Here is a 72,089-nt window from a genome sequence, read left to right as displayed (position 1 = left end):
CACTTCCCATTCTTGAACTTCTTTCCTTCTTATTCTCCAGCTCAAAATGGTGAGCCCCATCCTTGTGATCATAGGGCATAATAGAAATGGCAGCCAATAATCCAGATGATGTCATCAACTGCAAATCCTTCTATGCTAAGTATTTATTGTAGCTTTTCTGGAGGATATAGAGCTTGTACCATGCATAAGCATGATACAAATGACTTTCTAACATCCAAAATATCTTTGTTAACTTTGAATAGCAGATTGTCATCATTTGAGGTTTAGGAATCTTCTTGACCATACACAAGGCTATAAATATCTTCTATAGAGTGAAAAGCTTCCTACATATCATATGTCATTTGTCATAAGAAATAGTATAAGGCAAAAATATATTAAAAATAAAACATTTAGCTAATAGATTCTATAGTAGGTTCATGAAATTTCATTCAACCCAAAGCTTCCTCTGCAATAGGGTATTATCCAATAATTAATTCGTGCAAGTTCAAACTATATCAACCTTCCCATCTAGACAAATATAATCCTATATCTAATTCAATGGATAACATTTTAGATTTCTAGCCCCCATTCGATAATAATACCTTCTTAAAGGTGAGCCAAAAATCTACTCAACATGACATTATAGCTATTTACATCTTGGGCAATATGGGTAAACTCCCAACCAAAGATAAATGTGTTGTGCCTTTTTCCAAGAATCATTTATTAACATACCCTTTGTAGTTGAGAGAAGATACTTTGGATAGTGTGATACAATCTTTAGTTCTTGTGAGGGCATCCAAAAATAACCCTTGGACAATTGACTGCTAGCATCTTTACAACAGCTTTTGCTCACTGGCTTGATATTTGTCTCGGGAGAGTTTTCCTTGAGGGTCTTTTGCACAAAACTTTGCCTTAAGGTAAAAGTGTGTATAAATTGTTGTATGTAATCTTGATCTTGCATATTATCAATACAAGAAGATACAGATCCATGAGTTGAATATGCAATAACTGTGAAATCAGGCAGCTCAAACTGTTCACATTTTTTGTGTTCATCAAATTTGGTTTTTGTTGCATGTTCTTCATCAGAATTTGTCCATATTTGTCCATACTGCTGTATCTTATTTTTCTACAGTACAAAATTCATCCACACTGCACCCTGAATGATATTTCGCCTCATTCATTTCTTCAACCTTATCCTCATTATACATCATACAAAACAATCATCATTCTAGTATAGAACAACCTTTGGATATTATTGGTGAATAATTAGAGTTAATGGGTTCTCATGTAACGATTCCCAATACCAATGGAAGAACATATAATTTGAATCACTCAAGTAATGAATCTCAGTTTAAAAACATTATAATATAAATACATTCTACCATAAATACACATCAAGAATGCTCTGCCTTGTAGATTTCAACACCCATGCATTTGATGGATTTATGGGAATGAAGGGAAATTGGAAAGCCAATTATCTCCTGCAATATGTATGGCATTGTCTAGTACCTATGGCCTCTTAGACAACCAAGATAAAGCTCAAACTCGCCTCAAAAAATGAAAATAATGCTCAGGGGAGAAGGAAACGACTCCAATAAGTAGAAATCCACCCAAGAACGCTTAATAACACTCCACATAAGGATAGAGAAATTCTTAACAGTCATATAGAGACCAAATTAGCAACTCCTTGAGGAAATGCAACAACTCTAGAACCGTGGCAGTTGATATCTATCTCATCAAGAAAGTGGATGATGAGTAACTCAGAGTTGATGCATTTCATAGAGCATCAATCAATAAAGAGTTTCTAAATGATGCTAACAGAAATTCAATGGAGAATTATTCATTTAAGCCATGAGCACAAAGACAGGGAGCACATATACTATAACTAAGGATTAAGGAAGATGATAACTCACATCCCATAAGTTTATTATATCTTAGCAACATATATTAGATGTGTAGAAATTCCCACTGTAGATCAACAGATTATGCAATAGACTAAAGAAAAATACAAGATCTACTTCTACAATAAACTTTGCAGAAACTTAATCAATTTGAGCACGATCAATGAGAACACATATAACTAAGAATGAGAAATCAATCACACATAACACAGAAGAAATAACCCAGGGAAAGCCTTAGCCTAAAACTCCAATCTCTGTATTATCATACAAGTGGAAATCTTGTTCAGGTTACAAAAAGAATCAATCCTCAAGCTATCCTGCTCTCTCTGCAATCAAACAATATAGCTCACAGACTAGATAGACACTGTATATGTCCTCCTCAAGCCCTCCAAGCCTCCTATTTCCTTGCAAAGCTTTTCTTGGGTTCCAGTGAAGCCACATTTTTGAATTGACCTCATCACACTCACAAAACTTGAAGAAGTAACTGCACAATCCTCAAGGAAAGAATTCCTTCTGTTTGCAGGGAATATTCACAATGGAATATTATAGCAACTGATAGTACATTGCCCCTCCATCTGATCTCAACTGGGTCTCTATCTGAACTGACATGCATGAGTTATTTATGAGAGAATATTCAGTTATCTAAAGTGCAACAGTTACATGTATTCATGCATTAACTAACTGAACTCACAATTAATTCAACAAACTGTTTGAATTAATCTAAATGGACTTGACTTAGTTAACTAAGTCAACTAATTACAACACAATATTATAACTCATCCATATCTCTTTAACTGATAGATAAATTCCTCAATTAATGGAGAAACTGTTGCATGTCCCCACATAGACTTCATGTTTGATTTTCTACAACTAATTAACTCATGGTGAATTAATTAATTATTTTACAAACATCTGCTAAGATCAAATTCGAATTTTTACTTCTTTATTTTAGTTCAAGGACTAACCAAAATAGGAAGGTATCCCGAAATGCTATTTATAGCAGTACTAAATTTAGCACTTCTATATTTAGCATTCCTTATTGCTATTTTCAACACTCCCTCTCAATAAGAAAGGGATTATCGGTAACCCCAATCTTGTCTCTATGGAACTTGAACTTGCATTTTGACAATGCCTTAGTCAAAATATCTTCATCATGTTCCTCAGTTGAAACATACAACAACAACATGATCCTCTTGACCACACAGTCTCGAAGATGGTGATAACGAATATCAATGTTATTGGACCTGTCATGAAAAACTGGATTCTCAAAGAGTTTGATACAACTCTGATTATTGTAGTAGATCATGGTTGGATCCATCCTCTGACCAAAAATCCCACTAGAATCTTTCGCATCCAAATGGTCTCACATGCCACCTGACTAGTAGCCATGTATTCAGCCTCTGCTGAGCTAAGTGCAACTAATCTCTGTTTCCTGCTGTACCAGGAAGATGCAACTAAACCAAGGTTGAAGATTCCTTCAGAAGTGCTCTCCCGGTTTGATGGACTCCCTACCCAATCCGCAGCTGTGAAGCCCTGAAGCTTCACTCCCTCTGTCCATCTGTACCACAATCTGAACTGAGATGTGCCTCTGAGTTATCTCAGCATGTGCTTCCCTGCCTTCCAAAACAACTTGGTAGGCTAAACCATAGCATGACTCAGCTGGTTCACTACAAAGCATAAGTCGGGTCATGTGTTCACTAGATACATAAGTGAACCCACCAACTACCGATAAATAGTAGCAGCTACTACCTCACCTGAAGTAGCATCTTCCTTCCTCCAGTTCCCAGCTAGAGGAGTCTGCATGGGCTTGCACTTCTCCTTGTGAAAGTGCCTGAGTATCTCATTGGCATGCTTGCCTTGAGACAAATACTTCACCATCTTTCTACCACACGTCCATGCCTAGAAAGTAGTGCATAAGACCCATGTCTTTCATTTCAAAATCTCTTGCAAGGTCCACCTTGCAAGACTGTATCAGTTGATCATTACCTATCAAAATCAGATCATCGACATAAAGAACAATGATCAATTGTTTACCTTCTACCATGATGTGGTAAAGATTCACATCTGCTTCACTCTTGGTGAAGCCCAACTTGGTGAAATGGCTGTTGATCCTAGTGTACCAAGCACGAGGTGCTTGCTTCAGCCCATACAAAGCCCTCTTGAGTTTGCACACATGTGACTCACAATCGAAGGTCTTGAAACCTTATGGCTGCTCAATGTACACCTCCTAAATCTTCCCATTGAGGAATGTTGTCTTCACATCCATCTAGTGGATCTTCCATTGCATCTAGGCTGATAGTGCCAACATCGATCTAATCGATGAGAACATTTCTACGGGAGCAAAAGTCTCATTATAGTCGATCCCCTCAACCTGTGAGAAACCCCGGGCAACAAACCTTGCCCTATGCTTCTCAACACTGCCATCAGCTGCTTGCTTTACCTTGTAAAGCCATCTGGAACTCACCATTGACTTACCCTAAGGTCTTGGGACAACATCCCACACATTGTTCTGAATGATAGAGTCGTACTCCTCTACCATTGCATCAACCCAGATTGGTTGCTATATTGCCTCCTCAAATGAAGAAGGTTTGGTATCTACACACTCCCCAACCAAGGCCATGTATCCAGTGTACCGCTCGGGCGAACTCCTCTATTTGCACTAAGAAGATGGTTGTCCCACATTCTCCCACACATCCAACATCAACCTGTCAGCTTCCCTTAAGCGTTTCCACCCATCTTTGTAAGTCTCATCATGAGTCGATGTCTCCACTCCTAGATCATCTGCATGCAGCTGCTCCACATCAATTTTAGGCTCCTCCTCCTTAGGAACTAAAATTTCCTCCTCTGCATGCAACTTGAGCTCCCTCTCAAGTGATAATCGCATGGCTTTCTGCTCATCGAATTTCAAATCCCTGTGTACCACAATCCTCTAAGTGGAAGGCAGGTACACCCAATAGTTGTGGGGTGTATCCGTGTACCACACAAGTATTCCCAACTCAGCTGTTGGGTCTAGCTTCTTCCTGGCATCTTTTGTCACATGACAGTAAACTGATGAACCAAAGATTCGGAAGTGACTTACATCAGGTTGTTTCCCAGGAAAGGCTTCCATAGTTGTCTTCATCCATAGTATATGGTGCGGGCTTTTGTTCTGCAAGTATACTACTGTATTGCATGCCTCAACCCACAAATGCAGTGGTAGGCTTTGGTCGTACAACATTGCTTGAGTTGCTCCCACAATCGATATGTTCTTCCTTTCGGCCACCCCATTCTGCTGTGGGTTATGGGGTGCCGTCAACTCCCATTTAATTCCTTCTGTAGTGTAGAAGTCTTTAAACTATTTGGAGACATACTCTCCTCCATTGGCGCTGCGCAAGGATTTTATTTTCTTTCTAGATTCTTTCTCTGGCAAGGCTTTAAACTCACAAAAACTCAAGAAAGTCTGATCCTTCTTTTGCATAAAGTAGATCCAGCATCTAAAAGAAAAATCATCAATAAAAATAACATAGTACCTTTGTTTATTGGTGGAGGATGTAGAGAAAGGTCCACAAACATCTGAGTGAACTCGCTCCGGGATTGCTCCAGCTCTACTGTCTCGATTTGGAAAGGAAGATTTCACATACTTACCCAAGGTAAAACCTTTGCATGTATTCGTCTGCTCAAGTTTTCCCTTGGGTAATCCAGTAGAAATCTGTTACATGATCTTCAGGGCTCCATGGTGCAAGTGGCCTAGTCTTCTATGTCATAGCTCGCCAACATCTTGGTTCTGCAACATCTCAGCTTTGGAACTCAGCACAGTCGTTTACCTCTAGCTTGTAGAGATTCTTTACTCGAATCCCAATTCTCTTTGTCTGTCCAGTACCGATATGCCTTAGGAATACATTTCCTTTACTAAAGACTACATCATAGCCTTTATCTTCTAGCATAGTGACAAACACAAGATTCTCCTTTAGTCCTAGTACATAATTTACCTCAATCAGGGTGAGGGGAGCTCCATGCTCCCTTTGAATCACAACCGTACCTTCACCTGAAACATGGTACTTTCCATCATTGCCCATATTCACTAGAAATGAATTAATGAATGTTCATATCGTACCCACCTCTAAGCCCCATTATTTTTAGGGTTACATCAAAATCTATGCCCATAATGTGCTCAATATGACTTATGGGGTTTTAGAAAGTCATCCAAAGAAGTAGTTAAGTGCATTTCATTTCAAATAAAAATCATGACAACTAATATGGATCTGATGTAACATGTGTCAAACAGAAACTCCACTTCATGATTTACTTGCTTTTTTCTATAGCACTACTTACAAAATATTTTCTTATACAAACTATATAAATGAAAATAGTAAAATGGTAAAAATAAGATTGTGAGATATTATTCTTTCCCTTTCAATAAAAAAATGGATAAAAATTGAGAGGCATGGATAAATGTTCAAGTGGTATTATCCTAGTCCAATACTATCAACCCCTAGATAGTAACCATATTACTGGTGACTGCAAACATCCAAGAGAATCTTCGTGCTATCAACAACCTTGGTGAAGAAGTCATCAAGCAAGTTATCAAAAAAGTTCTCCAATTGTTGAATTTTGTTAATAAAATTCTCTTGGCTTTTAGCATAGTCGTTGTTGCTCCATTGGGAGCCCATGGACCTAAAATCAAGTTGGCTCATGTGCTTTTGCATCAAGGATTATGTCTTTCCAATCTCATATAAAAAATGCAGGCTTACTATACATGGTTGTCTTAGTAGAACACCTTACCCGATCTATCTCAATATTCACTCCACATTGCAAGCATGGTGATGAGGCAAAATCGAAAGACTTGAAACACAAATTATGCACAAAAACTTAATTCTCATTGAAACTATACACCAACCTCCAAAACAAAAACATGAGAATCAATGATCTTATATTCTTCATTAAATACATATCCCTTTCACTGCATACATGACCCCTCTGAGGCCATTAGACCTGTTCCACTTTGGAAAATTGGCCTCGAAGGCCTTATCATCAAATTACAAAAACAATTTCCCACATGCTTCAATATTGTTTTCTATCAACACCTTATTCTCTTCTTCCACGCTGATGGCCTCCAACACCTTGATATGATCCTCATCACGTTGTTGCACTGTTAGCATCCAATTCCATGGAAATGTTCTCTACTACATTCTAGTATTTCTCTAGGCATGTAATTCCACATTTTGGTACATATCACACATCTTAGAGTTTTGAGCTCTCATCCATATATTCATCAATCCATCTATTTCCCACTGGAAGCTACGATTTCTACACCAATTGGATGATTTGCCTATGTAGGGACATTAACAGGTAACACTCTGTTGAAGTCAATCCATCGACATGAAATTGTGAGGAGAAATTGGTTGTTCTAGATTTTTTAGGCCTTATATTAGGGTGGGTTTAGAATCCATTCACATCTCTAAATATTGAATTCGTAGATGAGTAATTCATAGCTTCACAGAAGGGCACCAATTGCAACATATTCTTCATCATCGAACCACCAAACTGTTGGAAATAATACTGAGAGGGGGGGTGAATCAGTATTATCAGATCAATCAAACTTTTAATTTCATACTCAGAAACATATACGCTACTTCAATTTAGTGAACCTGCGTGTACACGCTACTGTATCTAATGAAACTCGCGTATATCCAGAGATCTTATAATTCAGTTAGCTTAATCTTCAGTAAATGCATCAGATCATTATTAAGCATATTAACAGTAAACAGGTGCAGAATAACAGAACAGAACATCACACAAGAGCCACACACATGAACACAAAGATATAAGGTGGAAACCCAATGTGGGTGAAAACCACCTGCTGCAAGTCATCTCAATCTTCTTCTTAATAAGAAAATCCTTTTACAATATTTGTACTGGTGCAGTCTTATACCAGTACGGGAGCTACAACCCCCTTTGCTCTTGTACTAGCCGATCCATTTACTAGTACGCAGGCTGCTACCTGCTACAATGCTCCAAAGATCTCCTTTAGCTTTTGTACTAGCTTAGATACTAGTACGTAGGTGCTTGCCTACAATCTTCTCACCTCCAGGTACCACGTTTCATCAATTTTCAGACTGGATACACTGAAGCACAACACATAATCTGTAAGGCCACTTTTCATCCAATTTTCATACTGGACCCATAACTATCATTGAAGCTCAAAACAATCATCAAACTCTGAATCACTGAAACCCTGTTAACAACAGTCACCAGAACACAGAGCAGACACAAAACTCTGTAATAACCATCAGATCCATCTGCAACTTCAAATATCAAGCTTTACAATGTATACGCTACTTCGATGAATCAAACCCGCGTGTATACGCTCTTTTATCAAAGCCAACCCGCGTACAGATCTAAAAATAATTTCTCATAACTTGCAGCTGTACCAGACATCAGTCATACTCATAACACTTATAGAACAACACATGCGTCAGTATGTAGATCTAGAATAAGCATCATAAAGATAGTTCATTTCAAACCATTTGATCCCGATCTCTCCTTAGATCTAGTTCTCCATCAACCGGTGAGATCTCTCCTTAGCACAGATCAAGCAATGCATCATCAACCCATAACCCTGCATACTGGATCTAATGCTTCATCAGATATTCAAGACATTTCAGATACTCTTGCCTAATGATTTCCTTCTCCTTATATAGCCTTAGGCCTTGTTCAATACCAAGAGCCAAAACCATAGAAATCCAATACCATCAACTTCAAAACTAGGGATCGACACGCCCGTCGAGACACAATGGTCCGAAACCATAGGCACAACTTCCAAGGACTAACCGCCATGGACCAAAGGTACTTTTCCACATACACGCGCTTTTGCTGAAGCCAACCTGTGTGTACACGCGACTTGGGCTTAACGAACCTGCGTGTATGAACTTTCTCTTCTTCTTATAGTCTGATCATCAATTCCTTGTTGCTGACCTTCTGTACTATGATTTGTCATCAGTGAGGTTTGCCATCAAGGACAACACTTATCTCATAATGCCAACAATCTCCCCCTTTGGACTTGATGGCAAAGCTAACTTGTCACACTTAGAACTATCATCTGATTCCTTTGAGCTGTCCTCCATCAGTCACATCTGATATCTCTTCTGAAGATTCATCATCTGATTCCTTTGAGTTGTCCTCCATCAGTCACATCTGATATCTCTTCTGAAGATTCACCCAGTTATACATAAGTGAGATATTCTTCTATGAGAGGGTTGCCATCAAGTACAACACATGCATCATAATGCCAACAATCTCCCCCTTTGGACTTGATGGCAACAACACCAAATCACTCTCCCCCTTTGACATCAAGGGCAAAGGGTGGACCAAGATATTCTCTTCCTTTGCTGAATCATTCCACTGTCCATACTCCCCCTGAGTACTTGCTGAAATCTCTGAATAGTCTCCCCCTTTGTATATGCCAAGGTGTACCAATCTGTCCATGCTCCCTCTGAGTACATGCTGAATCTCTGTTCTTGCTGAAGTGTGCTGATCATGCTCTCCCTGACTGTAAGCAAGGTCTACAAAAGATGTTCTTCAAGAAGAACATGACTCTATACATCATAAAAGACCTTCCTATCACTTAGGACTCATACATACATCCATCTCTCAACTAAGTGAGGATAAACAAGAAAATGACTCATCCACCCAACCAAGTGGGGATACATCAAAAATTTACATCTGACAACCAAACACATTGCATCAATCATCCCAGGCATAGTGGGGAAACCAAAATAGGCCGTTACATGACCTTGACACCATGAAAGAGATACCACAAAAAAGATATATGACATAGAGACGTAAGAACTAGACCAAGACTTATGAAAGTCACCAGCAGCATCTGATAATCACCATTCAGATCAATAACCAAGAGATCCTTCTGTTCTCCTTTCGCCTTTGTTCCATCTGAAACCAACAACAAAAGTGAACCAGAACCAAAAACTTTAAGATAATGCCAACAATGCATCATTGGAAGATTATCTGCTCCCCCTGAACCTGTGCCAGATGATCTCTGTCAGACCCATATCAGACTTTCTGCAACCAACATCTGTCCCTGCTGATTTTCTTCAAAACTCCATATACGCGTCTGTATACACATAAACAAGCGTATATACGCGGATATTCCTTACGCAACACGCGTATACCATATACGCGACTCTCCTCTTGTAAAACGGCGTATGCACGCGAATATCCTTTAAACAGAACGCGTACACAAATTCCCATATCAACAACCTGTAAATGTCCTGCAGCAAGGTATGTCTGAACATAGATGTCAACTCCTCCTTTTAAACATCATCATGAAATCATTCACATTACATGTGAAACCACCATAGCCATTACATCAACGTCAAGATCTACAAGCTCCAAGTATCATTTCTTGGGAACATCTGCATCAATCATCATATGTAAGTATCAACCTATCATCATATAGATAAGAACTCATCACCATGTCTCCAATAAAGCAACTTTGAGTAGTCATCCATGTGTCAGCACTATGTATCTTGAGCTCAAGCTCATTTGACAAAACTTCTTGATATCAGCAACAATCCTTATCCACATGAGTGCCTGCATCATAACTGTATGATCTTTATGCATATGACAACAGCAGTATATAAGTGACTCATCATCAAGTGAGGAAGATGTGTATTCAAGCTTTGTACTTCTCCTTGTTCTTATGAAGATCACCATGTAAGCACCATACATGCATCATCAAAGAATCAACCATAAATCTGATCTGAACATCTTCTATGTAACTTCAAGAATCATATGAGAGTTTATCATAGACAACTCACAACATCATATCATAGCAAGATATATCATTTATCCATATAAGAATCATCACCAAGGATTATTAACCATAATGCCAACAATGAATTACTAAAGGCATATGCTCCCCCTCAACCAGTGCCATTTGTTAGATCTGATCATGCATATATCAGCAGTAAGCATCAAAACATCTTCATCCTCAAGTTAGGATCAAAACACTTCCAGACATCATACAAGTAACAAAACATTTCCACACATCCTCAGCAGACTGTAGCTATTAACCAATAGAGCAAATAATGGACTGAATCATATCAGATCCCTTTTCTGAGCCTGTCCCCACTGCTTTTCTTCAGACTGACATATACGCGACTTTGTAGTGTAGAACTCGCGTATATACGCGACTTCCCTTTAAGGAAATTGCGTATGAGATTCAGGACACTGAAGGTTTACACTTTCAGCTCCCCCTGAGTCTGATATGTCTGTGTTGTGCTGTGTCTCAGTACATTGTGCTGACTGTACTTCCTTCTTCCTCCATATCTTCAAGTGTGATGAGGTTTTCTCCTTTCGGTGTGATGTCCATCCTTTGTTCCTGCATTCCTTTGCTATATGTCCAAGCTTGTTACATGCATAACATCTAACATGTTTCATGTTCCTTCTGTAGCAATCAGCAGCTTTGTGACCATACATATTGCAAGCAAAGCAATATCCATTAAAGTACCTTGATTGAGATGACCTGTCCGCATAATAGTCTTGAGTTCTTCTTCTTCTACATCTAGCTGCAACATGTCCAAGATTATGACATACATAACATTCAATATTATTCATAGGAGGAGTAAAAGATTTTCTTTGAAGACTTTCTTTCCTTGGTTGATGATGAGATTGACCTTTCATCTCCTTGTTGATCATTTTGGATTTCTCTTTAGAGTTCCTTGCCTCACCTTGTGAACTAGATTCACCTTCAACAGATTCATGGAAACCAAGACCAGTCTTTATAGCAGGGGACCTTTGACTACTAAGAATATCATCCAAGACTTTAGAACTATCTTGAAATCGTAAAAGCTTATCCTTTTCTTCTTTCAAGATATTTACCTCAACTTGAAGTTGTTCCTCCTTTTCTAGACATTGCTTCTTCATGTCTTCTCCATCTTTCCTTCCTTCTTCCAACTGATGCCTTAGTTTGAGAATCTCCTTTTCTTGTTCTTCATTCAGATCTTGTTGCATTTGACGAACTCGGAAGGCACATTCTAGTTGAGATTTTAAGCTGGTGACTTCGTTTTCTTGTTTTTCAATAGCTTGGAGTAGATCTGTATTCTGCTTCTTTGATTCTTCAAGATCTCCTTTTAGTGAGGGGATTGTAGCTTCAAGATTTTCATAGTAGCTGGATCTATCTTTGAGTTTCTTGATGGTTGTGCTTCTTTCGTTGACTTCTTTTCTTAATGATGTCACTTCATGCTGCAATTTTTGACATTGGTCTTCCTTGTCCTTGAGTAGCTTTCTTACCTTGTTTCCTTCTTCTATTTGGGCCTTTAGTTTGGTAACTTCTTCTTTGAAAGCACATTCCCTTTTGTTCAATAGATCTTGTTGATCTTTAACTTTGTCTGCAAGCCTTCTAAACACTGCCTCTATTTGACACTTTTCTTGCTCACCCATAAAAGCATGTTCAGTAGTTTCACTATCACTTCCATCACTAGCCGGAACATCAGAGGATAAAACATTCATACCTGATAATGATTCTGAATCTGATTCTGAATCTGAAGAGCTTCTTATACCTAATCCCCAATCGACTCTCCCACTGTCATAGTCCTTCTGAGATGTCTTCTTCTTCTTATGAGCTTTCTTCTTAAGCTTCTTTCCCATTGTTCCACGGATCTCCTTTAAGCGATCAAGCTTCTACCAAAGGACCTGCTCTGATACCAATTGTTGGAAATAATACTGAGAGGGGGGGTGAATCAATATTATCAGATCAATAAAACCTTTTCAATTTCATACTCAGAAACATATACGCTACTTCAATTTAGTGAACCCGCGTGTACACGCTACTGTATCTAATGAAACTCGCGTATATCCAGAGATCTTATAATTCAGTTAGCTTAATCTTCAGTAAATGCATCAGATCATTATTAAGCATATTAACAGTAAACAGGTGCAGAATAACAGAACAGAACATCACACAAGAGCCACACACATGAACACAAAGATATAAGGTGGAAACCCAATGTGGGTGAAAACCACCTGCTGCAAGTCATCTCAATCTTCTTCTTAATAAGAAAATCCTTTTACAATATTTGTACTGGTGCAGTCTTATACCAGTACGGGAGCTACAACCCCCTTTGCTCTTGTACTAGCCGATCCATTTACTAGTACACAGGCTGCTACCTGCTACAATGCTCCAAAGATCTCCTTTAGCTTTTGTACTAGCTTAGATACTAGTACGTAGGTGCTTGCCTACAATCTTCTCACCTCCAGGTACCACGTTTCATCAATTTTCAGACTGGATACACTGAAGCACAACACATAATCTGTAATGCCACTTTTCATCCAATTTTCATACTGGACCCATAACTATCATTGAAGCTCAAAACAATCATCAAACTCTGAATCACTGAAACCCTGTTAACAACAGTCACCAGAACACAGAGCAGACACAAAACTCTGTAATAACCATCAAATCCATCTGCAACTTCAAATATCAAGCTTTACAATGTATACGCTACTTCGATGAATCAAACCCGCGTGTATACGCTCTTTTATCAAAGCCAACCCGCGTACAGATCTAAAAATAATTTCTCATAACTTGCAGCTGTACCAGACATCAGTCATACTCATAACACTTATAGAACAACACATGCGTCAGTATGTAGATCTAGAATAAGCATCATAAAGATAGTTCATTTCAAACCATTTGATCCCGATCTCTCCTTAGATCTAGTTCTCCATCAACCGGTGAGATCTCTCCTTAGCACAGATCAAGCAATGCATCATCAACCCATAACCCTGCATACTGGATCTAATACTTCATCAAATATTCAAGACATTTCAGATACTCTTGCCTAATGATTTCCTTCTCCTTATATAGCCTTAGGCCTTGTTCAATACCAAGAGCCAAAACCATAGAAATCCAATACCATCAACTTCAAAACTAGGGATCGACACGCCCGTCGAGACACAATGGTCCGAAACCATAGGCACAACTTCCAAGGACTAACCGCCATGGACCAAAGGTACTTTTCCACATACACGCGCTTTTGCTGAAGCCAACCTGCGTGTACACGCGACTTGGGCTTAACGAACCTGCGTGTATGAACTTTCTCTTCTTCTTATAGTTTGATCATCAATTCCTTGTTGCTGACCTTCTGTACTATGATTTGTCATCAGTGAGGTTTGCCATCAAGGACAACACTTATCTCATAATGCCAACACAAACCCCATCGAATATTGAGAATTATTATCTAAATATGGCACACTTTGGTCACTATTCACACCATCATCCGTGTTGCCTATAGGATCAAGCATTGGTTTGCACTCTTTTTCTCCTTAATACAAGATTTCCATTATGAAGCTCTCAAAGACTTAGCCAAGATAGAATAAAGGGACTCAAATACCAAATCAAAAATTTATATACCAAGCGAGAGAAACTAAGCAAGATGATTGAGGTAAACATCAACAAAGTGAAGATTAACCCCCTTTATAGGGTACTTATCTTCATCCAAAAATGTTCCATCGCTCAAATCTTCAATGAACCCTTTTTTCAACTAAGAGTGGCACCCATGGTCATTTAAAAGGAGAAAAACATGATGAAGAAATTGGTTGAGCAAGAGATTGAATTTGTCTAGGCACAAATGATCAATTACACTCTATCCACGTGCCATGGTTAAGAAAAATACCTTTAAGTAGTGCTAAGCGAGGGTGAGGTCGAGGGTTCGAATTAGAGAATCAAACCTGTAGAGGAGTTGGCCCTGTACTTGGTGCTGGTCGGCATGCCAGACGCAGTAGAAGAGAATCTTCAAGATCTCCTTGAAGTTGAGTTCTGAAACATGGGTTTGGACTTTGATCCATCTCCTGAGAAGATCAATTGCTATGTCATGAGTCTTCTTGTTATAGGAGGCCAAATGATTTGCAAACCCTACTTTGACCTTATCATTCACTTCGACCACTTTTTACATTATCGCACAATGAATGCAGGATTTTGTAACTGACTAATATTGGTTGAATTAATCCGATGCTAGACGATATTTCTACTAGCTAACACTTGAATCAATGGCACAAGACGACACAGGCAGCATGGGAGGGGTGTTATTCTTAAAGAAATTCCTTACGACATAATAACATAAAACTAAATTAAATAACATAATACAAATTTAATCAATACTTAATAAATCCAAGATAATATGAATTAAAGTTGGTGTAATTATTATTACATTTTTAATAACAACTAGGGAATGCATTAATAATCAAAATATGTATCTAGGATCATTACCATTACATAAGAAGAAATTTAAAAAAAGAAATAAAATTTCTTACAACTACATATTGGATTGTTATCAAAATGGTACAACTATGCATAACCATCCACCAAGAAAACAACCTAAATATCTTATTTTGAAAAAAAACCGTAGGAAAATACAAAATTTTACATGAATAACTAAATACTAAATAAGAGTAATTTAACCATATTGCACGTGACAATAATTACCAATGAGACCACAACATTAAAATATGGAGGAATACAAGACACTTGAAGCTGATAATTAGGAAATATGATGAGAGATTGTTTACCACGCACAAACTAGATGGAAGAATGATGGAAGAATAAAAGACACTTGTAATAATTAACAAAGATGATGATAGATTGTTTACCCATGACACAAACTAGATGCAACTCCTTCATTTAGCTGCATATTATCTATTTCATCTACCCTCAGAGGCTACTGCCTATATTTCCTATAGTAAATAATAACCTTCATTATAACTCAATTGCATAAATAGAGAGCTACTAAACCTTAAGGCAGAGTTGAAAAATATTCCATAAATATGGAGCCACAAAATCTTAAGATGGAGTTGAAGAATGTTCTTGTGGAGATCCCTGAGTCATTGATAAAAGTGTAAGATGGCTTCTTCCATTGGTTCTCAATTTTCACTAGAGCCCAGATATAATTGTCCTTTAGTAGAACAAATCTTGAATACATTCCCACAAATCATGACCCTTGTTCCATAATGATCTCCAAACATGAGCGAGAAAATTCCATGATGAGTCTGTATCACTCTAGCCATACGTGTCATTAAATACCTTGAGGGGAGTGACATATGCAAATAATGTGGAATTAAATTTTTTAATCTCATCCACTTGAGCCCATAGTTACCAAAATGAGCTTGCATCATACCAGGCATGCATGAATCATTGATAAAAGTGCAAGATGGCTTCTTCCATTGGTTCTCCATTTTCACTAGAGCCCAGATATAATTGTCCTTTAGTAGAACAAATCTTGAATACATTCCCACAAATCATGACCCTTGTTCCATAATGATCTCCAAACATGAGCGGGAAAATACCATGATGAGAGTGTATCACTCCAGGTATACGTGTCATTGAATACCTTGAGGAGAATGACAGATGGAAATAATGTGGAATTAAAGATTTTAATCTCATCCACTTGAGCCCATAGTTACCACAATGAGCCTGCATCATACCAAGCATGCATGAATTAGAATATTCAGAGAGAAATGATTGATAAGACTATTGAAATAATGAAATTCTTAAATAGTATAGCACCAACTAATGGTGATCCATTCCTTCAATTAACCCAACTGCACACCATTTTCCATGCAAGAGAAATGATAGGTACAACCATGTTATGAGTTTATTTGAAACACCAACCATCATTAATGAAAAGTGATTATCCTTACGGATCACAAAATTAGCCGCCGTATTTGCTCTCGAGTCATTGTGCCTTAAGACATGGAAATGAGAGATGTCCGTGAAAGAATGTAGACCCTGCCCAACTCAATTTAGGATTTGATGGAGAGGTTCCAAATTTCAGAGGTCTGATTGGGATTTTTGAATCGCCCACCATAAGAAAAATTGACATGGGCATGCATACGACTAGGACCCTCTAGTCACTCCTATAGTGAGACATGTGTGTGGTTGGGGAAATTTACAGGTAGTTATGTGCCATCAACTCCAGATTTTGTGCCTCTTTTTTAGGGTCAGGACTCGGGCCACTGCCCAAAACTATATGAACTTCCAGAAATGAAAAATAACATTGAAATAATGATACAAATGAAAATACATGAACATGGACTTGATTGGACTGCTACTATCCATGATAAAAAAATTCATAAAACATGTCACAAATATGAAACCTATAGTTTAAACAACATATCTGAGCATAGGGGTCTCAAGCTTATCTGAGAATCGCTAAGAAGCATTTTTGCCTCATCACAATAACTGTATTACCATCTATTAAGCCACATATTCTGTGTACATTCAGTAATTAACAAAAACATGATGAGAGCCATACATTTTCACTGTCAAAAAACTCATTCGTAACCAACATAAATATCAAGGATATAATAGCCATATAAGCGAGATATAAACAAGTATATTTACCCATAAAATACCAAGGATAAAGAGAGCATTTGTTGATGATTGCATAAGCCGACTAGGTATGGAACTTCCACGAACCACCCAACAGTGGACTAGGTTAAGCCAAATCTTTCTTTGAGCTTGTTATCAATTTGTAATTCTTGAGGGTGAAGAGAAAATCACAGAGGTAACCATAGAACCACTTTGGAAATTGGGAATCCAACCCTACCAGTTTCAGAGAGGGATATCTCTATATGATTTAGATTTGTTTTACTAATGCTATTAAGCTAGTTATCATGTTTAGGTTATTGATTTTTTTGTGTAGTTGGGTTGAGACAGTGGAATTAGACCATTTGGCAATGGAGTCACAGATTTAGGTTGATCAAACACAGAGTTTACAATCTAAACTGATAGGGAAGGTTAGGAAACTTCACTTGATCCTTTAATATTTATGGTGTGAAAGAGAAGAGAAGATAAAACAATCCAATTAATAAACAAAGCAATTAAGAATTCTGTTTTTTAATTTTTAGAAGAAAACATGGAAATTATGCATAAGTCAGATACAGAGTGTAATTTTAAACAAATTATGTTCGTACTCTTCTTGGAATAATTTAGATTATAGAAACATATGTGAAAAACAATGAAAACATTTAACTAAGAAAGATGCACTCCACCAATGAAATTGACACAAGAATCCTTTAATGCTTGAGATGTATTACTGGAAAATTATCAAAGGTAGTGCTGTGAGCTTCTTTACAATATAAATCCTTTCTTCAAACTAATCCCAACCCTTCATAATTCGAATTATGAAGTACTTATAGAAAAATTTACAAAATATTTTGATTCACAATATCAACATAGGATCTTAACAACTAATTACAAAAGTAGTATAAAAATCTAGGGATCTTGTAACTGGTGGAACTGTTGGTACTAACTTGGAGGAAGATTCTTGATGACTTGTCCTCAAAATGTGTTGCCTTGTAGTTTGTCTATTGGAGATGGAAATCTTTCACTCAATGATGTCACGCAATTGATCCTATCTTTCATCACTAGGGATAAAAAGATTGAGTAACTTTCTATACACTTCATCGACTTCTGCATACTTCTCAAAGGTTGGCTTGTTGATGAAGATGTGCTTGATTTCATGTTTGATAGTTAAATAAAACTCTAAAGCTTCTAAGAAAACTTTCCTTGTGATATGTCCCTTGATACCTTCAAATTTGGATTTATTTGTAGCAAATATAAAGTTTCTAATAGTAATCCTCCAAGATGATCAAGCTATCATCTCGTGCTACTAATCCTGGTAATCCTCTCTGGTTCAATAGGTTGAACTTGGTGTGAAATCTCTAGACAACATTTTCGAGAGTGAGAGTTTTGGTCTGCAATTGAGTCCTCAAGTTCCTTTTTTGCAATACTTCCTTGATCTCTAAGATAGTCTCTGTCGTGTCTGCTATCTACATATGTTCTAATTCTAACGCGGTCTTTGAATTCAACACTTTAAAGATGCTTTGATTGGGATTTTTGAATCACCCACCATGATAACTTATGAGAAGAGAAAACTAAAACTAGGAACATACTTTAGAGAAGGGAAAATTATTATGCTATTTATTGCTTTACCAAGACTCCATGAATAAAATACTTTGTCCCATACTCTAGGTTTAAAAGTCAACCACATATATCTACAAAACTAATGTATATCTATCTTAATTAAATTTATATAATTTACTTATTATATAAATTAAAATATATATATATATAAAATAAAAAATTAATCCATGGTATAGAAAAACATATACCATGAGTTTATTACAATTAATATTACAAAATTTTACGGAATGATGGACAGTAACAAATAATTCTTCATTTTACATTAAAACTAATTCTAATTACGCTCTATATAATAAAAATATGATTTTAATTATTATTAAAAAATGATTTTAATTTAAAATGAAAAAAACATTATTTTAATTTAAACAAAGCCCAAAAATTCGAGCGAAGCCGAACGTTTTTCACCTTCGTGAACCCAATCAATTCAAAGCTAAAACGGATATTAAATAAACACCTTAATATTCGAGACCATACAACCCCCATAGTGCGATCAATTCGGCTGACCAAGTTGGCTTCTCCAATAGGAAAGTGTCGCGAGCCTACATATCTTAAAACAAATTCCCCGCGAGATAAAATGTCATTCCAGGTAAGCGAAATCGGAGCTTTACTGGTTGTGTGTAGTCTAATGAGGTGGAGGAGTTGGTTGGAAAATTATGGAAATTTTATTTATATTTAGGCAAGCACTTTTTTAAATCCAAGTTATAGTTCTTAAACTTCAAAATTTTAGGTGTTTTAGACGTTTTTGATGGTGCTAAATCTATTTCCACCATCAAAAATACAATTTAAATGCTGTTTCTACAAGATTTTTTGAAATTCTTTAACCCGAATTCTAATCACTTTTTGACTATTCTGGCAATTCCCCATCTCATTAGACATCCATAAAATCGCATTAGAGCTATTCTGAATAAATCCAAACCCAAAATCGCATCGAAACTATATTCAATGAATTAAGGGCTAAAATCACAGCAAAACTCGAGTAATTCCGAGTAGAGATCAAGCAACCCATTTGGTCGACTGAAGCCAGGAGGGTCCACCCTCCCACATCGAATCCAAATGTCGTTACCATCAAGAACAACTAACGATGAAGAATACCGCAAATATCGAGCAGACTTGCATATTAATACTCATTCTGCTCTTTATATTCATACTACACATCGCTTTGTTTACGCAATCATTTTCAAACCACAAGAGAGAGTTCATTTCGCGGCAGCCGATTTTTCTATCAAAGTTGCAGTCTAATTTCAGAGAAAGTCCCCCGTCATGGGCAAACAAAAAGGAAAAATGCCTGAGAGAAGTTCTGCACGTCTCTCTGTGAAAAGAAACAATGAGGCTAAAACTCCTGAGGGAAGTTTTGCAGGTTCCTCTGCGAAAAGAAACGATCAGGCTAAAACTCCTAAGAGAAGTTCTGCACGTCTCTCTGCGAAAAGAAACAATCAGGCTAAAACTCCTCAGAGAAGTTCTGCACGTCTCTCTGCGAAAAGAAACAATCAGGCTAAAACTCCTGAGAGAATTTCTGCACGTCTCTCCGGGAAAAGAAGCAATCAGGCTGTAAAATCCGAGGCCGAACAGAAAGGGTGTCCAAATGGTCTGCAGCAGAAGAAACGGCGTAGGTGTGCGATTGATCCGCAGAAGCAACAAGAAATAGAAAGCCTCTTCAATGAAAACAAATCATTGGAAAAACAGTCGGAGAGAAAGAAAAGGGGAAAGCGAGTGACGTTGGATGACATCGACAAGCAACGGTTATGTGAGCTCAATAAATATTTGAACTTCAGATCTCCTGGAGCTGCAGATTTGCCTAGGGCTGACACTGCCCCCTTACCATCTACCCAGTTTGCCACCCACTACCCGTCCCCTTTTAACATACCTCCCCTGTTTTTACAGAACCACTTAGGGCATAGACTGTCATCAAACCCTAGTGTAGCAATGCACAATAATAATCGACCGGTCACTCACACTTTAAATGTTGCAGATTTGAAACCACCCAAGAGGTTGATGCATCAATCATTTGGAAATCATGGTGTCGCTCATCAGATGATACCGCCAAGCCTTAGTGCTAGTGGCAATCAATTTGATGTAGGTCAGACACAAGGACGCCATGATCAATTTCGGATGAATAATTCAGAACCCCGTCACCCATTGCAATTCCAAAATAGCACTAATAGCTGGCTCCGAGGAAATCCGCAGCAGAATCCATTTCAGACCAACGGTAGAGGTCTCCAAGGAGGCCAACGCCCTGCAGAGAGTAACTTGTCCAACTGGATGGTAAAACAAGAAGGACCGAGGGCTCCAAACTTGGCAAACAACAACATCGTGCTGGGATCCAACAGTAACCATCTGGATCACTGTGTTCGTGCTGAAAGCCATTTTCAGAGGCTATATCCTGCTCAGGGACATCCCAATATGCCCAACGTATTTATGCGGAGAATAATGGAGAACGGGTATCTCGGAAATCAGGTACAACCTACATTTCCTACCGGGGTAGGAGGAAGCACTCCTGATAATGTTGATCTCGTGTAGAGTGTCTTTGATTCTTTGTAGATGAGTTCAGAATTGTAGAATATTCGACTGTCATTAGGCATTGAAAATTTTCAGATTTCAGATTATTTTACTAATACGCAGATTGTTTGTTTTCCACTTTTAATTAATATAAGCCTCTGCTTACATATTCTAATAGTCTTCTCTAAATCAATCAATGCCCCGATTTTACTTTTAATTAGGTTTGTTTTCCACTTTTAATATAAGCCTCTCCTGACATATTCTAATAGTCTTCTTTCAATCAATACCCCAATTTTATTTTTAATTATGTTGATAGGCTTCTAGCCTACTGGAAGTTAGTTTTCCACTTTTAATATTTGCAGTTGTAGTATAAATCTCTGCTAACATATTCTAATAGTCTTCTCCATTAATCACTGTGCCAATTTTATTTTTAATTATGTTGATAGGCTTCTAGCGTATGGGAATTGGCTAATTAATTTTTGTTAATTAGGAAATCTAGGGTTGAAAATGAAAGATACTCACATATTCTAATGGTCTCATTCAATCAATGAGTGAGAAAGAATTTACTGTACTACTTGGTTATAGTTAATAGTTGTTTATCACCAAGTATAAGGATTAGAGTTTTTTTTTTTGAAACATTGTTGCAACTTATAACATGTGTTCTTTACATTACCTTCTGTCTATTATATTTTAAAAAGTGTGTATTTAAAAAATAATGGAAATAGTAGGGAACCAACAGGGAGCATTTCAAGTTCACATAATTCGTTTGTAGGCTTCTATGTTTTTTGTTTATTTTTTTTCCATCTTTTATTTCTATTTCTTTGTCTATCTCTTCCTCTCTCTCTCTCTTTCTCTGCCTCTCTTTCTCTCTATTTCTTCTTCCCTATCTTGTAATATCCCTTCCCTTAATAATAAATAATAAATAATACAAATAATAAATAATACAAATAAATAATAATAATATAAATAATAAATAATAAATCACTTAATAATAAATAATAAAAATAATAAATCATAAATAATAAATGATATTTAAAAATATACAAGAAAATAATATCTTTTAGGATTTGATTACCTGTTTTCTCCTTTCAATATCTTTTAGATTTGCAGTTAATCAAATTCATTTCGGAAGGTGTTGGAGGCGTTCACAAACAATGGAATTTGGCGGGATCTGGATTCTTTCACCCTCGATCGCTATAGTATCTTCTCTGGTTTTCTTGGTACTCCTATGGATCCTGACATATGCTTTGGATTTTTTAAGGGCATTCGAATCCAGTGCCAGGATGGATGGATCAGCAGTATTTCTGGAGGATCCCACTTCTCTGAAAAAGGTAACTGACATCCATAATTAGAAAAAACATCTTAGTGTGAATGCCTGCTTTGTTGAATTGAGATTAATATAAGGTATCAAACGTTCAATCTTTGGAAAACCCATGATGGATTCTTAAGATTGTAATGCTAATGGATATCAATAGGCAGTAATGCGAGATATGACTGATCTCGAGCCCACTTCTACCCATGTTCGGAATTTAGATAAATAAATGATAATTGTTGTGGATTATGGTGTCAAAGGGCCTGTTTTGAAATCGTTAGCGCCTACTAGGGGAATGACATCGCGGTAGAGGCAGGGGTAGAGCCCTCGGGCTAGGGAGAGAATGCGGACCGTTCTTTTGAAGATAATATAAACCGATTGATTCAGATATCCCATTTTAAATGCAGGCAAGGATCTTAAACAGAAAAGATACTCTGCTTTTCTGTTTTATTTCCCTTCTAAACTAGCCGCGTATTACCAATCTGGGCATCACATTTATATCAACATATGAGCATAATTTAAGTGAATATTAAAGGGGCATATTTGTTGTTTCCTGGAAGGTTGAGTCACTAGACGTGTTGCTCCTGTAGATGCATATTTAAATCATTAATATCATCAAGGAACTCCAGCTGAAGTGAACCACTGTTCGTCAATGTCACTCATGCAATGATATTCCATATTGTTCCTGAACTGCATGCCATCACTGTTTCGTGTTAAAAATATATATACGTTGATATCTGCCCTGTGTACTTATTTTAACAGCCGAAGCTTTGTGGGGAACATTCTTATGGCAATTAATGATTATTGTACACATTCAACTGAGTTAGATAAATGAAAGGACACATTTCCAGCACCTTGCAGACAATCTGTTTGTAGAAATTCCACAGTGAGCCAGAGTGTGAAATTCAGAAATTGTGAGTTCTTTGAGACATTTCGGAAAGGGAACATTACAAACAACCTAGCTACTGAGCACAAGTCCTAGGTTCGACACCTAAACGGCTTCGTTTTAAACACGAGATCAAAGCTAGGTAGGCTCAAGATGGCTACAAACTTTGCTATGCCTTGAGAAGCATCTCTCCAATATAACACATACTGGGTTGAGTTATATTGTTGCCTAAAATATCCTGTATTCATAATCAACTCCATCATTTTTCTGTTACAACGTCTCTTCCTCTTTGCAAACAATACTTATATTCTTCAGATAGCAAAGAAGAGTTGTCCACTGATTTCATAGCGCGCTGGCAATCCTCGTACATAATTTTTATTTCATCTGCATTCCAATCTTTTGTAGGTCTTGGAAAACTATCTTCAGACTATAATTATTATCAAAAAGATTGGTATTTTTAATTGATTAGGCTAAGCCTAAGCTGGATCACTTTTCGAATCTGGGCTGGGGTGGTCAAACCACAGCCGTTTAACAACTCCAAAAACTGCCTCGCAATTCTGGACCAATTTGGATTGAAGTAAGCGACTGCAATGTTTAAAGGATTTTGATATTTCTTCCTCTGTTAAACCACACTTGTTGAGGAGAAATTCTGTGACAACACCCCTTTCTGGTGGAGTTTTGAATGGGACTGCCGTTTTGGTGCAGAAATTGGGGAAATTTAAGAGGGGTTTTGCATAAATTGCAAGAGCAGGAAGCGGAGACATCACCTTCCATGGCTACAAGTTTACAATCTTCTGTCTTATGCAGGCAATTCTATGGCTAAATGCATTGTAATTTAAGGGATTCAAAATGGTGTTGCCTTCGCAGGTGCGCTTGCAGGCAGACCATATAATTAATAAAATGATTATTTTTTTTTGTTGGGGAGGAATAACCTTCCCAGTCATCCGATCCAGTTCTGGGTCGGGTGGCAGTGTCTTTTCTTTATGGTGTGGAATATTTTTATGCTTGATTCATAAATTTTCTTACATGTATTTTAAAACAATCCATTTATTTTTCTACATAAGTAATGATTGCAAAAAAAAAATACTTAAAGTCATGAATCTGCAGAATTAATATTATCATGACATATAATGCTTTACTCATTCGAATTTTGTTTTATTTTACATGGATCCAATTCTCTAAGTTTTATGGCTTATACTACAAAATTGTGATTATTGATGAACTCATAAACTCCATGTTTTTTTATATACTTCAAAATTTATTTTCACATCATTATGACCTTCTAACTCATGTTTTCCATGATTTTATACTACAAAATTGTGATTGTTGGTAATTTATGGTTTAAGTATTGTGATTATTGATCATTTATGATAAGGACATATCTTATTAAACTCATAACTCTGATAATAAGGACAAATTATTAACCTTATTAGACTTTGATAATAATTATTATTGAGTATATTGGTTCTTATTTTATGATGAATCTTGAGTTACAGTAGTGTTTTTTTATTTCTCTTACAAGGTCTTTAGATCAACCTTCTTTTCTTTTACAGTTCATCAAATTCAAAATGTGATATTAAATAAGACCTGATATTAAATTAAGTGTAAGTTAAAGTTTGTGCACTCATTAGTTCCTCATTGGTTTTCTCATACATCATTATATACAACTCGTTATTTGGTATGGATACCCGTCCTTTCCTTTTGGGTTCTCTGCTCCCATTACCTGGTAAAACCACTATCTCATTTTCTTGAGTTGTTGTGTTTGCATAGCTCTAGCAAAAATCTAAATGAGTCACATAATTAAAGATATAGTTTTATTATGACTCATTGATTCATTAAAAAAGTATATAATCTTGTAATATTGGATGGTGAACATCAATTGAAGTTGAAATTTGTCACCAATTAAAGTGCTCTAAAATAGTGAAATCTGTTCCAATTCACAATGGATAAACTCTGATATCTTATTACCTTTAGATAATCATTGTTCACTAGCATCTGTTCATTATTTTTGTTCAATCTGATCTAAAAACACAGAGATAACATTCCTTGAATGTTGATCATACTATTCACTAATTATTTGGGTTGGATTGTTGTTCTCATTGTCCTTTAGCAATAGCAATTGCTTGGCATTTCTTGGGTATATCATTGCAAGAACACAACTCTCTCAATATGATCTTCTAATAAAATTTAATTTTTCATTGCAATTGACATTCAGATTACATGTATCTGCTCATTTACTAAACATCATCAAGCTACCATTGAAGTTCCCTTCATTCTTGAGTGAATCAGTTGGGTTTTGCAGTATATATATAACCACAGGAGGGTATCTTTTAGTCTCAGTGGCAAATCGTATAGATTTGGATTAAAGTTCAGAAGTTGAGTATAATGTTACATGAGGTTAGTGATTCAAGGTTAATTGCATATAATGGTCAAAGTTGTCTAAGGAGAAATGGAAAGGAGAAACTTGCAAATTTTTGGGATGATAACTAATGATAATTCATGTGATTATGGCCAACTTGGATCGTAGAGAAGAAGTATCACAACAGGGGTAAGAAATCAATAAGAAGAAACAACCGATTTTAGAACATAATGGAAGAGTTGGTATAATCATGACTTGGTACTCTAAAGGTATCACTATAAGGTCTATCTAAGGATGATGCTCATAAAGAAGAAAATATTGGCAATCAACTAATGAACTTGAAAATCCAAGGTGATAAAGGAACCTGTAAGGTATGCTAAATAGAAGGATTGGAGAAGATAAGTGTGTGCATAACAACATATATAACAATGGGAGAGCTACATTGTAAAGTTTTTCATAGGTGACTAACTATATGAATAACAAGACGTATGATAAGGCGATTTTATTATGTTGATGTCTTAAAACAGAAGTGGATGGTAGCTATCTTAATGAATTTATTTATCAGGTCTTACCCAAGTTGGAAATAGTAACAACATTTCCAAGGTATATCAGTGCTATAGGAGAGGAGGAAAAACCACAATGATTGGAGGTGAGAAATTCAAGTCAATGAAGTGAAGAAACTTCCATTTTTGAAGCCAATAGACATGGAATAGTAGGAAATCAAGACAGGGAGAAAAAGAAAAATATATCTATAAATATCGGGTAGGAGGAAATGAAGGGATGTTCTATCAAGAAGAAAGTTCTTTTAAAGGTATTGATGAGTAGAGCTAGAAACATGATTGGTAATGGTCATAATGATGATCTACATATTTAAAAAAAAAATGTGTGAAGGTGAAGTTGCATGATGACCAAATGATAATAAATAGGAATGTTGCTAAAAATTTTAGACGGATACCTTGAGAAGGATTGTGTACATAGTGACAAAAGAAGTAAAAGTCAATAGAGATTGTACTTGACTCATTATTTCACATTAAAAGAGGTGGTTTCCACATAACACCTCACATATAAGTTTCCCATGGATAAAGATGGTAGTAGTGTTTATATTTTGGTGGATGAAGTGCTAACTGTTAAATAAGTCAACATGGATCAACAAATCCTCATGATATAAAGATTAAATCATGATGAAATAGTGTTTATATGCAATTCCATATAGCGATATTGGAATCAATAAGCCAAAGGGTAAATGGATGTAAAATCAAGGGATTTTGATTTAAATAATGATGGTATCACTAGTAATATCTTAAACAATGAAATTCACCAGAATTTCCTTGGGGAAGGAAGAATACATGACGAGAGATTAACACTCAAGATGATGAGGCTCATGTGAAATTTAATGATATACCGTTGGTGTAAATGATCAACTACCTAGTAAAAAGAAGTCGAAATGATTATTGAAAAGTAATTGACAACTTGATGAAAACATATTGACAATGTTTCATGGTAGGAAGATAATGATTTACATATGGTTCTTATAGTGAGAATGTATCCATATGATAATAGCGATATGCATAGGCATTATGACGTTATGACAAGGTATATTGACATATTCATTTACTACGTCATGATAGGTATTTAATGTTCAATACTCATGATGGATATGATATGCACAATGTGGCTTAAGAGTTATGATGCTATGAGGCTTATTGACATGTGATTCATTTATGTGAAGTTATGATATGTCTTTGATGCAAATACGTTGATGATCTAACTTACGAGGGTATTCATAAGGTGAAGTATGCAATAATTGCCTACAAATTTATGATATGCATGAGCATGCAGTTCGTTATTAGTGATAATGTTGCGCTTAACAAAGATGAACGTTCTCATGGTGACATGCAAGAGTTGGCATGTGGATTATTTCCTATGATACTATGATGGTATGGTTAATGCATTGGATGCATGTTGAGATGTGATGATTCACAGGACTCCACAAATGGGCCGAGAGAGCCGGTTTATTTGATGATCTCGTGCGAGCCCATACGCACGAGGGAGAATACGTAACACCATATGGGCTAGGGACAAAACTCAATCAACACTACATATGCCAGTGGTTCCTTTGTCTTGTGTATAGCTCTTGATGGATAGCTCTAGAAGAGCTATGGGACCATCTTGAGGAGGCCAAGTGCCTGATGTTCTAGGCTTGGTGCCTGTTATTGGATTGGGATGCCGAAGTCTGGAAGGGATGTAAAGGACTTTGATGCCTGGGGCTGTGCGCCTTCGTAGTTGTGGAGGGAGTGGGCCAGCCTTGCCAGATGCCCAGGGTCATTGAGTACCGGACCAGATGCCTGCCTTGGGGCAGATGAGGTCTGAGTCAGGTGCGAGCCTTGGGGCCAGCTTTGGACTAGGATACAGACCGGGTCAGGCTTAGCCTGGTGCCGAAAGTGGGAAAAAGGACAGAGATTCCTTGAGATTTCCCGGGGTGTTGGGGATTTTCGATGCCTGCTGGTTATACTAGTTCAGCAGAGGGTGTTGGCAACAGGAAGTAAATAAAATAATAAATAATAAATAATAAAAATAATAAATAATAAATAATAAAAATAATAAATAATAATATAATAATAAATAATAAATAATAAAAATAATAAATAATACAAATAAATAATAATAATATAAATAATAAATAATAAATCACTTAATAATAAATAATAAAAATAATAAATCATAAATAATAAATGATATTTAAAAATATACAAGAAAATAAATAAAAATAATAAAAATAAAAATAGTAATAACTATACTAAAACTCTATATCAGAATAAATAGAAATAAAACAAGAAAACTATCAAAAAGAAGGAAATAAAACAAGAAAGCTAAAAATCAAAAGAAAGTTGCATGTAGACACATGGAGTGTGTGCATGTGGTTCCCCTTCCAATGTTGTTCTATTTAATAGATGGTGAGGAAGATGAGAGGCATTCCGGCATTCCATCATTCCGAGATTCTATCTTTCATTCTCTTGGGAGAATGGTGTTCTAAGACTTAGGAGTCACTGGCAGTAGTACATTGATTGAGGGCTCGGGGGTGGCCAGTTGTAATAGAATCCTTGCACAATTGAGCCTACGGTTGGGTGGAGAGTCATCCCCAAAACCTTGTTGCAGTAAGCCTACTTCTACGACAGGTAAGCACTATTCTTAGTTGAATCTAATGTTAATCAGAAAAGTTAATTAGATATTTATTTTTGGACTGTTACATATCTCACCACCCATCTATATCTATATTTCTCTCCATCTCTACTTTGTTCTCTCTATCTTACCCTCCCAAACACACACACACACTTTCCCTCTCCACATCTATCTCTCACTCTCTCCCTCCCCTGTCATCTATATATATACCTCTCTCCATCTATATGTATACCTCTCTCCATCTTTACTTTGTTCTCTCTATGTCACCGCGCAAATATATACTCTCTCTCTCTCCATATCTATTGATCTATCTCTCCCTCCCTCTTCCTCTCCCTCTCTCTCTCTTCCCCTTCTCTCCCTCTCTCTCTTCTGTCCCGCTCTCCTCTATCCTTCACCCTCTCTCCATCTCTCTTGTCATTCCCTCTCTCTCTCTCCATTTTTCCCTCTCTATGTCTTTTTCCCCCACTCCCCCTCTCTCCTCGTCCAAATACATCTCTCCCTTCCTCTCTCCTCTGTCTCAAGTCCTCTCTCTCCCTTTCCCTCCAACCTCCCTTTGTCTCCACCCCCCATCTCTTTCTCTCTCTTCCCTCCAACTTTGTTCATATCTCCCTCCCATTCTCCTTCTCTCTCTCCTCCTCTATCTCTATGTCTGCCCCTCTCTCTTCCCTTTCTTTCCCTATCTCTCTCCTTTCCTCTCTCTCTTTCCCCCTCTCCTCTTCCTCACACTCTCCATCTCTCTTGTCACTTCCTCTCTCTCTCCACCTCTATCTCTGTATGTCTTTGTTTTACCCTCTCTTTCTCTCCCCCTCCAACTCCATCTCTCCCTCCCTCTCTTTCTCCTTCTCTCTCTCCCCTCGTCTCCTTCCTTTCTATCTCTCCCTCTCCACCCCATAATTCTCTCTCTTCATCCTCTAGCACTGTTACTATGTTCCTCCCTCTCTCCTGTATCATTATATAGTATTTAAGAAAGTATCTAACTTGAAAAGACTCAATTGATTGTAAAATATTAAAACTATATTTTGGATCAATCATGTTTAAGAAAATACAATAATGAAAAACTTAAAATAATCATGCACCATCTTTCTTCTATCTTTGATTACTCTCATTGCTTGGATTCTTAGTTAAGATAGATATGTGCTGGTCCTTAATAATATTATTTATATTATTAATAATATTATAAATATTATAAATATTTTTAATAGTAATAAGGATAATCATAACTTTTTCCTTTAAGATTTAAATTTAAAAATGTTATAAAATTAAATAAAAATAAAATATTTATAAAATATTTTGATTATTAAATAAGTAATGGTTTTTGGGCATGTGGTATTGATAAGCCATGGTATTGGCTCATAATATTGTAACAAAGCCTATTTACAAGTTAATAATATTTATGCTTAAGTGGGTGTATTGAAATAAGAATTAGTATTATTATTATTAATTATAGTTAATAATATATTATAATAAATATATCAATAGAATATATAAATTAAAGAATAATTAATGGACTATTAAAATATTAATAATATTAATAGGTTGTTTTGTAAGCTTGGCAAGACTACATCTTCATCATGTCCAATATATCACACCGACCGGGCAAGGAATTGAATCGATGACTTCACATCAAAGAGTGCCTTAACATAGCACTTGATCACTGTCTATCCAAGACCCCATGGACAATAATATTAATAGTTTTAGTATAATATTAATATAATGATAAAATAGTATATATTATAGAAAATCTACAATTGATAGGGAAATAAATTAATGTACTTATGTTATTAATGAAATAATATAAAAGTATTAATCTATTAATAATATAATACTTTGATCCATTAGTATATATATATACTTTTGCAACTTATAACATGTGTGCTTTACATTACCTTCTGTCTGTGACATTTTAAAAAGTGTGTATTTAAAAAATAATCGAAATGGTAGGGAAGCAACAGGGAGCGTTTCAAGTTCACATAATTCGTTTTTAGGCTTCTATGTTTTTTGTTTACTTTTTTTCCATATTTTATTTCTATTTTTGTGTCTATCTCTTCCTCTCTCCCTCTCTCTCTTCTCTTCCGCTCTCCTCTATTCCTCACCCTCTCTCCATCTCTCTTGTCATTCCCTCTCTCTCTCTCTCTCTCCATTTTCCCTTCTCTATGTCTTTTTCCCCACCCCCTGCTCTCTCTCCCTCCAAATACATCTCTCCCTTTCCCTTTCCTCTCTCTCAAGTCCTCTCTATCCCTTTCCCTCCAACCTCCCTTTGTCTCCCCCCTCATCTCTTTCTCTCTCTTTTCCCTCCAACTTTATCTCCCTCCCTTTCTCCTTCTGTCTCTCCTCCTCTATCTCTATGTCTCCCCCGTCTCTCTCTTCCCCTTCTCTCCCTATCTCTCTCCTCTCCTCTCTCTCTTCCCCCCTCTCCTCTTCCTTACACTCTCCATCTCTCTCGTCACTCCCTCTCTCTCTCCACCTCTATCTCTCTACATCTTTGTTTTTCCCTCCCTTTCTCTCCCCCTCCAACTCCATCTCTCCCTCCCTCTCTTTCTCTTCTCTCTCCCCTCCTCTCCTTCCTTTCTATCTCTCCCTCTCTCTCCCTCTCCCCCCCATATTTCTCTCTCTTTGTCCTCTAGCACTATCACTATCTTCCTCCCTCTCTCCTGTATTATTATATAGTATTTAAGAAAGTATCTAAATTAAAAAGACCCAATTGATTGTAAAATAATAAAACTATATTTTGGATCAATCATATTTAAGAAAATACAATAATGAAGAACTTAAAATAATCATGCACCATCTTTCTTCTATCTATGATTACTCTCATTGCTTGGATTCTTAGTTAAGATAGATATACGCTGGTCCTTAATAATATTATTTATATTATAAATGTTTTTAATAGTAATAAGGATAATCATCACTTTTTTTCTATAAGATTTAATTTAAAAAATGTTACAAAATTAAATAAAAATAAAATATTTATAAAATATTTTGATTGTTAAATAAGTAATGGTTTTTGGGCATGTGGTATTGATAAGCCATGGTATTGGCTCATAATATTGTAACAAAACCTATTTACAAGTTAATAATATTCATGCTTAAGTGGGTGTATTGAAATAAGAATTAGTATTATTATTATTATTAATTATAGTTAATAATATATTATAACAAATGTATAGATAGAATATATAAATTAAAGAATAATTAATGGATTATTAAAATGTTAATAATACTAATAAGTTTTTTTTGTAAGCTTGGCAAGACTACATCTTCATCATGTCCAATATATCACACCGGGGCAAGGAATTGAATCGGTGACTTCACATTAAAGAGTAAATATTTACAAGGCCATTACTTAAAAGTTTGTTGGTCTCACCCTGACCGAGTTTGTTGACTTTTTCCATCAGTTCAAAATAAACATTCCAAAAAAGATAAAGGCTAGCCAACCATAACTGGAATGAAAATATTTGCCAAAAAACTAACAAAATGAGAAAAACACCAAAAGATATACTGAGTCACTAGAGTTGATGGAAGCTAGGTTTTTTGGCCCTATCTTAAGTGGGGGAGGAGGGTGAAACGAGAAATTGACATGTTGCTCTAGGTTCCACGCCTCTAGTTGCTCTAGCTTATCTAGAATGCACATATTCTCGCATTAAACCACCACCACTCTTTGTTGAAGTTCACATTGGAAATATTGAATTTGTGTGAGAGCTGGCATGACTGCCTCATGTTCCTCCTATCAAACTTTCTTGTGGGCTTCCACTACATTTTCACTGACTGCCTTGGTGGGCTTGTGGTAGCACGAGAGGAATTGTTTCTCTTCCATTGTGCACACTAATGTTGATGCTGGCGCACAAGAAACCCATCCTTTAGACCTGTACATGGCCCTGCCTTCACCTTTTTCCAGTATGGACATCATGGTCAAGGTTTTGTAACCAGGCCACTGCCACCTCCTTCCAACAGGGAGCTTTGACGTGGTGTTATGTGGACACCACTCCATGATACCTGCCTAATTACTTTGTTGCTTGCACTTGTCGCCTAATCCTCCAACACTTTCTTAACACCCTCCAAGTCCTCCAAATTAACACTGCGTCACAACAATAACATAAAGTTACCCCTAAGCCCGATGCATTACACTACGGAGTCCCTCTCACACTCAATTAGGGCCACCCATCAATGTTTCGCCTCCCACAAAGTACACGACCCCCAGTTGAGTCTTTTGTAAACAAAGACTCGCATGAGATCACACACTTCTACACCCGTAGGCTGAGGAACCACTAAGAGCCAAGGTCCAAAAGCAACAATAGGTAATTGGGGTAAAAGCTTCCCTAATTCCCCTCTGAAACTCTTCTTAACTCTACCAATGCATCCAAGAATTGACCCTGCAACAAAAACTGTAGTAGTCCACAATTTCTTCAAGTCACCTAAGGAAATTCATTGGTAGATTGGGCTTCAAAGGTTCATTGAGTTAGGAGGACAACACAATGAGAACATGCATAAATACAGGATCAAATAACCAAAGTATCCATAATGTAATTTAATGTCACCCTTGTCACAGTCCCAAGAACGATAAGTCGCCTTATCCTCGGAACGATAAGGCACCATTTTGAACCACACACCCCAAGCTTCCATCACCAAAATATCATTGCAATGCCCATTGAGCTCCATAAAACATCCACCTCCCACTTGCCTCCACATAAATACACTCGAGCGCAGATGGTTAGTTTCACACAAGTTTTCGGCATAACCTACCAAGTAGCCTATTTACATGTCATTCACATGGAGAAGCTGAGAGGGGGGCAGGCTCTTCCCCTAAAGTCCTTAGGTTATCCACCTCCTTTGGGGTAATATATTAATATAATATTATATAACATATCATATATTAATAAATTTATTTTATTATGTTAATAAATTAATATGTTAGATTTCATGCATTAGGTTAATAAAATTAGTTATATATTAATGTAAAATGTATAAAGAACTATAGACCTATAATAGATTAAAAAATAAGAAAATAGGTGAAATATTATTACTAATAGAGTAGTATTATTAATATTAAAACTCTCATGAGAGTGATAATGTGAATAATAAGTTTATAAATTTAATAATGAAAGGGAGGGAACAAACCCTAGGGTTGAGTGGGCACAAGGAGCCAACTCCTACTAAATTTAAGACTGCCATCTCGATTAAGGTTGTTTTAATCTCTTAGTATCTCCAAATATTATTTTAAAATAGCGATCTTCCTTACCAATGATAGTAATTTCTTATAGGCATATGTCGTGCTTAGTGTGAAGGGAATGTTCTGCAAGAGCAAAGGTGCGAGACTGTTGATTTCTAATGTCAACACAATGCTCTATTATTCTTTTTTTGAATGACCTGGTTTCACCAATGTATATTTTTCCACATGAGCAATTGATTTTGTAGTCTCCTTTTAGTTGATTCTAATCAATTTTGTCCTTAATCGATTTTATTTTTTGTTTTACAGTTTCTAATGGTTTGAATACATAACCAATATTCCTTTTTTATGAGTATTTTAGCTATTATGTCAATCATAACATGTATGTACAAAACGTGCACTCTCCTACTGGAAGGTTGTATATTAGTTGATTTTTGTGAAGAATTCATCTTCTCTTTTTCATTCTTTATGGATTTAGTAATGATCCTTGTATCCAATTTCTTTGAAGAACCTACTAAGGTGGTCCAACTCTTGATCCAAGTGATCTTTGTCAAATATCCTAACAACTCTGAAGGTCAATTTATTTAGGATTCCAAATTTCTAAGTTAGCTAATGGTGGTAGTCCACATGTCGGTAACTATTAGTATGTGTCTTTTTTTGAATACTTGATGCCCTAAGGTACCATCCTCATTTCCAGTATTTGATACATCCAGGAAGGGAGTACAATTATTGTCTTCTAGTTTAATAATTAATTTTATGTCATATGATATACCATTTAGATGTTCCAGGAATTCGTTGAGTTTTTTTTTTACCATGTTGCCATTTCACATTAGTATCATCAATGTACCTTTCCCATCTTCTAAATTTCAATGGGTACGAGTCTATTGCTTTCTGCTCAAATTTTCCATGTCTAAATTTGCTGCAATATGAGAAATGGGTGAGCCCATTGTAACACTAGTGACTTTCTCTTAGTATTCTCATTGGAAGTTAAAGAATGTTGAGCATAGGAATTTTTTTGCAAGCTTGCCATTTTGAGGGTCTGTTACCTTGTAGAGAACTTGGATAACATCATCTAAGGGAGTCTTATTTAATAATCAAAGCACACAAAAACTAGTGATTAGGTCATCCTTGTCCACTTTTTTGTCCTTGATGAGTTTAACAAAGTCATATGAGTTTTTGATGAAGGAGTCAGTGTGGCCAACAAGAGGTCTTAATTTTCCAACCACATATTTGGCTAATCTGTACATAGGAGAACCATTGGTATTAACAATAGGGCTTAAGGGAACTCTATTTTTATGAATCTTAGGGAGACCATAGATTCTAGGTGTTATCTGAGAGGTTTGGAGGAGATTTGTCTTAATCCTTTCATCAAGATTGAAGTCTTTAATTGCTTTCTTAGTGTAACACCCTCCTCCGACATCTACACAAGTAACGGACCAACTAAGGTAAACATGTGACGAAGATTTACTATAATATCATTCAACTCCCTATGTTGAAGTTAAGGAAGTGGAACAGATGAAAAGTAGACAAGATGGACTTCTACACATACAACATAACCCCCATGAGCCATCCAACCCATCCACATGACGAGTCCCTAAGACAAACTAACTTTTTACTAAATTAAAGCCTTAGTTTCTCCCTTGACATGGGCATGCATGCGACTAGGACCCTCTAGTCACTCCTATAGTAAGGCATGTGTGTGACTCGGGAAATTTACAGGTAGTTATGTGCTAGCGGCTTAAGATTCGATGCCTCTTTTTGAGGGCCAAGACTCAGGCCACTGCCCAAAACTCTATGGACTTCCAGAAATGAAAAATAACACTGAAACAATGATACGAATGAAAATACTTGAACAAGGACTTGACTAGACCCCACTAACCATGATAAACATTTCATCAAACATGTCACAAAAATGCCTCCTACGGGTTTAAATAGCATATCTCAGCATAGGGGTCTCAAGTTTATCTGAGAATCACTAAGAAGCATTGTTTCCTCATCACAATAAAAGTATTACAATCTATTAAGCCACATATTCTTTGTACATTCAGTGATTAACAAAAACATGATGAGAGCCATACATTTTCATTGTCATAAAACTCATTCATAACCAACATAAATATCAAGGATATAATAGCCATATAAGCCACATATAAACAAGTATATTTACCCATAAAATACCGAGGATAAAGAGGTATCTTATTGATGATTGCATAAGTCGACCAGGTATGCAACTTCCATGAACCACCCAACAGTGGACTAGGCTGAACCAAATCTTTGTTTGAGCTTGTTATCACTCTGTAATTTTTGAGGTTGCAGAGTAAATCACAGAGGTAACCTTAGAACCACTTTGGAAACTAGGAATCCAACCCTTCCAGTTTCAGAGAGGGATCCCTCTATATGATTTAGCTTTGTTTTACTAATGATATTAGGCTAATTATCATGTTTATGTTATGGATGTTTTTGTGTAGTCGGGTTGAGACAGTGGAATTAGGCCATTTGGCAATGGAGTCATAGATTTAGGTTGATCAAACACAAAGTTTACAATATAAACTTACAAGTAGGTTAGGAAACTTCACTGGATCCTTTAATATTTATGGTGTGAAAAAGAAGAAAAAGATAAAACAATCCAATTAATAAACAAAGGAATTAAGAATGATGTTTTTTAATTTTCAGAAGAAAACATGGCAATTATGCATAAATCAGATACAAAGTGTACTTTTAAACAAATTATGTTTGTACTCTTCTTAGAATAATTTAGATTATAGAAACATATGTGAAAAACAATGAAAACGTTGAAGAGAGAAAGATGCACTTCACCAATGAAATTGAGACAAGAATCCTGTAATGCTTGAGATGTATTACTGGAAAACGATCAAAAGTAGCTTTGTGAGCTTCTTTACAATACAAATCATTTCTTCAAACTAATCCCAACACTTCATAATTCGAATTATGAAGTACTTATAAAAAAATTTACAAAATATCTTGATTCACATGAATATCAAGATCGAATCCTAACAACTAATTACAAAAGTAGTACAAAAATCTAGGGATCTTGTAACTGCTGGAACTGCTGGGACTAACTTCGAGGAAAACTGTTGATGACTTGTCCGGGCTGGCCATTCTAACGATGAAGAATACCGCAAATATCAAGCAGTCTTACATATTAATACTCCTTCTGCTCTTTATATTCATACTACACATCACTTTGATTATGCGATAATTTTCAAACCACAAGATAGAGTTCATTTCGCGGCAGCCGAATTTTCTATCGAAGTTGCAGTCTGATTTCAGAGAAACTCCCTCGTCATGGGCAAACAAAAAGGAAAAACTCCTGAGAGAAGTTCTGCACGTCTCTCTGCGCAAAGAAACAATCAGGCTAAAAATCCTGAGAGAAGTTCTGTGAGTCTCTCTGCGAAAAGAAACAATCAGGCTAAAACTCCTGAGAGAAGTTCTGCACATCTCTGTGCGAAAAGAAATAATCTGGCTAAAATTCCTGAGAGAAGTTTAATCAGACGTATATCACTTGCTTAAGTCGCACGAACCAAACGATGTTTACCGGCCGGGAGATTGGTGGTTTTAGAATTGTACAGTGGACGCGTGTCATTTGGTCGGGATGATCGGAGGCCCTCTGACAAATACAGCTTTTGCGTGAAGGTGGTGTGGGAAAGATACCGGTGGTTTTGTGGAACAGTGCTGCAATAAATGCGCGCAGGTGAAATTACGGTTTCAACACTCCCCTTTAATTTCAACTGCTGGGTTATCAGTCATACCCAAACATTTCCTCAAAAATTCAAAATTCTTCTGGTCCAATGGCTTGGTCAGTATGTCTGCAACCTGTTCCTGAGTCCTGCAATGTTGTAAAACAATTTCTCCATTGCTCACCAATTCCCTGATGTAATGAAACCTTGTGTCAATGTGTTTCGTTCTCTTATGAAACACTGAATTCTTTGATAATGCAATAGCTGAGCTATTGTCACAAAAAATCACCGTTGCTTTTACCTGCTCTTGGCCTAAGCTCCTCAACATCCTTCTCATCCAAACTGCTTGACATGCTGCTGCTGTAGCTGCCACATATTCTGCCTCTGCTGTAGACAACGCTACAATAGGCTGTTTCTTAGAAGCCCATGAAATAGCTCCTGAACCCATGTGAAAAACATAACCGGAAGTGCTTTTCCGATCATCTACACTTCCAGCCCAATCACTATCAGTGTATCCAATTAAATCTGAACATTCTGAGACAGTATATAAAATGCCAAACCTTTTTGTACCTTTAACATACCTCAGAATTCTTTTTGCTGCCTGCCAATGTGCTTCTTTTGGCCTCTCCATGAATCTGGAAATTAAACTAACAGCAAACATTATATCCGGCCTAGTTGCAGTTAAATACATGAGGCTGCCAACTATGCTCTTGTACAAACTAGGATCAAAATCCTTGCTGTTGTCCTCTTTGCTGAGTTTTAATCCCATCACTGTGGGAGTGATTGCTGCCTTGCACTCTTGCATATTAAATCTGCCCAACACTTCATTTACATATTTTGCTTGTGAGATAAAAATTCCATTTTCATTTTGATCTACTTCTATTCCTAAGAAGTATCTCAGCAAACCCATGTCAGTCATTTCAAATTCCTCTTTCATCACTGCTTTGAAATTTTCAATAAGATAAACATCATTGCCTGTGAAAATAACATCATCAACATATAATACAACAATCAGTATTTTACCATCTTTTTCATTGATGTAGAGGGTGGGTTCTCCCTCACACTTTTCAAATCCTTTTTCCAGTAGATAGGAATCTATCCTACTGTACCATGCTCTTGGTGCTTTCTTCAGCCCATAAAGAGATTTCTTCAATTTGCACACTTTGTGCTCTTGGCCTTTCTTTTCATAGCCTGGAGGTTGTTCAATGTAAACCTCTTCCATTAACACTCCATTTAGGAATGCTGACTTCACGTCCATTTGGTAAACTTTCCACTGGTTTTGTGCTGTTATGGACAACACTGCTCTCACGGTTTCCATTCTAGCAACCGGTGCGAAAGTTTCCTCATACTGCTGCTTGTATCCTTTGACAACCAGCCTTGCCTTGTGCCTTTCTATCTTGCCTTGCATTACTCTTGGTCTTTAGACTCCAATGACTTCTTTACCTTTTGGTAGCTCAACCAAATCCCATGTCTTGTTTCTTTCTATGGCATTGATCTCCTCATCCATAGCTTCTATCCATTTCTTATCCTTGATTGCATCTTCGAAATGAATAGGGTCATCAACATGACAATACAAGGCAAACAAGGAATTCATTCCTTCATCATAAATATCACTTAAATTTCTAAACTTCTTACCTCTTTCATTTGGTGTGCAAGTGCTTGAAGACGCACTTGAATTTCCTCCTTGTGGTGTGCTTGGAGAAGCACTTTCATTTCTCCTCAAGGGTGTCTCTTGCTGTCCTTGTGTTGGCGCTGCTATTTGGGGATGTATTTCAGCCATCTCCTCATCATCTTCATCATGAGACAAACATTTTTTAACATTCACTGTTTTCTCTATGCTTCCATCCCAAGCTTCCTCCTCAATGAACTGAACGTCTCTACTCACAAAAAACTTCTTGGTAGATGGGATATACAACCTGTAAGCTTTGGATTCCTCACTGTATCCAATGAAAATACATTTCTCCCCTTTGTTGTCCAACTTCTTCCTTAGCTGATCTGGAATGTGTGCATAAGCCACACAACCAAAAACTTTCATGTGGGTGACTCCTTGCTTTCTCCCACTCCATGCTTCTTCCGGCACTTTGTTCATCACTGCTTTTGTTGGAAACTATTCAAAATATATACTGCACAGTCTACAGCTTCAGCCCAATAATCATTTGGCAAATGCTTTGCCTTCAACATGCTCCTCACCATATCCATGATGGTCCTATTCTTCCTTTCAGCTACTTCATTTTGCTGCGGAGTGTACCTTGCTGTAAATTGCTTGTGTATTCCATTTTCTCTACAAAACTGTAAGAATTCCTTGGAGATATACTCACCTCCTCTGTCAGTTCTTAGAACTTTGATATGCAGCCCGCTTTGATTTTCTACAAGTGCTTTGAAATTTCGAAATTTTTCAAACACTTCACTTTTGTTCTTTAAGAAATAGACCCAAGTTTTTCTGGTGAAATCATCAATGAATGTTAGAAAATATTGGCTGCCTGCTAATGATGGAGTTTGCATCGGTCCACATAAGTCTGAGTGGACAATCTCTAAGGGTGCCTTTGCCCTTATGCTTTTCCCTGATGGAAAACTTTCTCTGTGTTGTTTTCCCAAGATACAACCTTCACAAAGGCTGTCTGGTTTCTCTATCAATGGTAATCCTCTTACCATCCCTTTTCTACTCAACAAGTTAAGACCTCCAAAGTTGAGATGTCCAAATCTCAAATGCCACAACCAATTTTCATCCTTTGGTATGCTTTGGAAAGCCTCTTGGGTAACTGCTGCAATTACTTCTTTGTTTTTCAAATCTGCCCTTATTCTAAGAGGGAACATCCTGTTCCTTGTCATCTTTACTTCAGCAATGCATCGTTTGCTGGGTGCTCTATCCATGATGGTGCATACATCATTCTCAAAGAAAACATTGTACCCCTTTTGAACAAGTTGTCCAATACTCAAGAGGTTACATCTCATTCCAGGAACATAGTAGACATCTGCTATGGTTTTCTTTTCACCTTTCTTTGTAAATATTTTAACTTCTCCTTTTCCCATAACAGAAATTTTACTATCAGTCCCAAGTGTGACTTGTGATTTCACATTTTGATCTAAAGCAGAAAACAAGGCTATGTTTCCTGTCATATGGTTACTACAACCGGAATCTAGAAACCATATATCTTCACTATTTGTTTCAGCCATGTTACAAGCTAAAAACACATTATCTTGGCTGATATTTTCTCTAGTGATATTTGCATTAGATCTATTACTCATATCATGCTGCTTCTTCCTACATTCATTTGCATAATGCCCATATTTTTTACAATAATAACATTGGACATTGGATTTTTCATACCTTTGTCCTTGAGCATGATGTTGTCCACTTTGTTGGCTGCTGCCTTGGCCTTGGTTCTGATTTGGATTGCTGCCTCTTCCTTGAGCATTTGCTGGACTGTTTCTTCCACCTCTGTTTTGGCTTCTACCTCTTCCTCTCTTGTTTCCTCTGCCTTGACCTCTTCCTCTTCCAAATGACATCTGGGTCTTGAAGGCTTGCTCTAGAGATGAGTTTTCATTTCTACTCAACCTCTGCTCATGTGTTATCAGTGATGCATGAAGTTCATCAACTGAAAAGTTTGAGAGATCCTTTGTCTCTTCTATAGTGGTGACAATCACATCGAACTTTGAGGGTAGGACCCTCAATATTTTCTCCACAATCCTCCTTTCTTCAAGAACTTCTCCATGAGTCCTTATTTGTGTGACTAGACCAATTACATGTGTGAAGAATGAGTCAATATTGTCCGACTCCTTCATGCACAGGTTCTCAAAATCTTTCCTCAGCAACTGTAGTTTTGTTGTCTTCACTTTCTCCATGCCTTGATAGGCTGTCTTGAGAGTTTGCCATGCTTCTTTGGATGTCTTAGCTGCTGCTATCCTTGGAAACACACTCTCATGCACTGACTGATACAAAAATACAAGGGCTTTTGAATCCTTCTTCCTATTACTCTTCAATAGATCTTTCCCTGCCTGAGTTAACCTATTAAACTCATTTTCATCTGCTGGTTCTTCAAAACCATCCTCAACTAATTCCCATAAATCTTGTGAGGCAAACAGGGCTCTCATGGTTATTGCCCAATAGTCATAGTTTTTCCCATTAAACTGTGGGAGCTGAGTATTAAAAATACCCATACTAGTGCTGGTGCTGGCCATTCCTTGCATTCTCAGCTATGCTTCTAAATCCTTGACTGTATATTTAAAAAAAACACTGACTGTCTTCAACAGCAACACAAAAAAACTTTGAGAAATACCTTGGATTCTTTTGCCTGAGACTTCACTCTGCTGGAGAAGCTGCTGCAACAAAAGGAACCTTCCTTCGGCTTCTTTGACACCTTCAAAGAGCCTGGATCTGCTCTGATACCATGTTGGAAATTTCTGGTAATTTCAAACACAAAAGAACAGAGAACAATGCTCTATTTTTCTCCACAGGATCTTTAACACAGGGAAGCAAATAAAATTTCTGAGCAAAGCAGAGTTTCTCAACCAAAATAAACTTGTATTAATTCATAAACTGCCTGATACAAATTTCTTCCTCTCTTTCAGAGGGATTCACCAAGAACTTTCACCAAAAACAAAATTACTCTGCCTCTTTTACAAATAATTTTACACTGCTGTGTAAAATTCTCATTCACTGCTATGTTAAAAGATTTTACATTCACTGTTGTAAAATGAGAGATTCTTACATAAGTTTACTGCTGTAAAAAACAATTTCATCATACGCTCATGCGTATTACAAAAACCTCCAGCAAAAAAAAAATACATACCCACTTCTTGTTTCGCACTGCTGTGTATTTTTAATTTGCTTTCCCTCAAAAATTCACACTGCTGTGTGTCTCTTTCATATGCCGTGAACAACAAAAATGACTTACATTCGTTTTGTGCTGCTGCACATTACATTTCCTTTTCAAAATTTCCCCTGTTCTTCATTCGTTGCCGCGAGCCCTTTTCATTTCATTCCTTGTGCGATACAAAAAGTCAACACACAATAAAACATAACACATATATATCATATGCCATCAAAATAAAAAAAAACTTATATGCATTTACTACCCCCATACTTCCGTAATAATAAAAAACAACAAAAAATTAAAAACATTTACCAACCATGCTACGAACACATTTAAGTTCATTTATATTTGACCGGCGGTCAAAACAAAAAGTTCAGGCAGGTTGAAAATGATCCTGGTCCGTTGATTTAATCGGACGTATATCGCTTGCTTAAGTCGCACGAACCAAATGAAGTTTACCGGCCGGAAGATTGGTGGTTTTAGAATCGTACAGTGGATGCATGTCGTTTGGTCGGGATGATCGGGGGCCCTCTGACAAATACAGCTTTTGCGTGAAGGCGGTGCGAGAAAGATACTGGTGGTTTTGTGGAACAGTGCTGCAATAAATGCGCGCAGGTGAAATTACGGTTTCAACAGGATTGGTTACCACCACATGAAACGGAAAGTTTGTTTGATCTGACAAAGAAAAAGGCAGTCAGACGATCGATTGGTTATTATCAATGACACCCGAATGCATATCAAGACTCACTCGAGAGTTGGGCCATCAAAATGCTGGGCAAACGGTGGATTGGTTCTTGCCAGAACATACAAATCGTTTGATACAAGTTACCAGAGAGTTGGGCTTTACAGAAATTGGAGAGACCATAGAATGGCTTTTAGAAATGGCAACGCATAAAACTTTGTTAGAGCTCAACAATTCGTTGGGCTTTCATGATTTCCATAAAACCATTGAGTGGTTATTGAATGAACCACAAAACAACATTGCTTTAGCAAATAACGCAGATTTTCCTAGGGCTGCCACTGCCCCCTTACCATCTGCCCTGTTTGCCACAGGCTACCCGTCCCCTTTTAACATACCTCCCCGGTTTTTACAGAACCAATTAGGGCATACACTCTCTTCAAATCCTAGTATAGCAATGCACAATAATAATCGATAGGTCACTCACACTTTAAATGTTGCAGATTTGAAACCACCCAAGAGGTTGATGCATCAATCATTTGGAAATCTTGGTGTAGCTCATTAGATGATACCGCCAAGCCTTAATGCTAGTGGCAATCAATTTGATGTAGGTCAGACACAAGGACGCCATGATCAATTTCGGATGATTAATTCAGAACCACCTCACCCATTGCAATTCCAAAACGGCACTAATAGGTTTCTCCCAGGAAATCCGCAGCAGAATCCATTTCAGACCAACGGTAGAGGTCTCCAAGGAGGCCAACGCCCTGCAACGAGTAGCTTTTCCAACTGGATTGTGAAACAAGAAGTACCGATGCAGCAATCAGGCCTCGATCCAAACTTGTCAAACAACAACACCCTGTTGGGATCGAACAATAACCATATGGATCGCTATGTTGTTGCTGATAACCATTTTCAGAGGCCATATCCTGCTCAGGGACATCCCAATATGCACAACCTGATTATGCTGAGAAGAATGGAGGACGGGTTTCTTGGAAATCAGCTACAACCTACATTTCCTGCCAGGGCAGGAGGAAACCCTCTTGATAATGTTGATCTCGTTCAGGGTGTCTTTGATTCATTGTAGATGAGTTCATAATTTAAGAATATTCGATTGTCATTAGACATTGAAAATTTTCAAATTAGCCTCTTCGACATATTCTAATAGTCTTCTCTCAATCAATCAATGCCCCATTTTTATTTTTAATTATGTTGATAGGCTTCTAGCCTATTGGAACTGGGTAGATTAATTTTTGTTAATTAGGAAATCTGGGTTGAAAACGAAAGATAGGCACATATTCTAATGTTCTGGTCCAATAATTGAGTGAGAAATGTTCTCACAGTAACTTTCTTGCATTTCTAAATCTGATGATTATTTCATTTTTAAATAATCTTTTTTATAAAATATTATTACTTTTTTTACAAAATATCATTAAAAATGTACCGTACTAATTGGTTTAGTCAATAGTTGTTTATCACCAAGTGTAGGGATTAGAGAAAAAAAATTTAAAAAATGAAATTGTGAAACATTGTTGCAACTTATAACATGTGTGCTTTACATTACCTTTTCTCTCTTACATTTTAAAAAGTGGGTGTTAAAAAAATAATGGAAACGCTAGGGAAGCAAATAATGGAAACACTAGGGAAGCAAATAATGGAAATGCTAGGGAAGCAAATAATGGAAACGAGTGTGAAAACTGCTAAAAAACATATTATTATTAGACATATTGAAGAAAACTCATTGAGCTAAGCAAAAAAATATAATACTTATACTAGAGAAACCTATACAATTGCAAACATCTCAAACAGTGACAGATGAACTTAAGCCTTTTCATTGAAATAGCTTACCACTTCTCTGGTATCCATTTTAGAATCCAAACTAAATGCCAAAACTTAAAACACTTCCCATTCTTGAACTTCTTTCCTTCTTATTCTCCAGCTCAAAATGGTGAGCCCCATCCTTGTGATCATAGGGCATAATAGAAATGGCAGCCAATAATCCAGATGATGTCATCAACTGCAAATCCTTCTATGCTAAGTATTTATTGTAGCTTTTCTGGAGGATATAGAGCTTGTACCATGCATAAGCATGATACAAATGACTTTCTAACATCCAAAATATCTTTGTTAACTTTGAATAGCAGATTGTCATCATTTGAGGTTTAGGAATCTTCTTGACCATACACAAGGCTATGAATATCTTCTATAGAGTGAAAAGCTTCCTACATATCATATGTCATTCGTCATAAGAAATAGTATAAGGCAAAAATATATTAAAAATAAAACATTTAGCTAATAGATTCTATAGTAGGTTCATGAAATTTCATTCAACCCAAAGCTTCCTCTGCAATAGGGTATTATCCAATAATTAATTCGTACAAGTTCAAACTATATCAACCTTCCCATCTAGAAAAATATAATCCTATATCTAATTCAATGGATAACATTTTAGATTTCTAGCCCCCATTCGATAATGATACCTTCTTAAAGGTGAGCCAAAAATCTACTCAACATGACATTATAGCTATTTACATCTTGGGCAATATGGGTAAACTCCCAACCAAAGATAAATGTGTTGTGCCTTTTCCCAAGAAGCATTTATTAACATACCCTTTGTAGTTGAGAGAAGATACTTTGGATAGTGTGATACAATCTTTAGTTCTTATGAGGGCATCCAAAAATCACCCTTGGACAATTGACTGCTAGCATCTTTACAACAGTTTTTGCTCACTGGATTGATATTTGTCTCAGGAGAGTTTTCCTTGAGGGTCTTTTGCACAAAACTTTGCCTTAAGGTAAAAGTGTGTATAAATTGTTGTATGTAATCTTGATCTTGCATATTATCAATACAAGAAGATACAGATCCATGAGTTGAATATGCAATAACTGCGAAATCAGGCAGCTCAAACTGTTCACATTTTGTGTTTTCATCAAAGTTGGCTGTTGTTGCATGTTCTTCATCAGAATTTGTCCATATTTGTCCATACTGCTGTATTTTCTTTTTCTACAGTACAACATTCATCCACACTGCACCCTGAATGAGATTTCTCCTCATTCATTTCTTCAACCTTATCCTCATTATACATCATACAAAACAATCATCATTCTAGTACAGAACAACCTTTGGATATTATTGGTGAATAATTAGAGTTAATGGGTTCTCATGTAACGATTCCCAATACCAATGGAACAACATATAATTTGAATCACTCAAGTAATGAATCTCAGTTTAACAACATTATAATATAAATACATTCTACCATAAATACACATCAAGAATGCTCTACCTTGTAGATTTCAACACCCATGTATTCGATGGATCTATGGGAATGAAGGGAAATTGGAAAGCCAATTATCTCCTGCAATATGTATGGCATTGTCTAGTACCTATGGCCTCTTAGACAACCAAGATAAAACTCAAAATCGCCTCAACAAATAAAAATAATGCTCAGGGGATAAGGAAACGACTCCAGTAAGTAGAAATCCACCCAAGAACGCTTAAGAACACTCCACATAAGGAGAGAGAAATTCTTAACAGTCGTATAGAGACCAAATTAGCAACTCCTTGAGGAAATGCAACAACTCCAGAACCATGGCAGTTGATCTCTGTCTCATCAAGAAAGTGGATGATGAGTAACTCAGAGTTGATGCATTTCATAGAGCATCAATCAATAAAGAGTTTCTGAATGATTCTAACAGAAATTCAATGGAGAATTATTCATTTAAGCCATGAGCACAAAGACAGGGAGCACATATACTATAACTAAGGATTAAGAAAGATGATAACTCATATGCCATAAGTTTATTATATCTTAGCAACATATATTAGATGTGTAGAAATTCCCACTGTAGATCAACAGATTATGCAATAGACTAAAGAAAAATACAAGATCTACTTCTACAATAAACTTTGCAGAAGCTTAATCAATTTGAGCACGATCAATGAGAACACATATAACTAAGAATGAGAAATCAATCACACATAACATAGAAGAAATAACCCAGGGAAAGCCTTAGCCTAAAACCCCAATCTCTGTATTATCATACAAGTGGAAATCTTGTTCAAGTTACAAAAAGAATCAACTCTCAAGCTATCCTGCTCTCTCTGCAATCAAACAATACAGCTCACAGACTGAATAGACACTGTATATGTCCTCCTCAAGCCCTCCAAGCCTCCTATTTCCTTGCAAAGCTTTTCTTGGGGTCCAGTGAAGCCACATTTGTGAATTGACCTCATCACACTCACAAAACCTGAAGAAGTAACTGCACAATCCTCAAGGAAAGAATTCCTTCTGCATGCAAGGAATATTCACAATGGAATATTCTAGCAACTGATAGTACACTGCCCCTCCATCTGATCTCAACTGGGTCTCTATCTGAACTGACATGCATGAGTTATTTATGAGAGAATATTCAGTTATCTAAAGTGCAGCAGTTACATGTATTCATGCATTAACTAACTGAACTCACAATTAATTCAACAAACTATTTGAATTAATCTAAATGGACTTGACTCAGTTAACTAAGTCAACTAATTACAACTCAATATTATAACTGATCCATATCTCTTTAACTGATAGATAAATTCCTCAATTAATGGAGAAACTGTTGCATATCCCCACATAGACTTCATGTTTGATTTTCTACAACTAATTAACTCATGGTGAATTAATTAATTATTTTACAAACAGCTGTAAGATCAAATTCGAATTTTTACTTCTCTATTTTAGTTCAAGGACTAACCAAAATAGGAAGGTATCCCGAAATGCTATTTATAGCAGTACTAAATTTAGCACTTCTATATTTAGCATTCCTTATTGCTATTTTGAACACTCCCTCTCAACAAGAAAGGGATTATCAGTAACCCCAATCTTGTCTCTGTCGAACTTGAACTTGCATTTTGACAATGCCTTAGTCAAAATATCTGCATCCTGTTCCTCAGTCGAAACATACAACAACAACATGATCCTCTTGACCACACAGTCTCGAAGATGGTGATAACAAATATCAATGTTCTTGGACCTGTCATGAAAAACTGGATTCTCAGAGAGTTTGATACAACTCTGATTATCGTAGTAGATCATGGTTGGATCCATCCTCTGACCAAAAATCCCACTAGAATCTTTCGCATCCAAATGTCTCACATGCCGCCTGACTAGTAGCCATGTATTCAGCCTCTGCTGAGCTAAGTGAAACTAATCTCTGTTTCCTGATGTAACAGGAAGCTGCAACTAAACCAAGGTTGAAGATTCCTTCGGAAGTGCTCTTTCGGTCTGATGGACTCCCTACCCAATCCGCATCTGTGAAGCCCTGAAGCTTCACTCCCTCTGTCCATATGTACCACAATCCGAACTGAGATGTGCCTCTGAGTTATCTCAGCACATGCTTCGCTGCCTTCCAAAACAACTTGGTAGGCTGAACCATAGCTTGACTCAGCTAGTTCACTACAAAGCATAAGTCGGGTCATGTGTTCACTAGATACATAAGTGAACCCACCAACTACCGATAAATAGTAGCAGCTACTACCTCACCTGAAGTAGCATCTTCCTTCCTCCAGTTCCCAGCAAGAGGAGTCTGCATGGGCTTGCACTTCTCCTTGTGAAAGTGCCTGAGTATCTCATTGGCATACTTGCCTTGAGACACAAATACTTCACCATCTTTCTACCACACGTCCATGCCTAGAAAGTAGTGCATAAGACCCATGTCTTTCATTTCAAACTCTCTTGCAAGGTCCTCCTTGCAAGACTGTATCAGTTTATCATCACCTATCAAAATCAAATCATCGACATAAAGAACAATGATCAATTGTTTACCTTCTACCATGATGTGGTAAAGGTTCGCATCTGATTTACTCTTGGTGAAGCCCAACTTGGTGAAATAGCTGTCGATCCTAGTGTACCAAGCACGAGGTGCTTGCTTCAGCCCATACAAAGCCCTCTTGAGTTTGCACACATGCGACTCACAATCAAAGGTCTCGAAACCTTCTGGCTGCTCAATGTACACCTCCTAAATCTTCCCATTGAGGAATGTTGTCTTCACATCCATCTAGTGGATCTTCCATTGCATCTAGGCTGATAGTGCCAACATCGATCTAATCGATGAGAACCTTGCTACAGGAGCAAAAGTCTCATCGTAGTCGATCCCCTCGACCTGTGAGAAACCCCGGGCAACAAACCTTGCCTTATGCTTCTCAACACTGCCATCAGCTGCCTGCTTTACCTTGTAAAGCCATCTGGAACTCACCATTGACTTACCCTAAGGTCTTGGGACAACATCCCACACATTGTTCTGAATGATAGAGTCGTACTCCTCTACCATTGCATCAACCCAGATTGGTTGCTGTATTGCCTCCTCAAATGAAGAAGGTTCGGTATCTACACACTCCCCAACCAGGGCCATGTATCCAGTGTACCGCTCGGGCGAACTCCTCTGTTTGCACTAAGAAGATGGTTGTCCCACATTCTCCCACACATCCAACATCAACCTGTCAGCTTCCCTTGAGCGTTTCCACCCATCTCTGTAAGTCTCATCATGAGTCGATGTCTCCACTCCCGGATCGTCTGCATGCAGCTGCTCCACATCAATTTTAGGCTCCTCCTCCTTAGGAACTAGAATTTCCTCCTCTGCATGCAACTTGAGCTCCCTCTCAAGTGATAATCGCATGGCTTTCTGCTCATCGAATTTCAAATCCCTGTGTACCACAGTCCTCTAAGTGGAAGGCAGGTACACCCAATAGTTGTGGGGTGTATCCGTGTACCCCACAAGTATTCCCAACTCAGTTACTGGGTCTAGCTTCTTCCTGGCATCTTTGGTCACATGACAGTAAACTGATGATCCAAAGATTCAGAAGTGACTTACATCAGGTTGCTTCCCGGGAAAGGCTTCCATAGGTGTCTTCATCCCTAGTATATGGTGCGGGCTTCTGTTCTGCAATTATACTACTGTATTGCATGCCTCAACCCACAAATGCAGTGGTAGGCTTTGGTCGTACAACATTGCTTGAGTTTCTCCCACAATCGATATGTTCTTCCTTTCAGCCACCCCATTCTGCTGTGGGTTGTGGGGTGCCATCAACTCCCATTTAATTCCTTCTGCAGCGTAGAAGTCTTTAAACTATTGGGAGACATACTCTCCACCATTGTCGCTACGCAAGGATTTTATTTTCTTTCTAGATTCTTTCTCTGGCAAGGCTTTAAACTCACAAAAACTCAAGAAGGTCTGATCCTTCTTTTGCATAAAGTAAATCCAGCATCTACAAGAAAAATCATCAATAAAAATAACATAGTACCTTTGTTTATTGGTGGAGGATGTAGAGAAAGGTCCACAAACATCTGAGTGAACTCGCTCCAGGATTGCTCCAGCTCTACTGTCTCGATTTGGAAAGGAAGATTTCACATACTTACCCAAGGTACAACCTTTGCATGTATTCGTCTGCTCAAGTTTTCCCTTGGGTAATCCAGTAGAAATCTGTTACATGATCTTCAGGGCTCCATGGTGCAAGTGGCCTAGTCTTCTATGTCATAGCTCACCAACATCTTGGCTCTGCAGCATCTCAACTTTGGAACTCAATGCAGCACAGTCATTTAACTCTAGCTTGTAGAGATTCTTTACTCGAATCCCAATTCACTTTGTCTGTCCAGTACCGATATGCCTTAGGAATACCTTTCCTTCACTAAAGACTACATCATAGCCTTTATCTTCTAGCATAGTGACAAACACAAGATTCTTCTTTAGACCTGGTACATAATTTACATCAATCAGGGTGAGGGGAGCTCCATGCTCCCTCTGAATCACAACCGTACCTTCACCTGAAACATGGTACTTTCCATCATCGCCCATATTCACTAGAAATGAATTAATAAATGTTCATATCGTACCAACCTCTAAGCCCCATTATTTTTAGGGTTACATCAAAATCTATGCCCATAATGTGCTCAGTATGACTTATGGGGTTTTAGAATGTCATCCAAAGAAGTAGTTAAGTGCATTTCATTTCAAATCAAAATCATGACAACTAATATGGATCTGATGTAACATGTGTCAAACAGAAACTACACTTCATGATTTACTTGCTTTTTTCTATAGCACTACTTACAAAATATTTTCTTATACAAACTATATAAATGACAACAGTAAGATGGTAAAAATAAGATTGTGAGATATTATTCTTTCCCTTTCAATAACAAAATGGATAAAAACTGAGAGGCATGGATAAATATTCAAGTGGTATTATCCTAGTCCAATACTATCAACCCCTAGATAGTAACCATATTATTGGTGACTAAAAACGTCCAAGAGAATCTTCGTGCTATCAACAACCTCGGTGAAGAAGTCATCAAGCAAGTTATCAAAAAAGTTCTCCAATTGTTGAATTTTGTTAATCAAATTCTCTTGGCTTTTAGCATAGTCGTTGTTGCTCCATTGGGAGCCCATGGACCTAAAATCAAGTTGGCTCCTGTGCTTTTGCATCAAGGATTATGTCTTTCCAATCTCATATAAAAAATGCAGGCTTACTATACATGGTTGTCTTAGTAGAACACCTTACCCAATCTATCTCAATATCCACTCCACATTGCAAGCATGGCGATGAGGCAAAATCGAAAGACTTGAAACACAAATTATGCACAAAAACTTAATTCTCATTGAAACTATACACCAACCTCCAAAACAAAAACATGAGAATCAATGATCTTATATTCTTCATTAAATACATATCCCTTTCACTGCATACATGACCCCTCTGAGGCCATTAGACCTGTTCCACTTTGGAAAATTGGCCTCGAAGGCCTTATCATCAAATTACAAAAACAATTTCCCACATGCTTCAATATTTTTTTCTATCAACACCTTATTCTCTTCTTCCACGCTGATGGCCTCCAACACCTTGATATGATCCTCATCACGTTGTTGCACTGTTAGCATTCAATTCCATGGAAATGTTCTCTACTACATTCTAGTATTTCTCTAGGCATGTAATTCCACATTTTGGTACATATCACACATCCTAGAGTTTTGAGCTCTCATCCATATATTCATCAATCCATCTATTTCCCACTGGAAGCTACGATTTCTACACCAATTGGATGATTTGCCTACGCAGGGACCTTAACAGGTAACACTCTGTTGAAGTCAATCCATCGACATGAAATTGTGAGGAGAAATTGGTTGTTCTAGAATTTTTAGGCCTTATATTAGGGTGGGTTTAGAGTCCATTCACATCTCTAAATATTGAATTTGCAAATGAGTAATTCATAGCTTCACAGAAGGTCACCAATTGCAACATATTCTTCATCATCGAACCACCAAACCCCATCGAATATTGAGAATTATTATCTAAATATGGCACACTTTGGTCATTATTCACACCATCATCCGTGTTGCCTATAGGATCAAGCATTGGTTTGCACTCTTTTTCTCCTTAATAGAAGATTTCCATTATGAAGCTCTCAAAGACTTAGCCAAAATAGAATAAAGGGACTCAAATACCAAATCAAAAATTTATATCCCAAGCGACAGAAACTAAGCAAGATGATTGAGATAAACATCCACAAAGTGAAGATTAACCCCCTTTATAGGGTACTTATCTTCATCCAAAAATGTTCCATCGCTCAAATCTTCCATGAACCCCTTTTTCAACTCAGAGTGGCACCCATGGTCATTTAAAAGGAGAAAAACATGATGAAGAAATTGGTTGAGCAAGAGATTGAATCTGTCTAGGCACAAATGATCAATTACACTCTATCCACATGCCATGGTTAAGAAAAATACCTGGAAGTAGTGCTAAGCGAGGGTGAGGTCGAGGATTCGAATTAGAGAAGCAAACTTGTAGAGGAGTTGGCCCTTTACTTAGTGCTGGTCGGCATGCCAGACGCAATAGAAGAGAATCTTCAAGATCTTCTTGAAGCCGAGATCTGAAACATGGGTTTGGACTTTGATCCATCTCCTGAGAAGATCAATTGCTATGTCACGAGTCTTCTTGTTACAGGAGGCCAAATGATTTACAAACCCTACTCTGACCTTATCGTTCACTTCGACCACTTTTTACATTATCGCACAATGAATGCAGGATTTTGTAACTGACTAATACTGGTTGAATTAATCCTATGGTAGACGATATTTCTACTAGCTAACACCTGAATCAATGGCACAAGATGACACAAGCAGCATGGGAGGGGTGTTATTCTTAAAGAAATTCCTTACGACATAATAACATAAAACTAAATTAAATAACATAATACAAATTTAATCAATACTTAATAAATCCAAGATAATATGAATTAAAGTTGGTGTAATTATTATTACATTTTTAATAACAACTAGGGAATGCATTAATAATCAAAATATGTATCTAGGATCATTACCATTACATAAGAAGAAATTTAAAAAAAGAAATAAAATTTCTTACAACTACATATTGGATTGTTATCAAAATGGTACAACTATGCATAACCATCCACCAAGAAAACAACCTAAATATCTTATTTTGAAAAAAAAACCCTAGGAAAATACAAAATTTTACATGAGTAACTAAATACTAAATAAGAGGAATTTAACCATATTGCACGTGACAATAAGTACCAATGAGACCACAACATTCAAATATGGAGGAATACAAGACACTTGAAGGTGATAATTAGGAAATATGATGAGAGATTGTTTACCAGGCACAAACTAGATGGAAGAATGATGGAAGAATAAAAGACACTTGTAATAATTAACAAAGATGATGATAGATTGTTTACCCATGACACAAACTAGATGCAACTCCTTCATTTAGCCGCATATTATCTATTTCATCTACCCTCAGAGGCTACTGCCTATATTTCCTATAGTGAATAATAACCTTCATTATAACTCAATTGCATAAATAGAGAGCTACTAAACCTTAAGGCAGAGTTGAAAAATATTCCATAAATATAGAGCTACAAAATCTTAAGATGGAGTTGAAGAATGTTCTTGTGGAGATCCCTGAGTCATTGATAAAAGTGTAAGATGGCTTCTTCCATTGGTTCTCCATTTTCACTAGAGCCCAGATATAATTGTCCTTTAGTAGAACAAATCTTGAATACATTCCCACAAATCATGACCCTTGTTCCATAATGATCTCCAAACATGAGCGAGAAAATACCATGATGAGTTTGTATCACTCTAGCCATACGTGTCATTAAATACCTTGAGGAGAGTGACATATGCAAATAATGTGGAATTAAATTTTTTAATCTCATCCACTTGAGCCCATAGTTACCAAAATGAGCTTGCATCATACCAGGCATGCATGAATCATTGATAAAAGTGCAAGATGCTTCTTCCATTGGTTCTCCATTTTCACTAGAGCCTAGATATAATTGTCCTTTAGTAGAACAAATCTTGAATACATTCCCACAAATCATGACCCTTGTTCCATAATGATCTCCAAACATGAGCGGGAAAATACCATGATGAGACTGTATCACTCCAGGTATACGTGTCATTGAATACCTTGAGGAGAATGACAGATGGAAATAATGTGGAATTAAAGATTTTAATCTCATCCACTTGAGCCCATAGTTACCACAATGAGCCTGCATCATACCAAGCATGCATGAATTAGAATATTCAGAGAGAAATGATTGATAAGACTATTGAAATAATGAAATTCTTAAACACTATAGCACCAACTCATGGTGATCCATTCCTTCAATTAACCCAAGTGCACACCATTTGCCATGCAAGAGAAATGATAGGTACAACCATGTTATGAGTTTATTTGAAACACCAACCATCATTAATGAAAAGTGATTATCCTTACGGATCACAAAATTAGCCGCCTTATTTGCTCTCAAGTTATTGTGCCTTAAGACATGGAAATGAGAGATGTCCGCGAAAGAATGTAGACCCTGCCCAACTCAATTTAGGATTTGATGGAGAGGTTCCAAATTTCAGAGGTTTGATTGGGATTTTTGAATCGCCCACCATAAGACAAATTGACATGGGCATGCATACGACTAGGACCCTCTAGTCACTCCTATAGTGAGGCATGTGTGTGGTTGGGGAAATTTACAGGTAGTTATGTGCCATCGACTCCAGATTCTATGCCTCTTTTTTAGGGTCAGGACTCGGGCCACTGCCCAAAACTATATGAACTTCCAGAAATGAAAAATAACATTGAAATAATGATACAAATGAAAATACATGAACATGGACTTGATTGGACCGCTACTATCCATGATAAAAAAATTCATAAAACATGTCACAAATATGAAACCTATACGTTTAAACAACATATCTGAGCATAGGGGTCTCAAGCTTATCTGAGAATCGCTAAGAAGCATTGTTGCCTCATCACAATAACTGTATTACCATCTATTAAGCCACATATTCTTTGTACATTCAGTAATTAACAAAAACATGATGAGAGCCATACATTTTCACTGTCATAAAACTCATTCGTAACCAACATAAATATCAAGGATATAATAGCCATATAAGCCACATATAAACAAGTATATTTACCCATAAAATACCAAGGATAAAGAGAGCACTTGTTGATGATTGCATAAGCCGACTAGGTATGGGACTTCCACGAACCACCCAACAGTGGACTAGGCTAAACCAAATCTTTCTTTGAGCTTGTTATCACTTCGTAATTTTTGAGGGTGAAGAGAAAATCACAGAGGTAACCATAGAACCACTTTGGAAATTGGGAATCCAACCCTTCCAGTTTTAGAGAGGGATATCTCTATATGATTTAGATTTGTTTTACTAATGCTATTAAGCTAGTTATCATGTTTAGGTTATTGATTTTTTTGTGTAGTTGGGTTGAGACAGTGGAATTAGACCATTTGGCAATGGAGTCATAGATTTAGGTTGATCAAACACAGAGTTTACAATCTAAACTGATAGGGAAGGTTAGGAAACTTCACTTGATCCTTTAATATTTATGGTGTGAAAGAGAAGAGAAGATAAAACAATCCAATTAATAAACAAAGCAATTAAGAATTCTGTTTTTTAATTTTCAGAAGAAAACATGGAAATTATGCATAAGTCAGATACAGAGTGTAATTTTAAACAAATTATGTTCGTACTCTTCTTAGAATAATTTAGATTATAGAAACATATGTGAAAAACAATGAAAACATTTAACTAAGAAAGATGCACTCCACCAATGAAATTGACACAAGAATCCTGTAATGCCTGAGATGTATTACTGGAAAATTATCAAAGGTAGCGTTGTGAGCTTCTTTACAATATAAATCCTTTCTTCAAACTAATCCCAACCCTTCATAATTCGAATTATGAAGTACTTATAGAAAAATTTACAAAATATTTTGATTCACAATATCAACATAGGATCTTAACAACTAATTACAATAGTAGTATAAAAATCTAGGGATCTTGTAACTGGTGGAACTGTTGGTACTAACTTGTAGGAAAATTCTTGATGACTTGTCCTCAAAATGTGTTGCCTTGCTGTTTGTCTATTGGAGATGGAAATCTTTCACTCAATGATGTCACGCAATTGATCCTATCTTTCATCACTAGGGATAGAAATATTGAGTAACTTTCTATACACTTCATCGACTTCTGCATACTTCTCAAAGGTTGTCTTGTTGATGAAGATGTGCTTGATTTCATGTTTGATAGTTAAATAAAACTCTAAAGCTTCTAAGAAAGCTTTCCTTGTGATATGTCCCTTGATACCTTCAAATTTGGATTTATTTGTAGCAAGTATAAAGTTTCTAATAGTAATCCTCCAAGATGATCAAGCTATCATCTAGTGCTACTAATCCTGGTAATCCTCTCTGGCTCAATAGGTTGAACTTGGTGTGAAATCTCTAGACAACATTTTCGAGAGTGAGAGTTTTGGTCTGCAATTGAGTCATCAAGTTCCTTTTTTGCAATACTTCCTTGATCTCTAAGATAGTCTCTGTCGTGTCTGCTATCTACATATGTTCTAATTCTGACGCGATCTTTGAATTCAACACTTTAAAGATGCTTTGATTGGGATTTTTGAATCACCCACCATGATAACTTATGAGAAGAGAAAACTAAAACTGGGAACATATTTTAAAGAAGGGAAAATTATTATGCTATTTATTGCTTTACCAAGACTCCATGAATAAAATACTTTTTCCGATACTCTAGGTTTAAAAGTCAACCACATATATCTACAAAACTAATGCATATCTATCTTAATTCAATTTATATAATTTACTTATTATATAAATTAAAATATATATATATATAAAATAAAAAATTAATCCATCATATAAAAAAACATATACAATGAATTTATTACAATTAATATTACAAAATTTTACGAAATGATGGACAGTAACAAATAATTCTTCATTTTACATTAAAACTAATTCTAATTACGCTCTATATAATAAAAATATGATTTTAATTATTATTAAAAAATATTTTAATTTAAAATGAAAAAACATTATTTTAATTTAAACAAAGCCCAAAAATTCCAGCGAAGCCGAACGTTTTTCACCTTCGTGGACCCAATCAATTCAAGCTAAAACGGATATTAAATAAACACCTTAATATTCGAGACCATACAACCCCATAGTGCGATCAATTCGCCTGACCAAGTTGGCTTCTCCAATAGGAAAGTGTCGCGAGCCTACATATCTTAAAACAAATTCCCCGCGAGATAAAATGTCGTTCCAGGTAAGCGAAATCGGAGGAGCTTTACTAGTTGTGTGTAGTCTAACGAGGTGGAAAAGTTGCTTGGAAAATTATGGAAATTCCAGTTATATTTTGAGAAAATTCGGCAAGCATTTTTTTAAATCCAAGTTATAGTTCTTAAACTTCAAAATTTTAAGTGTTTTAAAGATTTTTGATGGTGCTAAATCTATTTCCACCATCAAAAATACAATTCTACAAGATTTTTGAAATTCTTTTACCCAAATTCTAGTCACTTTTGACTGTTCGGGCAATTTCCCATGTCATTAGACATCCATAAAATCGCATTAGAGCTATTCTGAATAAATCCAAACCCAAAATCGCATCGAAACTATATTCAATGAATTAAGAGCTAAAATCACAGCAAAACTCGTGTAATTCCGAGTAGAGATCAAGCAACCCATTTGGTCGACTGAAGCCAGGAGGGTCCACCCTCCCACATCGAATCCAGATGTCGTTACCATCAAGCACAACTAACGATGAAGAATACCGCAAATATCGAGCGGACTTGCATATTAATACTCATTCTGCTCATTATATTCATACTACACATCGCTTTGTTTATGCAATCATTTTCAAACCACAAGATAGAGTTCATTTCGCGGCAGCCGATTTTTCTATCAAAGTTGCAGTCTGATTTCAGAGAAAGGCCCCCGTCATGGGCAAACAAAAAGGAAAAATGCGTGAGAGAAGTTCTGCACGTCTCTCTGCGAAAAGAAACAATGAGGCTAAAACTCCTGATGGAAGTTCTGCAGGTTCCTCTGCGAAAAGAAACGATCAGGCTAAAACTCCTAAGAGAAGTTCTGCACGTCTCTCTGCGAAAAGAAACAATCAGGCTAAAACTCCTCAGAGAAGTTCTGCACGTCTCTCTGCGAAAAGAAACAATCAGGCTAAAACTCCTCAGAGAAGTTCTGCACGTCTCTCCGGGAAAAGAAGCAATCAGGCTCTAAAATCCGAGGTCGAACAGAAAGGGTGTCCAAATGGTCTGCAGCAGAAGAAACGGCGTAGGTGTGCGATTGATCCGCAGAAGCAACAAGAAATAGAAAGCCTCATCAATGAAAACAAATCATTGGAAAAACAGTCGGAGGAAAAGAAGAGGGGAGAGCGAGTGACGTTGGACGACATCGACAAGCAACGGTTATGTGAGCTCAATAAATATTTGAACTTCAGATCTCCTGGAGCTGCAGATTTGCCTAGGGCTGACACTGCCCCCTTACCATCTACCCAGTTTGCCACCCACTACCCGTCCCCTTTTAACATACCTCCCCTGTTTTTACAGAACCACTTAGGGCATAGACTGTCATCAAACCCTAGTGTAGCAATGCACAATAATAATCGACCGGTCACTCACAATTTAAATGTTGCAGATTTGAAACCACCCAAGAGGTTGATGCATCAATCATTTGGAAATCATGGTGTCGCTCATCAGATGATACCGCCAAGCCTTAGTGCTAGTGGCAATCAATTTGATGTAGGTCAGACACAAGGACGCCATGATCAATTTCGGATGAATAATTCAGAACCCCGTCACCCATTGCAATTCCAAAATAGCACTAATAGCTGGCTCCGAGGAAATCCGCAGCAGAATCCATTTCAGACCAACGGTGGAGGTCTCCAAGAGGCCAACGCCCTGCAGAGAGTAACTTGTCCAACTGGATGGTAAAACAAGAAGTACCGAGGGCTCCAAACTTGGCAAACAACAACATGGTGTTGGGATCGAACAGTAACCATCTGGATCACTGTGTTCGTGCTGAAAGCCATTTTCAGAGGCTATATCCTGCTCAGGGACATCCCAATATGCCCAACGTATTTATGCGGAGAAGAATGGAGAACGGGTATCTCGGAAATCAGGTACAACCTACATTTCCTACCGGGGTAGGAGGAAGCACTCCTGATAATGTTGATCTAGTGTAGAGTGTCTTTGATTCTTTGTAGATGAGTTCAGAATTGAAGAATATTCGACTGTCATTAGGCATTGAAAATTTTCAGATTTCAGATTATTTTACTAATACGCAGATTGTTTGTTTTCCACTTTTAATATTTGCAGTTGTATTATAAGCCTCTGCTGACATATCCTAATAGTCTTCTCTAAATCAATCAATGCCCCGATTTTACTTTTAATTATGTTTGTTTTCCACTTTTAATATAAGCCTCTCCTGACATATTCTAATAGTCTTCTTTCAATCAATACCCCAATTTTATTTTTAATTAGGTTGATAGGCTTCTAGCCTATTGGAAGTTAGTTTTCCACTTTTAATATTTTCAGTTGTAGTATAAATCTCTGCTAACATATTCTAATAGTTTTCTCCATTAATCAATGTGCCAATTTTATTTTTAATTATGTTTCAGTTGTATTTTATAAGTCTCTGCTAAATATTATTTCTCTCAATATCAATGATTGCCATTTTATGTTTATAATGTGTTTATTTTTATGGATGAATCACTCTTTTAGAGATCTATTAATCTAAATCAATCACTAGGGGTAAATCATGTTGAATGATAAAAATATTCTAGCAATTCTAATGGTCTCATTCAATCAATGAGTGAGAAAGAATGTTCTCACACAGTAACTTTTTTGCATTTTTAAATTTAATGATTATTTCATTTTTAAATAATCTTTTTATAAAATATCATTAACTTTTTTTTATAAAATATTATTAAAAATTTACTGTACTACTTGGTTATAGTTAATAGTTGTTTATCACCAAGTATAAGGATTAGAGTTTTTTTTTTTTTTGAAACATTGTTGCAACTTATAACATGTGTGCTTTACATTACCTTCTGTCTATTATATTTTAAAAAGTGTGTATTTAAAAAATAACGGAAATAGTAGGGAACCAACAGGGAGCATTTCAAGTTCACATAATTCGTTTGTAGGATTCTATGTTTTTTGTTTACGTTTTTTCCATCTTTTATTTCTATTTCTTTGTCTATCTCTTCCTCTCTCTTTCTCTTTCTCCGACTCTCTTTCTCTCTATTTCTTCTTCCCTATCTCACCACCCATCTATATCTATATTTCTCTCCATCTCTACTTTGTTCTCTCTATCTTACCCTCCCAAACACACACACTTTCCCTCTCCACATCTATCTCTCACTCTCTCCCTCCCCTGTCATCTATATATATACCTCTCTCCTTCTATATGTATACCTCTCTCCATCTTTACTTTGTTCTCTCTATGTCACCGCCCAAATATATACTCTCTCTCTCTCCATATCTATCGATCTATCTCTCCCTCCCTCTTCCTCTCCCTCTCTCTCTCTTCCCCTTCTCTCGCTCTCTCTCTTCTGTCCCGCTCTCCTCTATCCTTCACCCTCTCTCAATCTCTCTTGTCATTCCCTCTCTCTCTCTCCATTTTTCCCTCTCTATGTCTTTTTCCCCCACTCCTCCTCTCTCCCCGTCCAAATACATCTCTCCCTTCCTCTCTCCTCTCTCTCAAGTCCTCTCTCTCCCTTTCCCTCCAACCTCCCTTTGTCTCCACCCCCCCATCTCTTTCTCTCTCTTACCTCCAACTTTGTTCATATCTCCCTCCCATTCTCCTTCTCTCTCTCCTCCTCTATCTCTATGTCTACCCTTCTCTTTTCCCTTTCTTTCCCTACCTCTCTCCTTTCCTCTCTCTCTTCCCCCCTCTCCTCTTCCTCACACTCTCCATCTCTCTTGTCACTTCCTCTCTCTCTCCACCTTTGTCTCTGTATGTCTTTGTTTTACCCTCTCTTTCTCTCCCCCTCCAACTCCATCTCTCCCTCCCTCTCTTTCTCCTTCTCTCTCTCCCCTCGTCTCCTTCCTTTCTATCTCTCCCTCTACACCCCATAATTCTCTCTCTTCATCCTCTAGCACTGTTACTATGTTCCTCCCTCTCTCCTATATCATTATATAGTATTTAAGAAAGTATCTAACTTGAAAAGACTCAATTGATTGTAAAATATTAAAACTATATTTTGGATCAATCATGTTTAAGAAAATACAATAATGAAAAACTTAAAATAATCATGCACCATCTTTCTTCTATCTTTGATTACTCTCATTGCTTGGATTCTTAGTTAAGATAGATATGTGCTGGTCCTTATTAATATTATTTATATTATTAATAATATTATTTATATTATAAATATTTTTAATAGTAATAAGGATAATCATAACTTTTCCTTTAAGATTTAATTTAAAAAATGTTATAAAATTAAATAAAAATAAAATATTTATAAAATATTTTGATTATAAATAAGTAATAGTTTTTGGGCATGTGGTATTGATAAGCCATGGTATTGGCTCATAATATTGTAACAAAGCCTATTTACAAGTTAATAATATTTATGCTTAAGTGGGTGTATTGAAATAAGAATTAGTATTATTATTATTAATTATAGTTAATAATATATTATAATAAATATATCAATAGAATATATAAATTAAAGAATAATTAATGGACTATTAAAATATTAATAATGTTAATAGGTTGTTTTGTAAGCTTGGCAAGACTACATCTTCATCATGTCCAATATATCACACCGACCGGGCCAAGGAATTGAATCGATGACTTCACATCAAAGAGTGCCTTAACATAGCACTTGATCACTGTCTATCCAAGACCCCATGGACAATAATATTAATAGTTTTAGTATAATATTAATATAATGATAAAATAGTATATATTATAGAAAATCTACAATTGATAGGGAAATAAATTAATGTACTTATGTTATTAATGAAATAATACAAAAGTATTAATGTATTAATAATATAATACTTTGATCCATTAGTATATATATATATACTGTTGCAACTTATAACATGTGTGCTTTACATTACCTTCTGTCTGTGACATTTTAAAAAGTGTGTATTTAAAAAATAATTGAAATGGTAGGGAAGCAACAGGGAGCGTTTCAAGTTCACATAATTCGTTTTTAGGCTTCTATGTTTTTTGTTTACTTTTTTTCCATATTTTATTTCTATTTTTGTGTCTATCTCTTCCTCTCTCCCTCTCTCTCTTCTCTTCCACTCTCCTCTATCCCTCACCCTCTCTCCATCTCTCTTGTCATTCTCTCTCTCTCTCTCTCTCTCTCTCTCTCTCTCTCCATTTTCCCTTCTCTATGTCCTTTTCCCCACCCCCCCCTCTCCCCCTCCAAATACATCTCTCCCTTCCCCTCTCCTCTCTCTCAAGTCCTCTCTATCCCTTTCCCTCCAACCTCCCTTTGTCTCCCCCCTCATCTCTTTCTCTCTCTTTTCCCTCCAACTTTATCTCCCTCCCTTTCTCCTTCTCTCTCTCCTCCTCTATCTCTATGTCTCCCCCATCTCTCTCTTCCCCTTCTCTCCCTATCTCTCTCCTCTTCCTTACACTCTCCATCTCTCTCGTCACTCCCTCTCTCTCTCCACCTCTATCTCTCTACATCTTTGTTTTTCCCTCCCTTTCTCTCCCCCTCCAACTCCATCTCTCCCTCCCTCTCTTTCTCCTTCTCTCTCTCCCTTCCTCTCCTTCCTTTCTATTTCTCCCTCTCTCTCCCTCTCCCCCCCCATAATTCTCTCTCTTTGTCCTCTAGCACTATCACTATCTTCCTCCCTCTCTCCTGTATTATTATATAGTATTTAAAAAAGTATCTAAATTAAAAAGACCCAATTGATTGTAAAATAATAAAACTATATTTTGGATCAATCATATTTAAGAAAATACAATAATGAAGAACTTAAAATAATCATGCACCATCTTTCTTCTATCTATGATTACTCTCATTGCTTGGATTCTTAGTTAAGATAGATATACACTGGTCCTTAATAATATTATTTATATTATAAATGTTTTTAATAGTAATAAGGATAATCATCACTTTTTTCTATAAGATTTAATTTAAAAAATGTTAGAAAATTAAATAAAAATAAAATATTTATAAAATATTTTGATTGTTAAATAAGTAATGGTTTTTGGGCATGTGGTATTGATAAGCCATGGTATTGGCTCATAATATTGTAACAAAACCTATTTACAAGTTGATAATATTCATGCTTAAGTGGGTGTATTGAAATAAGAATTAGTATTATTATTATTATTAATTATAGTTAATAATATATTATAACAAATGTATAGATAGAATATATAAATTAAAGAATAATTAATAGATTATTAAAATGTTAATAATATTAATAAGTTTTTTTTGTAAGCTTGGCAAGACTACATCTTCATCATGTCCAATATATCACACCGGGGCAAGGAATTGAATCGGTGACTTCACATTAAAGAGTAAATATTTACAAGGCCATTACTTAAAAGTTTGTTGGTCTCACCCTGACCGAGTTTGTTGACTTTTGCCATCAGTTCAAAATAAACATTCCAAAAAAGATAAAGGCTAGCAACCATAACTGGAATGAAAATATTTGCCAAAAAACTAACAAAATGAGAAAAACACCAAAACATATACTGAGTCACTAGAGTTGATGGAAGCTAGGTTTTTTGGCCCTATCTTAAGTGGGGGAGGAGGGTGAAACGAGAAATTGACATGTTGTTCTAAGTTCCACGCCTCTAGTTGCTCTAGCTTATCTAGAATGCATATATTCTCGCATTAAACCACCACCACTCTTTGTTGAAGTTCACATTGGAAATATTGAATTTGTGTGAGAGCTGGCATGATTGCCTCATGTTTCTCCTATCAAACTTTCTTGTGAGCTTCCACTACATTTTCATTGACTGCCTTGATGGGCTTGTGGTAGCACGAGAGGAATTGTTTCTCTTCCATTGTGCACACTAATGTTGATGCTGGCGCACAAGAAACCCATCCTTTAGACCTGTACATGGCCTTGCCTTCACCTTTTTCCAGTATGGACATCATGGTCAAGGTTTTGAAACTAGGCCACTGCCACCTCCTTCCAACAGGGAGCTTTGACGTGGTGTTATGTGGACACCACTCCATGATACCTGCCTAATTACTTTGTTGCTTGCATTCGTCACCTAATCCTCCAACACTTTCTTAACACCCTCCAAGTCCTCCAAATTAACACTGCGTCACAACAATATCATAAAGTTACCCCCGAGCCCGATGCCTTACACTACGGAGTCCCTCTCACACTCAATTAGGGCCACCCATCAATGTTTCGCCTCCCACAAAGTACACGACCCCCAGTTGAGTCTTTTGTAAACAAAGACTCGCATGAGACCACACACTTCTACACCCGTAGGTTGAGGAACCACTAAGAGCCAAGGGCCAAAAGCAACGATAGGTAATTAGGGTAAAAGCTTCCCTAATTCCCCTCTGAAACTCTTCTTAACTCTACCAATGCATCCAAGAATTGACCCTGCAACAAAAACTGTAGTAGACCACAATTTCTTCAAGTCACCTAAGGAAATTCATCGGCAGATTGGGCTTCAAAGGTTCATTGAGTTAGGAGGACAACACAATGAGAACATGCATAAATACAGGATCAAATAACCAAATTATCCATAATGTAATTGAATGTCACCCCTGTCACAGTCCCGATAATGATAAGTCGCTTTATCCTGGGAACGATAAGGCACCGTTTTGAACCACACACCCCAAGCTTCCATCACCAAAATATCATTGCAACGCCCATTGAGCTCCATAAAACATCCACCTCCCACTTGCCTCCACATAAATACACTCGAGCACAGATGGTTAGTTTCACACAAGTTTTCTTTGGCATAACCTGCCAAGTAGCCTATTTACATGTCATTCACATGGAGAAGCTAGGAGGGGGGCAGGCTCTTCCCCTAAAGTCCTTAGGTTATCCACCTCCTTTGGGGTAATATATTAATATAATATTATATAACATATCATATATTAATAAATTTATTTTATTATGTTAATAAATTAATATGTTAGATTTCATGCATTAGGTTAATAAAATTAGTTATATATTAATGTAAAATGTATAAAGAACTATAGAACTATAATAGATTAAAAAATAAGAAAATAGGTGAAATATTATTACTAATAGAGTAGTATTATTAATATTAAAACTCTCATGAGAGTGATAATGTGAATAATGAGTTTATAAATTTAATAATGAAAGGGAGGGAACAAACCCTAGGGTTGAGTGGGCACAAGGAACCAACTCCTACTAAATTTAAGACTGACATCTCGATTAAGGTTGTTTTAATCTCTTAGTATCTCCAAATATTATTTTAAAATAGTGATCTTCCTTACCAATGATAGTAATTTCTTATAGGCATATGTCGTGCTTAGTGTGAAGGGAATGTTCTGCAAGAGAAAAGGTTCGAGACTGTTGATTTCTAATGTCAGCACAATGCTCTTTTATTCTTTTTTTGAATGACCTGGTTTCACCAATGTATATTTTTCCACATGAGCAATTTATTTTGTAGTCTCCTTTTAGTTGATTCTAATGAATTTTGTCCTTAATCGATTTTATTTTTTGTTTTACAGTTTCTAATGGCTTGAATACATAACCAATATTCCTTTTTTATGAGTATTTTAGCTATTATGTCAATCATAACATGTATGTAAAAACCGTGCACTGTCCTACTGGAAGGTTGTATATTAGTTGATTTTTGTGAAGAATTCATCTTCTCTTTTTCATTCTTTATGGATTTAGTAATGATCCTTGTATCCAATTTCTTTGAAGAACCTACTAAGGTGGTCCAACTCTTGATCCAAGTGATCTTTGTCAAATATCCTAACAACTCTGAAGGTCAATTTATTTAGGATTCCAAATTTCTAAGTTAGGTAATGGTGGGAGTCCACATGTCGGTAACTATGAGTATGTGTCTTTTTTTGAATACTTGATGCCCTAAGGTACCATCCTCATTTCCAGTATTTGATACATCCAGGAAGGGAGTACAATTATTGTCTTCTAGTTTAATAATTAATTTTATGTCATATGATATACCATTTAGATGTTCCAGGAATTCGTTGAGTTTTTTTTTACCATGTTGCCATTTCACATTAGTATCATCAATGTACCTTTCCCATCTTCTAAATTTCAATGGGTACGAGTCTATTGCTTTCTGCTCAAATTTTCCATGTCTAAATTTGCTACAATACGAGAAATGGGTGAGCCCAGTGTCACTCCAGTGACTTGCTCTTAGTATTCTCATTGGAAGTTAAAGAATGTTGAGCGTAGGAATTTTTTTGCAAGCTTGCCATTTTGAGGGTCTGTTACCTTGTAGATAACTTGGATAACACCATCTAAGGAGTCTTATTTAATAATCAAAGCACACAAAAACTAGTGATTAGGTCATCCTTGTCCACCTTTTTGTCCTTGATGAGTTTAACAAAGTCATATGAGTTTTTGATGAAGGAGTCAGTGTGGCCAACAAGAGGTCTTAATTTTCCAACCACATATTTGGCTAATCTGTACATAGGAGAACCATTGGTATTAACAATAGGGCTTAAGGGAACTCTATTTTTATGAATCTTAGGGAGACCATAGATTCTAGGTGTTATCTGAGAGGTTCGGAGGAGATTTGTCTTAATCCTTTCATCATGATTGAAGTCTTTAATTGCTTTCTTAGTGTAACACCCTCCTCCGACATCTACACAAGTAACCAACCAACTAAGGTAAACATGTGACGAAGATTTACTATAATATCATTCAACTCCCTATGTTGAAGTTAAGGAAGTGGAACATATGAAAAGTAGACAAGATGGACTTATACACATACAACATAACCCCCATGAGCCATCCAACCCATCCACGTGACGAGTCCCTAAGACAAACTAACTTTTTACTAAATTAAAGCCTTAGTTTCTCCCTTGACATGGGCATGCATGCGACTAGGACCCTCTAGTCACTCCTATAGTAAAGCATGTGTGTGACTCGGGAAATTTACAGGTAGTTATGTGCTAGCGGCTTAAGATTCGATGCCTCTTTTTGAGGGCCAAGACTCAGGCCACTGCCCAAAACTCTATGGACTTCCAGAAATGAAAAATAACACTGAAACAATTATACGAATGAAAATACTTGAAAAAGGACTTGACTGGGCCCCACTAACCATGATAAACATTTCATCAAACATGTCACAAAAATGCATCCTACGGGTTTAAACAGCATATCTCAGCATTGGGATCTCAAGTTTATCTGAGAATCACTAAGAAGCATTTTTTCATAATCACAATAAAAGTATTACAATCTATTAAGCCACATATTCTTTGTACATTCAGTGATTAACAAAAACATGATGAGAGCCATACATTTTCATTGTCATAAAACTCATTCATAACCAACATAAATATCAAGGATATAATAGCCATATAAGCCACATATAAACAAGTATATTTACCCATAAAATATCGAGGATAAAGAGCTATCTTATTGATGATTGCATAAGTCGACTAGGTATGTGACTTCCATGAACCACCCTACAGTGGACTAGGCTGAACCAAATCTTTGTTTGAGCTTGTTATCACTCTATAATTTTTGAGGTTACAGAGTAAATCACAGAGGTAACCTTAGAACCACTTTGGAAACTAGGAATCCAACCCTTCCAGTTTCGGAGAGGGATCCCTCTATATGATTTAGCTTTGTTTTACTAATGATATTAGGCTAATTATCATGTTTAGGTTATGGATTTTTTTGTGTAGTCGGGTTGAGACAGTGGAATTAAGCCATTTGGCAATGGAGTCATAGATTTAGGTTGATCAAACACAAAGTTTACAATATAAACTTACAAGTAGGTTAGGCAACTTCACTGGATCCTTTAATATTTATGGTGTGAAGAAGAAGAAAAAGATAAAACAATCCAATTAATAAACAAAGGAATTAAGAATGATGTTTTTTAATTTTCAGAAGAAAACATGGCAATTATGCATAAATCAGATACAAAGTGTACTTTTAAACAAATTATGTTCGTACTCTTGTTAGAATAATTTAGATTATAGAAACATATGTGAAAAACAATGAAAACGTTGAAGAGAGAAAGATGCACTTCACCAATGAAATTGAGACAAGAATCCTGTAATGCATGAGATGTATTACTGGAAAATGATCAAAAGTAGCTTTGTGAGCTTCTTTACAATACAAATCATTTCTTCAAACTAATCCCAACCCTTCATAATTCGAATTATGAAGTACTTATAGAAAAATTTACAAAATATCTTGATTCACATGAATATCGAGATCGAATCCTAACAACTAATTACAAAAGTAGTACAAAAATCTAGGGATCTTGTAACTGCTGGAACTGCTGGGACTAACTTCGAGGAAAACTGTTGATGGCTTGTCCTCAAAATGTGTTTCCTTCTTGTTTGTCTATTGGAGATGAAAATTTTTCACTCAATGATGTCACGCAATTGATCCCATCTTTCATCACTGGGGATAGAAATATTGAGTAACTTTCTATACACTTAATCAACTTCTGCATACTTCTCAAAGGTTAGCTTGTTAATGAACATGTGTTTGATTTCATTTTTGATAGCTAAATAATACTCTAAAGCTTCTAATAAAGCGTTCCTTGTGATATATCCCTTGATACCTTCAAATTTGGATTTATCTGTAGCAAGAATATAAAGTTTCTAACAATAATCATCCCAGCTGATCGAGCTGTCATCTGGTGCTACTAATCCTGGTAATCCTCTCTGGTTCAATAGGTTGAACTTGGTGTGAAATCTCTAGACAACATTTTCTAGAGTCAGAGTTTTGGTCTCTAATTGGGTCATCAAGTTCCTTTTTTGCAATACTTTCTTGATCTCTAAGATAGTATATGTCGTGTCTTCTATCTGCATCTCTTCTAATTCTGATCCAGTATTTGAATTCAACACTTTAATGATGGTTTGATTGGGATTTTTGAGTCACTCACCATGATAACTTATGACAAGAGAAAACTAGAACTAGAAATATACTTTAAAGAAGAGAAAATTATTATGATATTTATTACTTTACCTAGACTCCATGAATAAAATACTTCTTCCTATACTCTAGGTTTAAAAATCAACTACATACATCTACAAAACTAATATTTATCTATCTTAATTAAATTTATATAATTTACCCATTAGATAAATTAAAAAGATAATACATAATTAATAATAATAAAAATTAATCCATGATATAGAAGAACACATATCCTGAGTTTATTACCATTAGTATTACCAAATATTACGAAATGATTGATAGTAATATTGAAACGTTGAAATGCATAAACACAGTTGCACTAACTCATGGTAATATATTTATGGTAATAAAACAAATTAATATTGTAACTGGATGGTAAAGAGGAATGATGGATACGACTAGTGAATCACTGAGATTCAAAAATATAGTTGCACCAACTGATATAATAAAGAAATTATTAGTTATTTTGTATGGGTTTAAATTTTGTGTGAGTTTAGTTTAAATTGAAATTTTTTGAGTAAAAGTTATGGATGACAGTAATTTTTAGGGAATTTCATAAACATGGTTGTGCTTTAATGAGTAAAAATTAAGAATCATAGTTATTTTTGAGAAATTAAACTATTTAAGAATTTTCTAAATTTTACAACATTTTAGAGATAACATCTCAATAATAAATAAATAATTCTTCCCTCTTACATTAAAACTAAATCTAATTAAACTCTACGTATTAAAAATATGATTTTAATTATTATTTTAAAAAAATATTTTAATTTAAAAAAAAAAAACACACTTAATCATTTTAACAAATTCCAAAAATTCCAGCCAGGCCGAACGTTTTTTACATTCGTGGACCCAATCAATTCAAAGCTAAACGGATATTAAATAACTACCTTAATATTCGAGACCACACAACCCCCTAGTGCGATCAATTTGGCTGATCAAGTTGGCTTCTCCAATATGAAAGGGTCGGCCAACCTACATATCTTGAAACAAATTCCCGGCTATATCAAATGTCGTTCCAAGTAAGCAAAATTGGAGCGTTAATGGTTGTCCATAAAATCGCATAAGAGCTATCGAAACTATATTCAATGAATTAGGGTACTTCCGAGTATAGATCAAGCAACCCATTTGGTCGACTGAATCCAGGAGGGTCCACCGACCCACATCGAATCCAGATGTCATTACCGGCATGCAAAACTAAAACATGGATGGTTCACCAAATCCCGTAGAGGGCCGGGCTGGTCATTCTAACGATGAAGAATACCACAAATATCAAGCAGTCTTACATATTAATACGCCTGCTCTTTATATTCATACTACACATCGCTTTGATTATGCGATAATTTTCAAACCACAAGATAGAGTTCATTTCGCGGCAGCCGAATTTTCTATCGAAGTTGCAGTCTGATTTCAGAGAAACTCCCTCGTCATGGGCAAACAAAAAGGAAAAACTCCTGAGAGAAGTTCTGCACGTCTCTCTGCGCAAAGAAACAGTCAGGCTAAAAATCCTGAGAGAAGTTCTGTGAGTCTCTCTGCGAAAAGAAACAATCAGGCTAAAACTCCTGAGAGAAGTTCTGCACGTCTCTGTGCGAAAAGAAATAATCTGGCTAAAATTCCTGAGAGAAGTTCTGCACGTCTCTCTGCTAAAAGAAGAAATTACAATGAGGCTAAAACTCCTGAGAGAAGTTCTGCACGTCTCTCTGCGAAAAGAAACAATCAGGCTGTAAAATCCGAGGCCGAACAGAAAGGGTGTCCAAATGGTCTGCAGCAGAAGAAACGGCGAAGGTGTGGGATTGATCTGCAGAAGCAACAAGAAGTAGAAAACCTCATCAATGAAAACAAATCATTGGAAAAGCGGTCGGAGGAAAAGAAAAGGGGAACGCGAGTGCCGTTGGACGACATCGACAAGCAACGGTTATGTGAGCTCAATAAATATTTGAACTTCAGATCTCCTGGAGCTGCCATGGATTGGTTACCACCACATGAAACGGAAAGTTTGTTTGATCTGACAAAGAAGCTGGGCTATGAAAAAGGCGGTCAGATGATCGATTGGTTATTATCAATGACACCCGAACGCATATCAAGACTCACTCGAGAGTTGGGCCATCAAAATGCTGGGCAAACGGTGGATTGGTTCTTGCCAGAACATACAAATAGTTTGATACAAGTTACCAGAGAGTTG

Source organism: Pinus tabuliformis, chromosome 1_1, assembly GCF_031772625.1.
Source record: "Pinus tabuliformis cultivar Carrire ecotype Pingquan chromosome 1_1, CPIR1, whole genome shotgun sequence".
NCBI lineage: Eukaryota > Viridiplantae > Streptophyta > Pinopsida > Pinales > Pinaceae > Pinus > Pinus tabuliformis.
This window is presented reverse-complemented; position numbering follows the sequence as displayed.